Source organism: Cibotium barometz, chromosome 11 (assembly GCF_041138505.1).
Source record: "Cibotium barometz isolate CiBa-2024 chromosome 11, ASM4113850v1, whole genome shotgun sequence".
NCBI classification, from domain to species: domain Eukaryota; kingdom Viridiplantae; phylum Streptophyta; class Polypodiopsida; order Cyatheales; family Cibotiaceae; genus Cibotium; species Cibotium barometz.
In genome coordinates, this window is record NC_141056.1 from 21,457,550 (window position 1) to 21,529,638 (window position 72,089).

Genomic DNA, 72,089 nt, shown 5'->3' on the forward strand with positions numbered 1-72,089 from the left:
TAACTATGCCAGTCTCTAGAATGGCTGTCACACAGCCTGTCATCCCACTGGCCGCATATCACCCATGATCTCACCAACCATGCCAGTGGTGTAAGTGTAGGGCCTATCCCCCACGCGGGTCATTAGTGTCCACCACCTCACTAGATGAGCTTGATATCTCAACAAATCATGGTCACACACCCAAACCAATAAAAAAAAGAAAATTTGCTCATTCAATTGTGCTCACTTTTTGGCCATCCCCCTCTCTATGCATAGATATAGCTCTCTTTGAGCTCTGTGTATAAGGTAGAGCCTGCATGCAAATGCATAGAGCTCTATGAATTTGCATAGGGATGTATCTTATGCGTAGACCTATCTCTTTGAAGAGTATATAAGAGTATGTATGGATATATCTATGTATGTATAGAGCTGTCTATGGAAGAGTATAGACCTATCTCTTTGAAGAGTATATAAATAAGAGTATGTATGGATATATCTATGTATGTATAGAGCTGTCTATGGAAGCATAGAGTGTTGAATGCATGGATATAGCTCTATGCATGCATAGAGCTCTCTATGCATGGATATATTTCTCAATGCATTCTTAGAGTACTCAATGCATGAATAGAGCTATATATGAGCTCTATACTACTACTACTACTACTACTACTACTACTACTACTACTACTACTTATGACATTGTTGCTGCTACTACTACCTACTATTGCTATTGCTACCACTGCTAGTGATACTACTGCTACTGTTGCTACTATCTTCAAGCAAGTAGGCTAAAGATAGATGTGAGCATTTATTTATTATGCAACACATGTTAAATCTAGTGATTACAGATGTATCCACAAACGGTGATGATGTATGGCATGTGGTTTTGAGAGCCTCTAACCACATGACCTGTCATGGTGGTGAGTGGTTTAGAGATGTCAAAAATATGGAAAAACTAGGCTATATAGAGACTCGGGGGGTGCACTACCAAAAAATCCTATATATCATGTGCGTTCAAGGAATATTTAAAAAACCCCTTACATACTTTTATGAATAAAATGACCCCTTTTTCTTTTTAAATTTATGGTTTTTTTCAAAATTGGTTAAAAAACCCCCTCTTGTAAATGTAATTATGTAACTTTTTTGGATTAATATACCTCTCCTAATGAACTCACGTGATAGACTTACATATTTTTAGGTGAACCCCTCGAGTATAGAGATAGCGGATGACACGGATCATCCTATTTACATTGGGAATGTGCCATTGGCTATGCCGAATGGCAAGATGAGGTACTTGGCTGATGTACTTCATGTGCCTAACATAACAAAGAATTTGGTTTTTGTTGGATGGGTAGATGATTGAGTAGGGTTTGTACGTACGCTTTAATCTTGAAGCTTGCTATGTTGAGGACTTCAATAACAAATATCGTTTGGTTGCAAAGCACAAAAGAGTGGGCAGAATGCTTACTTTGGATATATGCATGCTTTGAAAGCTACTATGTTTACACAAGGTGCAGGTGTTGTGGTTGATATATGCATGCTTTGAAAGCTACTATGTTTACAAAAGGTGCAGGTGTTGTGGTTGATATAGATATCTAGCATTAACATATTGGTCATGTGAATGAGCAGCGATTGAAGTCTATGTAGAACTCAATAATTGTTATAGGTTTGTCAAAGTTTAAGGTGGCTGGAATGCGTAAAGTATGAAAAGCATGTCAGTTTAGAAAGTAAACAAAGAATGTATTTCCACATGACAGGAATATAGGGGGGCCGACAAAGAAGGTATCGATGGGAGGATGTCATTAACTATGTATCTTTCATTGATGAGATCACACAAATAAAGGGTCTATTTGATAAAAGAGAAAAGTGAAGTTGTAGGTTTAGAATTTCACAATGTTGGCTGAAAAGAAATCATATTTATAGGTTAAGTATTTAAGGTCAGATGGAGAGGGAGGGTACTTCTCCAATGAGTTTAGTGACTTGAGAAAGCATGGAATTCAAAGGCAGCTCGCATGCAAGTACACTCCGTAGAAAAATGGTATTGCTTGCTGAGAGGAATAATTGTAGAGGTTTCTTGTGCATTGATGGTTGAGAAGAGCATGCCTCACCATTATTGGGTTGAAGCAGAGTTACACGACTGTAGTTTACATTATAAACAGGACCCCCATAATGTCAGTGTGCATGGTGAAACTCCAGAGGAGAAGTATACTAGTAGAAAACTAAATTTATCACACCTCAAAGTGTTTGGATGCATACTAAATTTATCACACCTCAAAGTGTTTGGATACATTACATATATACACATTCTTGATGAGCTACACAATAAGCTGGATCCAAAGATTGAAAAATGTGTGTTCATTGATGAGCAAAAGGGATACAGATGCTATAACCCTATCACATGTGAGATGAGGGTGAGCAGGGATGTTGTCTTTGATGAGATGTGTAGTTGGTATGCTACTATAAAAGACTCGATTATGGGGATGATGCATAGGAGCAAGTGGTTGCACAAAATGCAGGTTAGTAATCATAGTCATTGAGTGGACCAAGAGAGTTATATAGTAGTGGGTTTGTTGATAGACCATGGAGTGGCAAGCTATGTCATAAAATTAGTCCTGCAGGTTTAGCAAGTGCATCACATAAAGGTGAAGAGATCCTCTTGGTATGCCTACTGACATTTTAGCAGAGGGCATTCATATGTTGATGGGGAGAGCCTAGTGAATTAGAGCAAAGCCTTGATGAGGAGTTTGAGATTCCAACTATTAGGACACCTGGTGTATGGAAGGCTAAGGCAGTTAGAAGGAGTAGGTTGGTAGGGTCAAAAATCTTGTGAGGGAGGAAACACATACCTTATGATTGAGAGCACTATGCTTGTGGAAGAGAAGGGAAAAAAGGGAATGAAGGATGAGCAAGGAAGGTAGTTAGGTCATGCAACCAGAGAGGTACTATAATGCAGCGTGGCCTAGGTGGGTGAATCCAAATTTTCCCTCTAGTCACGGTTATACACGTAGATCAACCATGCTCATAGTCGCATGTGTAGATGCACAAATCGCGACTATTGCACATCTTTCGGTGGGGCTACCTTCGTGTGTGGCTGTGCATTCATTCACTTATAGTGTTTTTTACCATTTGCCTTAAGCCCTTGTAGCATAATCACCTTATATGCTACATTGATAAAGAGGAATAATATGAACGTTTTTAACTAAAAATTACTACATAAAAAATCTTTAAAGAATTAGGGAAGACCAACATAAAAAACAATACACAAAATTTAAGTAATTACATAAAAATTTGGTACTTGATTAACCAAATTAAGAACCCACATACATGGATCTTAACATTATGCACAAGAGTTTATAAAATAAGAGGCTAATAAAATAATATAATGTTGGAGAATAAATTTCTTATAACTCTCTCCGTAAACACAATAAAGCAAAAAATGATTGAGTTCTTGATAGTAGGGAAGTATAGTGCTATAGAAAATTCAACATAGAGAACTTCAAGAGCTAGGAGCTTAAGATAAGGGATACAATACCAAAAAATGCTCTAGTTCTTGATAGTAGAGAAGTCAAGAGATATGCACTTAAGATAAGGATATAATGCCAAAGAGCACAACATAAAATTTAAGTAATAAGGACACTGGGGACACTTTCTTGTACAGGTGCATAAAAGCTCTTTGTTGTTTGTAAGATATATGTTTTCTTCTTAAAATGAGATTGTGTCAAGACCTAAGAATCATGTGTGTGTGTGCAGGGTGGGGATCCCACAATCAATGCATTGGTGCCCAAGACTAATCTATTAGAATTAAAACATGGGAGTTTGCTAGCAGGAGAGGGTTATAAGCACAAAATTAGCCTCTATGATTCTTGTGTCACAAATTTGATAAATCCAATCTTGCAATGCACTTGACAACTAGCTTTCATGGAGGGAAAATACATTGGTAGTGGACTTGATCTTTAAATGCTAATAGATAGAACTTTGTCAAGGCAAAAGACTAGCCCATCTCCTGGAGCCACTTCACGAATAGTTGGTGATGCACTAATGGGAACTCCAATTTTTATAGATATGATAAAATTCAAGGGGGAGAAGAAGACTCTTTGAGAAAAGAGGCCTCTTCACCAAGGAGAAGAGGAAAATGCTGCTAATTGTAGTCATAGACCATAATTTATCTCTGTGACAGTAGATGGGGTGGACTCTGTAAAGAAAAAGGATGCAACGATAGACATGGAGTGATGTGCAGTTTGCCAGGTGGGGATGTCGTTCCTTGCTTTTTAAGTGATTGTCAGCAATGGACAAAAAATAAGATGTGCTACATTGAAAAATGTGTGTTCATTGAGAAAAAGGGATACAGATGCTATAACCCTATCACATGTGAGATGAGGGTGAGCAGGGATGTTGTCTTTGATGAGATGTGTAGTTGGTATGCTACTATAAAAGACTCGATTGTGGGGATGATGCATAGGAGCAAGTGGTTGCACAAAATGCAGGTTAGTAATCATAGTCATTGAGTGGACCAAGAGAGTTATCTAGTAGTGGGTCTGTTGATAGACCATGGAGTGGCAAGCTATGTCATAAAATTAGTCCTGTAGGTTTAGCAAGTGCATCACATAAAGGTGAAGAGAGCCTCTTGGTATGCCTACTGACATTTCAGCAGAGGGCATTCATATGTTGATGGAGAGCCTAGTGAATTAGAGCAAAGCCTTGATGAGGAGTTTGAGATTCCAAGTATTAGGACACCTAGTGTAAGGAAGGCTAAGGTAGTTAGAAGGAGTAGGTTGGTAGGGTCAAAAATCTTGTGAGGGAGAAAACACATACCTTATGATTGAGAGCACTATGCTTGTGGAAGAGAAGGGAAAAAAGGAGATGAAGGATGAGCAAGGAAGGTAGTTAGGTCATGCAACCAGAGAGGTACTATAATGCAGCGTGGCTTCACGGTTATACACGTAGATCAACCATGCTCATAGTCGCATGTATAGATGCACAAATCGTGACTATTGCACATCTACCGGTGGGGCTACCTTCGTGTGTGGCTGTGCATTCATTCACTTATAGTGTTTTTTACCATTTGCCTTAAAGCCCTAATCACCTTATATGCTACATTGATAAAGAGGAATAATATGAACGTCTTTAAATAAAAATTACTACATAAAAAATCCTTAAAGAATTAGGGAAGACCAACATAAAAAAAAAATATACACAAAATTTAAGTAATTACATAAAAATTTGGTTCTTGATTAACCAAATTAAGAACCCACATACATGGATCTTAACATTATGCACAAGAGTTTATAAAATAAGAGGCTAATAAAATGATATAATGTTGGAGAATAAATTTCTTATAACTCTCTCCTTAAACACATTAAAGCAAAAAATGATTGAGTTCTTGATAGTAGGGAAGTATAGTGCTATAGAAAATTCAACATAGAGAACTTCAAGAGCTAGGAGCTTAAGATAAGGGATACAATACCAAAAAATGCTCTAGTTCTTGATAGTAGAGAAGTCAAGAGATATGCACTTAAGATAAGGATATAATGCCAAAGAGCATAACATAAAATTTAAGTAATTATATAAAATTTTGGTACTGGATTAACAAAATTATTCACCCACATACATGGCTCTTACCTTAGGCTTGCAATATGTCATAAATCAAAACTAAATTTTTTAAAAGCCAAAATCATAGTGTGTCATTCCTTATTTGCAGATTTAGCCTTCATTAATCTCATGTCTTTGCATCCAAAGTTGCCACGGTTTGATTGCCTTCCACTCATAAACACTTGAATCTATAAAGACTAATAACATTAAGTCTTGCTTTTAAAACTAACAGAATTATTATGATGGTTTACAATCAAATTAGCCTAGGTTATGCTTTTTTGTCATGCATATAAAATTTATCATCTTGAGATTAACAATTTCTCTTATTTTATATACCAAAACATTGACTAGTAGTGGAGGTTTATGAATGGTTATCACAAAATAAAGTGTGATTTATGTTGTAGACTTATGTGATCTATGCTAAAAGGAAATAAGCAAGACATACATGGAAGTTGTGACGTGAGGTATACTCTATGATTTCAAAACATGGACTAAGCGATACATGGAAGTGATGACTCGATGCCCCTCATGATTTCAAAAAATGGACTAAGAGATGGTGGGACTAGATGGGTACCCTTCAAGATTTCAAAAAATGGATGACAAGCTCCCAAGGGCCCTTAAAAATCTTTTACACATCATGACATTGGAGAATCCCTAGATCTTTAACATTGAACCTTGAGGTAGTTTTTTCACCTAGAAAATTGAGGAAGTTTTATGCACCTATTAACCTTATTTTAGGGTAGTTAGATGCTCTTTTTAATACATGAGAGTGAATAATAAGTGTCATGAAAATGCACTATAAAAGTTATAACATTTATGAGAAATGTCGCCACATCTAAACTCAATTAGTTAAGAGTTTTGGGCACCTAAGTGTGAACAAGCGCCAATTACTACCACCCATTATCTCACAATGAATGGACATAATTCACCTTTATGCTAAATAAGTTCTCTAGGTTTCTACTTGCTTTTTTCTCTTTGTTATGTGTGCGAGATAGAGAGAGTTGAAAGTAGAGAAGATTATATTACTTCTTAACATATTATCTCACAATGAATGGACATAATCCCCCTTTGATATGCTAAACTAGTTCTCTAGGTTTCTAATTGTATTTTTTGTTTGTTGTGTGTGTGATAGAGAGAGTTGAGAGTAGAGAAGATTATATTACTTATTATCTCATGTTCCTATCTATTCTTTGTGTGAGAGAGTAGATAGTGAGAAGTGTTTGAGTAAATGTTTGAGTAAATAGTGAAAGTTGAGAGTAGAGAAGATTATAGTACTTCTTAGCACATATTCCTATATATTCTTTGTGTGTGAGAGAGTAAAGAGTGACAAGTGTTTGAGTCCTTATTGTAGGAAGGTGAAGCATCTTCCTTTATGAAAGAGATGAAGAGAGAGTAGATATAGTGAGGGGTGTTTTGAGTCCTTAATGTAGGAAGGTGAAGCATCTTTATTTGTGACAAAGAGGAAGATAGATCTTGAAGGAGAGGAGCTCACAAACATCAGTCAAGCAGCTTGTATGTGGCTTCAAGAAACCCAAGCTTGGAAGCAAAGTAAGTTTCCCACCATGATTGTTTGTTTCTTGTTTGTGCTCTTGTCTATGAATCTGGGAGCTCTAGAGAGAGATAAAATTGGCCTAGCACCGTTGCTTTTTGGGGAGGCAATCTTTTTTCCTCTACTCTTTCTAGAGACTCTTCTCCCTTATGCAAGTATCTTTTCCCTTAGCCACTGTTTTATGAGTAGTGTTAAGCTGGTTGAGAAGAAGATAAGGTTGTGTGTTTTTGCAAAAACGAAGAAGAAAATATTAGTTGTTTTTATGCTTTTTATTGTTAGGTTTATTAGTACTTGGAAAACCTTGAAGAAAGAAAGCCTCGTGATTTGCACTATTACATGATTTGGCCCTTTCATCTTCATGCCACAAAAATATAAGTTTTTTATGTCTTTTTTTAAAAATTTATTAAAATAAAAGAAATATTATTAAATTAAATTCTAAGAAAAATTATAAAAATCATGCTTAAAAGGCTCAAATTGGAAAGTTTGGAAATGAAAAAACACTAATACAGACCTCAAATATGAAAATAATCATTTATTGGTTTTTCAGGACCACCACCAATTTTTCATTCAAAATTACGTTGTGATTGTAGGAGAATTCCCTCGCCATATAAAAGTCCGCACATGCATTTATGTGTAGAGAGAGAGAGAGAGAGGGAGGGGGGGGGCTAAAGGGTGAAAATTTTCAATCCAAAAAAAAAGTCTCAACTTTCATGAGCCAACCATTGATGACCAAAGCACAAAGAAGCTATTGCTATGTCTATCTTTGCAAGGTAGGCCAAAGACATACTAGAATATGTACGTTGTACAAAGCCCCTCATGTTGCTTAATCTTGAGAGATTTGGTTCAAAGGAGATGATCTTGTCAATCCAAGATTTTATGAGCCAAATATTATCAACACATTTAATTAAGGCATAAAGTGCCTTGCATGTTTTGTGGGCTTGAAAAATGTGGTCCAAATCAAAGATATAATGATCAATATCAAAACACTCCATACAATAACAATAGTAGGTAAGCGATCTCTCCTGCCAAGGATCCCCTTTGCAAATGGATACATATGGAGAATGACCCAAAATATGAAAAGCATTCTTGCAATGAGAGTTCCTGAACACAATCATCAATAAAAATTAATGAAAATTGACATACCGTTTTTGAATAATCAATTTGACTATTTGAGTCCCATCTCACAATCCTTTTGTGCTTTTTAATTTCATTGACTTTTTGAATATGCTTTAATGTTGATTGTAGCTCAATAATATTGATGGAGATAACAAAACATATAGTGTACTTGAAGAGATGGTATAATCCAATTTGCACTATGCATATACGACCATATTGAAATATTATTAACATGAAACTTGAGGATAGAGGCACTAGCACACAAGATTAATTAATAGATGCAATGGTGCCTTCAAGATGCTTAAGCAAATATTTTGGAGCTTTTATGCTTTTTTATGGAGTTTCAAGCCATAGTTAAACCTAAACAAGGTCACAAGGGTGGGGTTTCTTTCTTCTTTTTTTGGTGAGACTCAAAAGCAAGAGTATGAAAGAGGGAGAGGAGGAGAAATCATCAAATAATAAGAAATTTTGACAAGGAACTCTCATAAGAAGATAGACCCTTAAGTTTTTTGCATTAAGATTTCATTCTTAATAAAAACACTCCACAAAAATTGGCTTTAGTTAATATTCTTTTTCAATCTTACCATTAAGAAGGTTTTTGATATTTGTGTGTGTGTGTGTTATGCCACACACACACACACACGCATGTGCATGTGTGTGTTTATATTTTGTTGGAAAAACAAAGACTTGAAAAATCACATTGTAAATGAAATAGATTTGAAGAATCAAGTTCAAGGATTAGTGCCCTTCCACTATCCTAAGTTTTTTGCATTAAGATTCGTTCTTAATTAAAACACTCCACAAATATTGGCTTCAGATCTTTTTTTTTTCAATCTTAAGATCAAGAAGGTTTTTGATATTTTGTGTGTGTGTGTGTGTGTGTGTGTGTGAAAGTTATCACACACACACACACACACGTGCATGTGTGCTTGTTTATATTTTGTTGGAAAAACAAAGACTTGAAAAATCACATTTAAAAAATAAATAGATTCAAAGAATCAAGTTCTAGGATTAGTGCCCTTCCACTATCCTAAGTTTTTTGCATTAAGATTTCATTCTTAATAAAAACACTCCACAAAAACTGGCTTTAGTTAATATTCTTTTTCAATCTTACCATCAAGAAGGTTTTTTATATTTGTGTGTGTGTGTACGTTATGCCACACACACACACACACACATGCATGTGTGTTTGTTTATATTCTGTTGGAAAAACAAATAGACTTGAAAAATCACATTTAAAAGAGAAATAGATTTGAAGAATCAAGTTCAAGGATTAGTGCTCTTCCACTATATTATCTATGGATACATAGCTTGAGCTTTTACATAGATCTTGGTATTGGGTTTGTTTTTGTATTGTTAGTATTAGCAAAGTTCATTAACCATTGATAATCAAAAGTTGATTAAAAACACGTGCAGCAAAACTATATATGCAAGTCAAATTTATAATTGCAGTTCCTTAGTTTTATAAAGAGGTAAAGATTCCATTTTTATAAATCAAGTCTCCCTCCAACTTTAAAAAAAAAGAGAAAAAAACACTTGCAATTGTTAGGGCAATCATTTACTAGCTCTTAACAACTTTACATTTATGATTGCTAGCATAACAAACACATTTCAAAAAAAAAAAGTGTTGCATGGAAAAGATATATCTGTGATGAGTGGTGTGTAAGTTGATACAATCTAGCTCAAGAATGGGGATTTCCATAAACTGGCCAATTCAATGCCCACAAGCATGAAGGTGGATGCATAGGCCAAGTTCTGTTACTTAACAAGAGTAACCCACAACACGAGATCGAGCTCTACAGGGATAATTGCATATATTGATTATTGTTACAATAGAGTAAAAGTCACTTGTTTTAATTGCATGCAATGATTATGGATATGGAATCAAAACTCTCAATAATGATTATGGATATGGAATCAAAACTCTAAGTAATGAAAAGACTTAAAACAATTGCTTCTTTATTCCCTTTATCAATATAAGGTCCAACATTGTTTAGACTTAAAACTTGTTTTATGCAAACATTGAGTCTACATGACATGTTTTACTTTGATTTCTTTTCTAATATATGAAAGTTTTAGGACCCAATGAAGAAATAGAAAAACTTTATTATATCTTCTTAAGGGGGTTAATAAGTACAACTAAAAGAGGAGATTTTAGCTCTATTTTAGAAGAGACACCGATACATTTCTCAATATCTTTCAACGGTCTTAAACAAGAAAGATGGGCGGTGGAGCTCCTTAATGGACTTGAAATATTTCCCACCTTTCCGGCCCATTGTCGAACAGTGGTTGTTACGAAATTGGTTTGTGGAAGAACATTTTAGATCCTTGGTATGGATAAACTATGGGGTAGAGTTCCTACTCTATGGGTCATGCAAGGTGTAACAGGGGTTAGCAGTTAGATATGGGGAGTTGATTAATGATCCCAATGGTGCCTAAGCCTATATGAGTGAGCCATGTGCAAATGTTTTGAGTGTTCCAAACAGTATGTGATCTGGATCTAGTCTAAACCTAATGGTACAAGTGGACTACGAACCTGATGGGCGTTCAGTGTGGTATGTGACACACCTAGCACGTATTCGTGAAAAGGATGGTCCATGGCCTCAATGCCTCATATTTGGGTGTATCACCTAACTTAACTCAGAGTGGTCCCAAGTAGTCACGTGTTACATAGTCATGTGGGCTTCAGCACCTAATTCATGGTAATTATTGTTGATTAAGATGCACAAACTAAATACACAAAGAAGAGAGGATTCAGCTAATCTGCTGAATGTACTATCTGTATGAACAATCATGGAAAATGATGTTTCAGATCTAGGCTCCTATCTGATGTGCATTAAGCTACAAATGCCTGACTAACTGTACTTGCTGCTCCAGTGCTGCAATTTCTTGTTCTAGAGCTGAAAGCTATGTGAAAGCCAATGGGCAGGCAAGAGCCGCAATCCAATGTATGCTTTCAGCCCTCGGCGAATTCTCTTGCACCATGTCACGGCCATTGCTATAAGACTTTCTTCCAATCTTGAATAAGGTGTGTGCTGTACGGGCAGCCACACACACAATATATGCTCCCACACATGCACACACACACACACATAAGAGCACACATTCATACAAAGGTCTGAGTACTGAGTTTCTGTCAGAGCTTTGGAGATACAGGGCAGACTCAGCCAGATTGGTTGTGTGCACCTTGCATTTGAGATGATGTCCATTCCGGTTGATGGCTGTGACTTTGTATAGCTTTATTCTTACTTATAAAAGTTTCATTTTCTGCAAAGAAAAAAAAGGCTCCAAAACTTCCCCAAACCTGTCCCTAACTCTCAGATTTTGTCCACATGCCACCAAATTAATTTGTGCATGTGACATCAAACCTATGGTTGGGTTGGTGAGTCTGCAACATGTCCTTCACAATTCTTCATGTCCATGTGTGTGTGTGTGTGCATGGGTTTGTTGGTTAGCTATAGAGAGTTGTAAGAGAACTGTTCATGCATGTACTTAACGGTATAGCATCTAGATATATTGTTATGACAAACAAAGACAAGAAACATAAAGACGTATTGAGAGTCAAGGAATCACCCCATGATTCATCCATAATCACCACTCGAGCAATTCCGATAACCACACCAAAAATGTTGAAGGAGAGTACAAAGGCCGGCAGCAGCAACAACCAGGTGAACTTAAAGGTATGGAGTTCATCCACCTCCTCCATCTCCCCCCCTTTGGAAGTCAATGTGAAGCTGATATCATATCCTGCTAGCCCTTTCATTATCCCCTGCCAAGCAAATTTTGATTACTTCTATTCCTATATACACTAAAATGTCATAGCAGTCAGAAACTTATAAGATGGATTTCCACCTGCCAATAATAAAGTTGCAATTAAAAATGGACCATTTAATAGGTATTTCGCACCTGGAATATTGCTGCCAAATGAGAACTAACACCAGCAATGACCCAAAACTGCTCATTGCGCCACCAAGCATCAAAGGTCACATTGCTCCACTGTAGCTCTGATAAAGAGCATGCAATGACCGAAAAAATCAACGCCACAAACAGTATCGTTGCGTGAAAATCCAACTGCAAAGAGTGGCCATCCAAATTTCAGAACCATCAGTTTGTTTGCATATGCACATGCACACGCATGTGCACATCAGTTTGTTTGCATATGCACATGCACATGCGTGTGCATTTGAATGGATGGAAGCATGCACGTACAACTTCTATCATACATGAAAGTGCAAATTTATGACTCTAAAGAAATTAAGGGGTGCCATGAACTTATGCTTACAATTGGTACAAAGAAAGTATTAGCCATCATGGCAAGAGGGCCAAGCAAGCAGTAGAAGAAGATTACGATGCTTGTGAATGGATAAAAGGCATTGTTAACATATCTGCACAAAAAAAATAAAAATAAAAAATCATCGGCCGCAGACTAAGCTAGGCAGTTCTCTCTCGTAAAGACCATTCTTTAAAATCAAGGGAATATATGTACTAACAGCAAGTCACATCCAAATGAAAAATCAAATAATTATTTTTGACATTCCATGTTGATAAACACCAAGTCATCATGGCACATCATCTACATTCATGAAGGTAATTGTGAGGTTCTACGCCGTCGGCTGTCAGTAGTTTTGTCGGCTGAGTCAAGTTTAAACACATATTAGGTATGTGCAAAGCAGCAGTTGAACAGGCCTTTGATGTGCAGTTTCCATGTGATGTGGATTGATCACATTACAGGGATTTTAAAGCTTTGAGCGTATGACTGAGTGCACGTGTGTGCAGCACAGACACACCCATACATATCAGCATTGGCATGAAAATGACATATTACTACATGCACATGTGTATGGGTGTATGCATGTGTGCACACCCCCATACATATCAACATTGGCATACAAATGACATATTACAAGATGCACACCTGTATCCATGTTAGCTGCGCATGAGTAAGACACATCTGCCATGCCCTGATGCATACATGTACACGCATGCACAGATGCGCGGACACACACACATCTCAACATTGGCATGATTACTAAATGCACATATGTGTGTCTCTATTATGATTAAGATGCAAGCATCTGCAATGCCTTCGCGCACACACACAAACGTCAACCTTCACATGCGAATGCCATCTCGCTACATGCATATATGTCTATCCACGATAATTGCATATGAGTAAGATGACAATATCTGCCATGCCTTCATACAGACATACATTTGGAGGTTACAGGATAGCATATGCAGCAATGGTTAAGACAAAACTGAAGCTTACGCAATCCGCTGTCGGAGTTTTAATTTTGAACGCCATTCAGCCCACAACGGATTCCAACGACTAATGAAAATCTCCACAGCACCCGTGGCCCATCGTTGCACTTGAAGCAACCGGTCAGTCAGATTGAGAGGAGCAGAACCCTGCAACATCACACTGTGTATCTACATCATGCATTAAAAAAATGCACGTTTGAAACTGCACATCTTAAGGGATAGATTACCTTGAAAGCTGCCAGTTGAGGATCACAATAAACGGAGCGCCAACCACGTGCATGAACCTTCATGCCCGTCAGAATGTCCTCGGTAACGGATCCATACATCCAACCTATCTCCTTCCCCCAGTCAGTATTGAACTCATAGTCACTGCTGATGGCTAGAATGATGTCACATAGCATTTCGTGGGGGCTCGTCTGGGTTGCGTTCTGTTTCCCGCTCCGAGCAGAGTTTACAAAATTCTCACAGGTTCCCATTCTATATATGTCACTGGATGTCGACAATCCTTCACAAACTGGGAGCACAGCTCAACTCAAAACCTTACCAAGTAACTTGTGCCCAAACCAACCAGGGCCGGCCATGGGCCTGAGTGCATGCATGTTTTGAAATAAAAGCACACTAAGGATGCGTATAAAATCATCTCCCCACCAGTGGGATGGGCAGGAGTTGGATGGCGGGCAAGATTGCCCATCCATCCCCGACAGACAGCCGTGATGGCTCTCTGTCCAGACTAAGCAAAAGAATCTCTAAATGAATCTCACCGATTAAAGCCTCATGCTCAATTTTCAAATCGCTCTCATTGTCTCCCATGTTTGAAAGATCCTTAACCTGTCTTAGGCCCATCTTATTTTCAGTATAATGACGGCAGAATTCGAGCTTCTGGCTAAGTGTCCGAAACAATCTTTTACCCTTGCTTAGCTTCATTTGCTTGTCATTCAAACTGTTATGTGGCAATGGGATGTAGCCATACAATGCCTACAACAACCACCATAGGCCTATTGGACATCCATGATCATGGCTTTATAAAGGATGAAAAGGTGGTGGAATGCTTGAACAAGGAACCATCACCTTTCTACGGAACATGCACCCTGTGCCAACGTAGACAGGTCCTTGCTGCCCATCAAGCCCTTTCATGTTGATGTCAAAGAAGATAGTATTGCGATTGGCATACCGATCATTCTTGTCAATACCGTCAAATCTCTGTGGGAATTGGACAAAGCCGACTTTATGGCCTTTGATGGGATCCAGAAAAAAGCACAATGCCTGCACAATGCAGTCAATTATCCTTAACATCACAAGGGGAAGGATTGGGTTGATCTAAATGGTTGCTAGAAAGGAAGGTAAGACATGTATCACGGCTATTCGTCCGCCTAGCTGTCTTACTTCTCGGATGGCCTGCGAGTTATTCACAAAATGATCACAATCCAAGTTTAGCAAAAATGGGCCATTTGTCATAAGCCCACTCGCTCTTAGAAGTGCGTTCATGGCACCAGCTTTCTTGTTGTGCTCACACCCATATCTTTTCTCTCTTGACACGTACACCAACGGCGGCATTTTATTGCCATCTTCATCATGCAGATCACCATCAGGGTGAAGAAACACCTGATGATCACAACCTCATTGTGTTACGAAAAAACTGAACTGAATGCGAGAGAAAATAATGCAGCACATTAGCAAACAATCATCTAAACAACCTGCAAGATACCATCGTGATCTCTCCTGTTATTTCCAGGCCAGTATGTGCCGTCTTCTTTCATTTTCCAACCATCATCAGGTGTGTGCCTGCTCTCGGCAACAAGAGCGTTAACTCTTACTTTGAACTCTTCAAATTCCCTCTGCCAGATCAAAAATCCACCATGCACCATCATCAGGCCAAAAGATCAAAAGAAATCTTGCCTCCTCTACTGAAAAGTCCAATTGATAGAAGTCTCTTTCTTGAAAAGAAAATAAAAGTCCAATTGATTTTTTTTTTATCAAGCTTGCAAATCAAGCCAAAAGTCAAAACAACTAAAACTGCAGAGAGAGAGAGAGAGAGAGAGAGAGAGAGAGAGAGAGAGAGAGAGAGGGGTATTAATGTCTGCAAAGCGCCAACAATGGACCATGAGATCATTGAACGGATCACAAAGTGTTTAAGGAGAGCCCACGTGATGTTCATAACACTTGCATACCACCACTCTTTCACTCCTTGAGAAGCAATCTCCACAAGGCCAGTCATGGTAGCCTGTGTCCGTCTTGTATTGTATCTCTCGTGTTGTGTACTCTCTGTAAATATGTGATCACCTAGCATGTGTATGGAGATGGTGTTAAAGATAGAATAATGTGATGATGGCACAGCAACATAATATGGACTCTCTCTAGGAGTCGGAGAGAATGGTGCTTATACTATCTCATGGCTAAAGCCGTTGGGGATGGAACCCCTCAGTTGGATGTGAATCCTACATTGCGGGTGGGCTCTAGAATCTCCACTACAACTCTCCCAAGTCCCATTGTTATATGGGCGAGGGGGTGGTGACGTGGTTCTCCAACAGGCTAACAGCCAAAGTTGCCAAGAAGGATCTTTGACAATCTTAATAGGGGAGGAGTTGATCTGTCAAGTAGGTCCTTAAATCAAATGACCCACACCCACCGAAGACATTCGTGAAATTCTTCCTCCAGAAAGATATCCTGCCGGCCAGAGGTGGCTGGAAGGGCCAAGAACCAAGACTGGTGGAGGTCATCTCAAAGTCTGAAGATCCACGGTTGAAAGTCATGCCTGGAGAAGATCGCCACCCAATTGGAGGGGTGAGGTGAGGCTAGGGGCGTCCGGCATCCTTGTGAGTCACAATTCCCGGCAGTGCATATAAGCATTGTTGTTGGATGGTGGTGGGGAGCTGGGAGAAGTGGAGCTAGGAGCTGAAGAACTCAGCTGGGCCAGAGTCCAAGCCCCCCAGGATGTGGGTGCAGGACCCAGTACAGAACTGAAGGCGAGGCAGACCAAATTGTTTCATACCAAGGACTGCCACAATTGCTCCTCATCCAAAGTGGTGGGAGACTAGAAGAGAGCTAGTTTCAATTTATCCTATGTGCGAAGCAAGTTGGCTGAAAATTCTATTCTGGTGCCTCTGAAGATTCACATCTGTGACAAAGCCTGAGGCCACCATGGGGGGAGTGGAAGCGGAAAGGCAAGAGCGGACAAAATCCACTCTCACCAGGTTCTGGAGGCCACGGACAGTTAACTTGAAAAGGAGTGCTCAGCTTTTAACGGCAGGGTCAATGATGCCCAGACCTTCCTTGTGGGGACGTAAGATGATGGTGTCCCCACACCACTTTGGTGCAAGTTTTGTGGCTATCTTTCCTTGACCAAAGGAAGTTCCTGCTAAGCCAGTGACCCTGGCCATTACAGGACCTCGAGGACCAGCTTGAGGTGATATACTACATAGTAGCTAGAAAGGCCTGGTTAGCCACCACAGCTGGGCCTGCTAGAGAGAGTCTCACAGAGCTCGACCACTGCAAAATCTTCCTGACGATGCTCATTATAAGGGAGGTGATCTGCTGCTCGGGCGAGAGGCCTAGGCTCACCTGGCATCCAAGGAAGCGGACCAGGGTGCCTCATGGGATCCATTAGAAACCCACCTCCATTTCCCAGGTTGAGGTGGAGGTGATCTCCTCCTTGGGGGACAAGAATGGATTACCCGGCATCCAAGGAAGTGGACCAGGGTGCCTCCTAGGATCCATTGGAAACCCACCTCCATTTCCCAGGTTGATGTTGCATGCGTGGAAACCTTATTGTAAGGATCCACAGCCCTAGGCCTAATTAAGAACAAGATGCTGATTTAAATTTTAAACATGATTAAGATAGAGGAGAGAGAAGAAGAGAGAAAGAGAGTTGGTGTCAGGGTTTTCTTTGTATTATATGATACAAAAGGTGGCTGAATGACTTTACATATTCAAGGCCCTTGATTTACCCAATATCTAGCCTTCTACATGCCTCTATTGACTTCTAGATTTCTACAATGATGAAATGACTTATGAATGACTCATGGCCTTAGGCCTATATATATGTGCTGAGGTGCTGGTTGGCCTACTGCCCTGCTGTCAGCAGCTGGTTTGCTAGACACAATATTCATGAAATATCCTCCTTTAATGCTGCGCTTCTTTGCATGCCCCACTGCTGGCCGATTGGCTGCCTGGATGCTCCTGTTGGCTGCGGACTCTTGTATGGAGGCTGCCGTCTGGATCTCCATGCCCTCCACGATGCTGGTGGTGATGATGATGCTGATGCAGATGGTACTGATGCTTATGCTGATGCTACTAATGATATTGATGAACATGATGTTGATAACCTAAATGTTGTCCTAATGGATGGATTCATCAAGGATTAATGTTGTCATGCTGATGATTAGCCATGGCACGGGCGTGCACGTGAAATCCCCTCCTAAACTTGAGGAAAGGGTGGACACTCTATCATCCTTCCTCCCTGGACTTCTAGCTTTAAACTGCTACTTCTGACTTTGACCCTGACTTTGATTTTTTGTTTGAACACCTTCCACTTCTTATCTCCACTTTCAAGTCTTGCTGCATCTGTTCCACTGATATCCCCATGTCTGCTATCCCTTACCCTTAACACAACGGTGGGTCACTTGCCGGAATTGATCATCCTGTTGCTAGGCCTTTGGAACTAATATGAGAACTTAATGATGTATTGGTTTCGCATACATACCTCCTCTGGCTTCGCTTGTTGCTGACCACTCCATCTGCTACTCTATTGCATTCTTCTGCCGTGCACCTTCCTTGGGACTTATGCTTAAAGTGGCTGAGCGTGAATGCTCTAATACCAATGTTGCATGCGTGTAAGCCTTATTGTATTGATCCACAACCCTAATCTTGATTAAGAACAAGATGCTGATTTAAACATGATTAAGACAGATGAGAGAGAAGAAGAGAGAGAGAGTTGGTGTCAAGGTTTTCTTTGTATTATATGGTACAAAAGGTGGTTGAATGACTTAACATATTCGATGTCACCATTTGGTCCCTTCACCAGCTTTGGATCAGTGTTTTGGGGAAAGCCCCCACACACAGAACGGAACCAAGGTGAGAACGGGGATTTTCCACAAAAGGAGTAAGCTGAAGCATTCATTGACATGGATGGGCCCGAAAGATGGTCACAAAGCATGAATGTCACAGGATTCAAATCATTTATGTGACTTGTAAGGTTTACGAGTCAATTTTGGCCGAACATGTTATTATTCGGGCATGGATTTATGGACAGAGAAGTAGGCGCCTAGGGTTGAGGGCATACAAAACTTGGATAGGAAGTTTGAAGATGTTAAAAGTGACTTCCCCAAGCACTTATAGCTGGCCAACTTGCTTTTTGGGGGTTGGAGCTATATTTGTAGTTGGTCGACTCGATCTTAAGGGGCATGGCTGACTCGTGAAAAGCAGGAAGAAGGGGACACTCTCGAGGATGCACACAGGTGGAGCAGATAGCAGACCGTATGCTATGAGAAAAGGCTGATTTGTATGTGGAAACTCCGGTGCATGACTGCACCCTCACCTTGGATGCCTTAGGCTTATATATATGTGATGACGTGCTGGTCGGCCTACTGCCCTGCTGCTGGCTAGTTTGTTGGACACAATATGCATGAAATATCCTCCTTTATGATGCTGCGCTTACTTCTTTGCATGCCCCACTGCTGGCCGACTGGCTGCCGACTCCTGTATGGAGGCTGCCGATTGGATCTCCATGCCTTCCATGATGCTGGTGGTGATGATGATGCTGATGGTGATGACGATGGTACTGATGCTTATGCTGATGCTACTACTGATATTGATGAAGATGATGTTGATGACCTAAATGTTGTCCTAACTAATGGATTAATCAAGGATTAATGTTGTTCATGCTCAGGATTAGCCATGGCATGGGCGTGCACGTGACAGTTGAGGTGGGGGTGTCGCTTACTCTAAAGCTGCACGTGACAGTTGAGGTGGGGGTGTCGCTTACTCTAAAGCTGCATGATTTGTTCCAGTTATCTGAGCACTTGAGTAGAGGCAGACTCCTCTACTGCGCTGACACAAACGTGAAGAGGCTCATGCCAAGGAATATGTTGCCATGTTGTTCGTGAACTCTTAGACGAAAAGCTCCTCCACGGTCCTTTTGGGCACATGCAAGCATGGAGAAGCTCACTCTAAGCTCCTTGGAGGAGGACTAGGCTATGAGCTGAGGAGTATGAGGAGGAAATGTTTGATGTCCTAACGCTAATCCTTGGGATTAATGGCCTAATCCGAGAGGGTTAGGGGAGCCTTGGGATTAGGGAATACAGGCCAATATGGGTGGCTAAGGTGGATTATTAGTAAAACCATAGTTACTCGCTATTTATGATTGATTGGTTATTTATGGCCGAGACTCCTACCATGGACTTGGGAGATGGGAGTGAGTCTTAGCATCCGGCACGGGGATGTTTTGTAGTCGCAAACCTACGGTTGGGTACACCCTCTCTTTTTGGTACTAATCTTGTTTGTGTTTAGGGAGATCTTGGAGGGATCTTATAGTTGATATTGAGATCAATAGGTTTCTCGGATAGATTTATTCTCCTGATTCATGTTGTATGCCGAAAGAGATTGTTAGCAACCTTTCGTAATCTTTCAAAAGATTACATGCTGAGGAGTGATGGATTTATAAGACATATATGGGATATATTCTCGTGGTATGGAACACTAGGATTTGCTACATACCGGCTTCTCGATACATCTATACTCCTATTTGAATTTTGGTGGATGTATGGACTAAAGGGAAGAGGCTTGAGAAATCAAATACAAGCAAGAAGAAAGAATGAGATTGTGGATTGCAGATGATCGGAGAGAGTATTATGTAGTTGGGTCTACATTTTGAGTGAATCGTAATTGCTAGATGCTAGATGAAGCTTCTTTGCTTCACACAGATAGTTTCGAGGATCTTCACGTGCATACATATATTTTAAGATCTAGATTCAGAGAAAAATTTTGACTGATATTGAGATTAGTAGGTTTCCCAGATAGATTTATTCTCCCGAGAAGAAACAGGTTGTATGCCCGAAAAGATTGCTAGCAACCTTTGGTAATCTTTTGGAAGACTGCAAGCTGAGGAGAAAACCTCGAAACGTTTCTTGTGACTATGATTTGGTGGATGTCTGGACTAAAGGGAAGAGGCTTGAGAAATCAAATACAAGTAGGAAGAAAGAATGAGATTGTGGATTGCAGATGATTGGAGAGAGCATTATGTAGTTGGGTCTACATTTTGAGTAAATCGTAATTGTCAGATGCTAGATGAAGCTTCTTTGCTTCACAGAGATAGTTCCGAGGATCTTCATGTGCACACACATATTTTAGGATCTAGATTCAGAGAAAAATTTGGAATGATATTGAGATTAGTAGGTTTCCCGGATAGATTTATTCTCCCAAGAAGAAACAGGTTGTATGCCCGAAAAGATTGCTAGCAACCTTTGGTAATCTTTTGGAACAAGCTAAGGAGTGATGGATTTGTAAGATGTATATGGGGTGTATTTTCTTGGTATGGGATGCTAGGCTCTATCACATATGTGATATAGATGATTTTAGCCATAGTTATCCAAAACCCAAGATTGCCGATTGTTGGATGTCTACTTCATGGGGTGAATATACTTCCTCTACCGTGGTAGATGTCCAGTCTTACACCCTATTACTATGGCTATTAGCTAGGACTGTGTTGAAGGAGATAGCACAGGCGGAAGCATAAACAGTAATCATATGAGAGAGTGCAAAGGAGATAGAGAGAGTTGGACAAGATCACCTTTTATAATAGCAGCTTTACAATGGCAATGGTCACACAGGACAAATAAATAGGAGCAATACAATAAAATACCCAGATAAATGGTAAAGCCCCAGAACACTGAGATGCACAATTCTAATACCTCCTCTGCAGCTCATAGTGTGCAAGAGTCAGAAGTAGATAAGTCGATGAAGATGCAACCATGGACCCTCGAGTATCACGAATATTGGAATCACCTCAGAGAGAGCACCGATTGTGGGTCCTGTGGGTTGGCCATGAGCGGAGCACATAAAGCATCCAAGGGGACATGACTATTCACGAGGTGGATGCTTTTGATTTATGTTATTCAGATGTTTTGTTTCAGTAGGCAGAATATAGCTTTCTCATTGGTCTCTTAGGTTCTGTTCCAGTTTGGAAGATCTTTTGACTGAATAATCGAGGACGATTGCTTTGTTTTAAGAGGCGGATAAGTTACAGGACTGAGTATTTTACCTCTTTTTTTAAGCACTATGACTATGCTTAAGCATGTTTAACATTCACTGATCATGTTTTACACTGTATGTGCATGTGTAAGTTTGTACACGTGTGTGGGTGCAAATACATGCTTGGTGTGTGTGTGTACATGTGTGTGCATGCTCGTATGTTTGTACATGTGCATGTATGTGTTTTTGGGTATTTCTCTTACCATGTTGTGAAACCGGCCTTCAGAAACTTGACGGACAGTGAGCACACTTAATCACACTTAAATCTCTTTACGAACTGGAATAATAAACTTGGAAGAAGAAGAAGAATAAGTGGAGCTAGAGTGCTCCCGCACAAAAGACCAATTAGCCCCAAAGCGTGGCGTCCCCCAGGTATTTATTTATCACTCGAGGTCAAAGTAGCCCTTGTACAATTCCCGAGAAGATGCCTCCTTGATTTACGTGGAGGAGATCTCCTTCAACTTTCACCCAATTTGTGTTGTGTGGAAACAAGAGCCTTAGCCCCCTTTTTATATAAGTTTAGGGGTGAAAAGCTATGCTTTTCTCCCTTAGGAAAAAAAAAACTACTACAAGAGCTTTTATCTCATTAAAATCTCTTTGAATAGCTTTTCCCTCTCTTTTTTTAATTAAAAAAATAACATGGCGCTTAGCATTTTCTTTTTTTCAACGCTTGCGCGTTTTTGGGCTGCCCGACGCCTTTGCTTCGCTTCTCTCTCCTTCGCTTGTGCGCCTACCTGCCTACGTGGCAGGGCCTGCACACGTGCGCCTGTGCCTGGCATGTCAGACGCCTACATGGCAGCGCCTGCAACCAACTGCCACGTCATCACCTGCAGTCCTGCCTGCGCAGCCAGCCGTACCATGTTCAGCTGCCAGTACCACGTGGCAGTGCCACGTGTCAGGTTCCTATGCCATAGTGCCACGTGTCAGGTTCCTACTGACTGGTTGTACCTGCAGGGCTGATCCACAAGTAGTCTTGAGAGAGAAACTACTACACCTGCAGCAAGGTAAGAGAAAAACACATAAACATGCACATGAGGATGCACACACATGCACACACGCACACCAAACATGTATCTGCATCCACACACCTATACAAACTTACACATGCATATACATGATTAAACATGATCAGTGAATGTTAAACATGCTTAAAAATAATCACAGTGCTTAAGAAAAAGAGGTAAAATACTCAGTCTTGTAACATGTTGCAAGTGCAGTAGCTGAGACCTCTTCTCTTTTGTTGGGCACTCAAGGCAGCGTAGAGGTGGCCAAGGGGGGCAGCCGTGTAGCAAGCCTTGCAGCGCAGCAAACGGGCAGCAGTCTAGGAGACGTGGCGCTGCCACGTGGCATAGCCAGGAGCAGCCGGGTAGAAGCCCTGCGCAGCAATAGTCGGCCAGCAACCAACGCAACCCAGGTGACGTGGCACAGGCGGCTGCCAGGTGACGTGGCAACTGACATGGCACAAGCGCTGACTGCTGAAGCAACTGGACTGCAACTCAAGCAAGCGAGCTAGCGCACACGTGAACCTCCAAAAACGAAGAGAGAGAAACGCCGGGAGAAGAGAAAAAAAAAAGCAATGTGGAATACAAAAAAAATTAACGCATCAAATCATTGTATGCATTTGGATATCAAGAGATCCTTTGATTGGTTGGAATTGCCTATGATTGTGCTAAGCATATGACTCCTAGCAATAGCTAAGTCATGTTTAGTAGAGGCTCTGGAAGCCTAGATTTTCGTTGAGACTTAAGATGACTCTACGAGCAGTCAACCCTAGCAAGGGCTTATGATTTATTGTATAGTTGTTGAATGGATGTGCATTAATAGATATTGGCTCATACTAGAGGGTTTTATCAGTGGCGTTCTTGTTTGAACACAGACTTGATATAATTATTAGAGGAGTTATGTTTTAAACATGGTCCTCTAATCCTTTAGGATTAGGCCAATAATCCCAAGGATTGGTGTTAGGTACATAACATACTTCCCCTCCTAAGACATTTCCACTCTTGGGAATAAAGAGGGGAACCTCAAACTACATCGGACAACTGACTCCATAATCTAGTTCACACGTCTAATCTTTCCACTCATCATAAGCCTTGAGATTAGGGAAAGCAAGCTGATAGGGTGGCTAAGGTAGATTTTTAGTAAAACCTTAGTTACTGGCTATTTATGACTAGTTGGTTATTTATAGCAACAGTAATCACAATATAAGTGGCTAGTGGGTTTACTATTGATTATTGTTTGACAGTTGTTGATAGTGGGTGTGAACCTACACTAGAGGCTCCCACCATAGACTTGGCCGATGGGAGTGAGACTTACCCTCCCGCTCGAGGGTGGTTTGCAGCCACAAACCTAGAACGGTTGGGAGCTGAGCTAGCCTACACCACCAATGATAGTGGGTGTGAACCTACACTAGAGGCTCCCACCATAGACTTGGCCGATGGGAGTGAGACTTACCCTCCCGCTCGAGGGTGGTTTGCAGCCACAAACCTAGAACGGTTGGGAGCTGAGCTAGCCTACACCACCAATCTTGTTGCTTGCGTTTAGGGAGATCTTGGAGGGATCTCCACACTCACATGGCTGAATAACCCATCTCCACCATAATGCACTCAAAGAAGGCCCAACCCACCATGTTGTTCATGAGCTAAGAGTCAAAAAGCTCCTCCATAGTCCTTTTAAGCATGTGTTGGCATGGAGAAGCTCTCGATCTGACAGCTACGTGGAAGAGGACAAGGCTATGTGTATGAGGAGGAAAAGCTCCTCCACAGTCCTTTTAGGCACGTACAGGCATGGAGTTGTTCTCGTTCTGAGCTACCTGGAAGAGCACTAGGCTATGAGCAGAGAAGTATGAGGAGGAATCTCTCCACACTCACATGGCAGAATCCCATCTGCCTCAGAGAAGGCCCAATCCACCCTCTCCAAGACCACCTCAAATCTAGAAGTACTGCAAGGTCCTGCCACTGCAGCTGGGCTACTACTGTCGCCTCTTAGAGAGTGAAGATGTTATCCACGGGGCTTTTATCCCGGATAAAACCTGCCTGAGCGCCATGGATGATGTCTAGGAGGAAAGGATGGAGCTAGTGCGTGATGACTTTGGCAAGGATGTTATAGGCTGTGGCCTGGAGGGTGTTGGGGAATCAAGTAAATGAGGCCCTCCGATAGGTGCTCTGGCATCCTGCCCATGGTCATGATCTGGTTGTTGTCCTTCAAAAGATCACAATGAGTCTGGAAGAAAGAGACTAAAAGTCCATCCTCGTTTGAACACTTCCTGCAGGGAACACCTGGAGAGCTTTGGCAAGCTCTCTTATCTCTAAAGAGGGACTCTAGGGATGCTTGCCAAGAAGGGGGAACCATGTTGCCAAGCTCATTAAGGAGCTCTCTTGCACTTGGGTCCGAGCAATCGCCACTGACTTCCATTACCCTCATGAGGTGGTTCTTAATGAGCTTGGCAACATAGAGGAAGGCCTGATAGTGATTGCTGAGATGCGTACCAATCCAGGCTCCTAAGGTGGCAAACCCCATCTCTCTTACGGTGAGAACCAGTGGCAGCAAAGAAGTCACAAGTGAACTGATCCCCTGCCTTAGTCCACAAGGAGGTCCTTGCACAAGCGTATGATTCTTGGCAGCCATTCAAAAGAAGCAGTTAGTCTCAGCCATTTAAAAGAAGCAGTTAGTCTCAGCCAGGCTCCATCAAGATCCAGGGTTTCCTGATCTCCTCAATCCTCTACCAAGTGTCAGGGTCTTGAAGAAGGCAGCCTGGCAAATACGTGCCTGATCTCCTCAATCCTCTACTAAGTGTCAGGGTCTCGAAGAAGGCAATGGGCATGAGAAGCAAATACGTGCCTGAGCTCCTCACCCGTGCCTTAGTCCACAAGGAGGTCCTTGCACAAGCGTATGATTCTTGGCAGCCCTTTAAAAGCAGCAGTTAGTCTCAGCCAGGCTCCATCAAGATCCAGGGTTTCTTGATCTCCTCAATCCTCTACTAAGTGTCAGGGTCTTGAAGAAGGCAGCCTGGCAAATACGTGCCTGATCTCCTCTACTACGTGCCGGGGTCTTAAAGAAGGCCTGGCCGTGTGCTTGCTGTCCTGCTTCCAAGGATCCTTGGACCTCCAAGTGTAGTTCCACCTGGGTGCATTCAGAGAAGCAAATACGTGCTTGATCTCCTCAATCCTCTACTAAGTGTCAGGGTCTTGAAGAAGGCAGTCTGGCAAAACAAAACAACCTGGCTGTGTACTTGCTGTCCTGCGTCAAGGATCCTCGGACCTCCAAGTGTAGCTCCACCTGGGTGCATTCAGAGAAGAAAATACGTGCCTGATCTCCTCAATCCTCTACTTAGTGTCAGGGTCTTGAAGAAGGCAGTCTGGCAAAACAAAACAACCTGGTTGTGGGCTTACTGTTCTGCTTCCCAGGATTCTTGGACCTCCAAGTGTAGCCCCACCTGGGCACATTCAGAGAAGGTGGTGCCGGCGAGAATGCCGACTAATCCCCCACCGTGACAAGCCCACTCATCCATGTCGAAACGGTCCAGGTGGTCCAGGTTTAGAGTGGAGTCTAACTTAGAAACTGCAAGGCTCTGAGGGGTCCAGCTGAACTTTGAGAGCTACCAAGCGTCCTGCCCCCTGATGGTAAAAATGAAATCCTCTCGAGAAGCATTCTCAATGCCTAAGATGGTGTTTTCTTCTTAGCGATGTCAGCAGACTCTATGCACCATGCATCAGCCTGTTCTAACATGTTGAAGTCACTCCCCATTTCCGATAAACCCTATTTTGTCCTGATCCAGATGGCCATAAAAAAGGAGTTGAAATTCACTAAAATGGAGACACCCCCCAGGGGCCCGTGGCAGGAACATCACCTCTCCCCAGGCTGCAACCTATGGTGCCGCAAGGTTCTTTTAGGGGTTCCGGGGGCCGGTGTCTACATTTTAGTGGCAGGAGAGCCCAAAAGTACCTCACCGCAGCATAGGTTGCAGCCTGGGGAGAGGTGATGTTCCTGTAGCATCAAGGCACCTCCGATAAACCCTATTCTGCCCTGATCCAGATGGCCATAAAAAAGGAGTTGAAACTCAAAATGGAGAAACCCCTGTGGGTACCTTTTCATGATACCCTAAACCCTAGAACAACCTTACCGCAACGTAGGTTGCAGCCTGGAGAGCATCAAGGCATTGATCTCGCCACCCACCAAGAGGTTGTAGGTTCTACTTAAGATACATTCCGAACGAAGGGCCTTGGCGAGGTGTCATGTCCGCAGCTCTGTCTTTTCCTTTACGAGAAGCTCCTCTTGATGAGGAACCTTCTCAGCAGCATAGAAACTTCATAAACTGTCGCCTGCCTCCCTTCCTCTACCTTCTCCTTTACAAGTAGGAGCACCTCATCACCAACACCTTAAAGCCCCTACAAGAAGCATAATATAATGCAAATACAGGCATTCGCTTACTCTTAGAAATTTGGACGTGGTATGGCCTTCTTGACGGAAAAAAGAGGGAGTGGACTAGAGCTCAAAGCGGGACTTCGAGTTTAGGTTAGGGTCTCTCACTGCTGTGGAGCGGCGCTATCGTCCGCTAGGGTTACTCCCAATTGTGCTAGAGTGTTGCTGCCTTGTGGTGATTATAGTGTTGTCCTGGAATATCAGAGGGCTATGTGCAGTGAGAAAGAGAAGAGAGGCCGTAAGAGTTGAAAACTCGAGGAGACCTTCCTCTCAATCTCGAGAAGGGTGGAACTTCTTTCTTCATTAATGCTCTATGGAACCAATCTAGAGGAAAAACCATCTTGCTCATCAGGGCCGGGTGGAGATGCATGCAATAATACAATGAAGAAAACAATCATGCTCTTATCCTGAAGGTAAGCAACTCATCTGTCCAATTTGACTATTTGCTTCGTTTATGCCCCTATCCTCAAGGTAAGCAACTCATCTATCAATCTAACTATTTGCTCAATTTATGGCCTTATACTTAAGGTAAGCAACTCATTTGTCAATTTGACTATTCCCTCAGTTTATGCCTTTAACGACTCTGTTGAGAGGGCGGCTCATTGGGACCACCTGAGTTTGATCCTAGAGGGGGAGGATGTTATCCTTGTGGGGGATCTCAACATGACTAAGACGTCAGAAGATCGCTCCCACCCCCGATCAGACATGAACTAGGAAGAAAAGGATGCACGGTAGAAGTTTGCCTAGCTATGCTTGTTGGTAGATACTAAATAGATGTGTGAGTTTAACACTGCATGTACCTATACATGGTCTAATAAGCAAACTGGAAGAGAATGGAGGATGGCTAGGCTTGATAGAGGGTATGTTTCTAAAGGTTGCTGGTGGGGGCAGTGACTGCCTTGGGCCACCCGGACCCTCCTGCACCAAGGCTACTTGGACCATGTGCCCATCCTCCTTTCCTTTGCCCTGCCCGACCCTGCACCTCTGCCCCCCCTCCCTTTCAAGCTTAATATATCCTACTCGGGAAAGGAGAACTTTAATGCAGGGAGATTATTGTTGCATGGGGTGCTACAAAGGCCCTTGCCATTGAGTGCTCGATAGATGCAGGAGTCTGCACATGCAAGATCTTTAGGTGCTCAGTGGCATGTCTGGGATGACATCACTCTATAATTTTATTTAATCCTTGAGGCATTGGCTATTCTTCAAGTGGCTACCAAGGTACTTCCACCAGCATGGCCTAGAACAATGTCTCTAAATTTGGCTAACTCGTTGGCAAACTGGGCTTGTGACACAGGGAAACCATTGACTAGGATAAAGGGAACAAACATGCAAGCGTAGTACACCAACTAGGTCGGGCGGCTCCCACAATGTTGGGGCACTCATGACTCAGTGGCAATGTGAACATGTCGCACAACTGAGGTGTGGTAAGCTATCCCATGTTTCAAAATTATTGTATTTCTATGGAGGGCTCTACATCAGAAGCTGGGTACCCCCCACTGAGAGACTGGCTAAATGGACCCCTTATTTCTCACCTATGCCCACTTTGTAAGATGCACAAGGAATTTTATTTCCACCTCCTCTGGGCCTGTCCTTATGCCCAGACTCTATGGAACAGGGTCAGACGATGGCCTAGGGTGGCAGGCATACAATATCAATTCACATGGATGTAAGCTCTTCTTAGGAGTAAGAGTAGGAACCTAGCCCTTGTGAGCATATGGCCTTGGATTCACTTCCACATCATGAAGTAGATGTGGCTTATTCGTAAAATCAGTTAGTATTTCATTGGTGCCCCGAGCACTTATCATTCTGAGTGGGAGCTAGATTACTTTCTTAATGAGCTCAGAATTCTCATGAACCCCTATAGCTCTGAGATGCTGGATGGTGCCAAGAAAAGGCTTCTCTAATGGTTGGCATGTGGTTGATAGGCGATATCTCCCTTTTTTTTGTAACTCAAATCCTCCATATAATTTCAAGTTATCTTTCCCTCACAATTTTTTTAAAAAAAATCCATGGTCTTCTTGGACATTCAACGGTAGCTAGTTTATGGGGACAAAGCAAATCTATCAATTTTTTTTTAAAGTCCCCTTTCAAGGGGATGTAGTGGAGCTAGAAGCTACACCACTCACACACATAACCTTACGATGTTAGGGCTCGAACAACCCAAGACCTCCTAGTAGGGTGGGTCATGACCTAAGCCACTCAGGGAAGTGCCTATTGACCAAACCTATCGATTTCAGTTATGGGTGTCTTCAAAAAGGCCATAACAAGGCACAAATGTGTCGAATAATATTCTTGCAAACCTATCGATTTCAAAATTTACTATGTAATCATGTTGCATGCAAACCTCTGTCACACATAGTTCGTGCTAAAACATGGGGACTTTGAATGAATGCACTCATGAGAGGAAGAGCACACAAGGATGTCAATGGTAGAAATTACGATGAGGCATACTCACATATATAGTAAGAATCACCAATAGGAATGCTCGAGAACAATTTTGAAGCAAAGGCTCTCCATGTAAGTACATTTATCACATGATGATTTAGCTCCTTAGAATTATATGCCCATATCCCCAATGTCACATGATATTTTGGTGTATTATTTCAACAAAAAGGACAAGCATGATTTGCTTGTTATTATTCTCTATGTAGATGATGGCATGCTTGTGATGGCAGGAACCAATGAGTATTTCCTTATAACCTTTAAGGTTGACCTTGCCTTAAATTTTGAGATGATCTTGGTCTTGTGCACTACTATTTGGGTATGCATTTTATATAATAAGATGATGGTAAAGTCATTAAGCAGTCCAAGTACATCAACACACTGCTAAAGAGCTACAATATGGAAATATGTAAACCAACTTCTACACTGATGGAACCTAGTGTAAAGCTTCATCTATAGGACGCTGGTGAACCACTCAACATAACCACTCATGATCAAACTGTTAGATGCCTAATCTCTTTGTGTAACTCATGGCTAGAGCCAATCATCTAGTATGCGGCGTTTACTATATTCAACCATCAGAGGAAAAAAATCCAGATGACTAAAGGATGAAGATCCTTTTTCCCATGGTTGACTCTACCCACTCTCTTTAGTTTCTTTTTTAATTGTGCACCATTGCTATATATAGTGTTGCCATGCATACGATGTAAACCAACTTCTACATTGATGGAACCTAGTGTAAAGCTTAGTCTATAGGACACTGGTGAACCACTCAACGTAACCACTCATGATCAAACTGTTAGATGCCTAATTTCTTTGTGTAACTCATGGCTAGAACCAATCATCTAGTATGAGGCGTTTACTATATTTAGCCATTAGAGGAAAAAAATCCAGATGACTAAAGGATGAAGATCTTTTTCCCCATGGTTGACTCTACCCACTCTCTTTAGTTTCTTTTTGAATTGTGCACCATTGCTATATATAGTGTTGCCATGCATACTATGTATATCAACATGTATACTACCATATCCACATGTATATTACACCATGTATACTACCATATCCACATGTATATTACACCATGTATGTTTACTTGCATTGCTTCTATGTACACTTAGTTTCTATTTGATCTCGAGTTGATCTCTATGTATGTACCATGATTTTGTACGTGTATATTACACCATGTATGTTTACTTGCATTGATTCTATGTACACTTAGTTTGATCTCTCTATATGTACATGATGTTGTAAATGTATATTACACCATGTATGTTTACTTGCATTGCTTCTATGTATACTTAGTTTGATCTCTCTGTATGCACCATGATGTTGTACATGTATATTACACCATGTATGTTTACTTTCATTGTTTCTATGTACACTTAGTTTGATCTCTATGTATGTACCATGATGTACACTTAGTTTGATCTCTATGTATGTACCATGATGCACCTTACATGTGTTCCATCAGATCTCTTTAGTTTCTTAATGCTTTTTTTCTACATGTACACTATCATCTACATGTATAGTATGTATGTAAAACATGGATGTTTACTTCTATTGCTTGGTATGATCTTTATATGTATGTTGCATGTACCTAAGTTGTTATTTCTTGGTATGATCCCTATATATATGATGCATGTACCTAAGTTGTTATTGCTTGTTATGATCTCTACATGTATGATGCATGTACCTAAGTTGTTATATTGTTATGATCTCTACATGTACGATGCATGTAACTCAGTTGTTCTGATCTCAATTTGTATATCATGTGTGAATCTTGTTTAGTTTGATACATCTTTCTATACTACTCGTGTGTATCTTTCATGGCCTTTGTATGTATGCTATGAAGAAACATTGTTGTCTTATAGAATTTTTCATATTTCATGTTCTTTTGTTTATTTATTCTATGCATCATGTCATCAGAGTTTGTATATTGATTCTTATTTATGTTCTTCAATTAAGGTTTTTGTGATGCAAGGAGTGTGAAGCTATACACTATCAATGTTTTTGGTTAAAGTTTACAATTGTTTGGCTATTTGGTTTTCATGATGCAAGGAGTGTCAAGCTATACACACCATGTGAAGCTATACACTATCAATGAAAGACATATGATGTATTGTTTTAGTCAACCATAAGAGTAATAATCCTATTACAACAGAGAAAACAAAAACACAAAAGCCGAAAGATAATAAACACTTTATACATGGGCTTTTGGCATGTTTAAGAGTCAATCATTAAAGGTATGCTTTGGATTTTTATAATAAGTTTCTTTTTGTGGTTTCTTCAAATGGATACTTCTCATATCCTTCTCTATGGGTGATCCCATGTTAGCTAATATAAGAAACATTTTATCTTACATGAGGGGGACTTTACCCCTTCCTAAGACGTGTTGAAACTCTCTCTCTCTCTCTCTCTCTCTCTCTCTCTCTCTCTCTCTCTCTTTGTGTGTGTGTATGTGTGTGTGTTTGTGTGTGTGTCTCCCTCTCTCTCTCTTTGTGTGTGTGTGTGTGTGGGGTAATTTTTCCTTGGGGTTTTTTACTTTGAGACTTGTTACCTCTACTTTAGTTTTTTATTTCCTAGATTGGTGAACAAGGGCATAAGCAATAATTTCCTCAAGAACAAGGGTAAGCTATGGGGTTGACATGATCAGGAATACCTATCGAACATAGTTTCGGGCGACCTAAGTTACATAGTCTAGACCAGAGATTGCATCTAATCTCTAAAAATTAGAACTACGAAAATATTTGATAATATTCATATATTCTCAACTATGTTGTTCACACACACACACACACACACACACATTGATGTAGCACCCCTCACCTTCACTCTCCTTCGACACACACACACACACACACACACACACACACATTGATATAGCACCTCTCACCTTCACTCTCCTTCGAGACTTCACAAAATCAGGTTGAACTTTGTCCTTTGTGAAATCAAGCTTTTCATAAAAGTATGCCTCCGGGTTCCTTGGCTCTATATTGAAATCTTTACAGAAAGGTATCCATAATTTTGCAAAAAAGGAAACTTCCGCTAGTGTGTCAAACATCAATTTGGAGGAACCATCATCAGAGAGATAGCATGCAAACCTAAGAAAAATACTAGTTAGAAGCCATACCATAACCCATACGTAGAACTTACACTAGCTAAACATAAAGCGGCACACTCATTTAGAACTTGCTTCTAATCCATGTCTCATATCATCATGCAATCATAAGATCTTGGTATCAAACATAAATTTCTTCTATTATAAAAGCCTTCTTGGAGAAAAGATGTGCATGTAGATTTTATAAGATTTTGATAGGCATGATACCAATTCTACACACACCTGTTGGTAGGATAGTCTATAGCTAGGACTGACAGTACGGTGCAAGCAGTGACGAGTGGAGGTTCCTTTTGGGCATCAGCAGTTGTAATAAATATATCAACTTGAGGTAAAGTTTCTCCTCCTATATCATACCTGCCAAAAAAGGATAAATGTTTGTACATCTCTCTCTCTCTCTCTCTCTCTCTCTCTCTAAAACACATCCTTCTAGCTCCTGATAATTGTAGCTTGCAAAGCAGCGATACCTCTTTAGAAACACATCCTTCTGTGATTGTGTCTCCTAAGTCTCCTAAGGTTTCTGGAGCAATCCAAGACTAAAAGTGTTGGTCTAACTAGTAAGGGCTAGCTTCCAAGTGTGAAGAAGGTAATGCACCCATGGGTAAGGATTGTTAAGGAATGAGTTAGGTTTGTGGAGTAACCCAAGACCGAGAGTGTTGGTCTAAGTAAGGGAGAGGTTCCAAAGAAAGAGGAGCTCTAAGTGATTCCTCAACAATCCTTACCCGTGGGTGCATTACCTTTATCGTGCTTTCTCTATCACCATTTTGATTAACTCTATTGTCATTTGATTTTCCCAAAGCCTTGCTTCATGTTATCATGCTTCTTCCTCTTGAGAATGTGTTCCTCCTCTTAATGGTGCCATACTTGTATTTCTTCTTTGTCCCATTATTGTAGTTCCTCCACCTACTTCCATTTGGCCTCAAGTACTTTTAGTTTTTGTAAAGTATTCAATTAATTTCAATGTCTTCAACTCTCTATCGATGGTGGGGATGGTGTTTATCTCTTTGCATCTTTCTTGTTGCTCTTTTTTGTCCATGCATCTTCCCCTCTATCGAGCTAAGATTCTTGTCAAGGTAGTATCTAAAAAAGCTAATTTCTACCTAGATTAGATGTCTTATTACCTAGATTAGACCTAGATTAAGGCGTTTGTTAATCCTAGTCTACATGCAGTTTACACTACCAATTTACACTACATGCAAAAAAGGGTTGAGAATGCAAACCCCTGATTTGGCTTTCAATTTTGCACGCTGAAGCTATGGTAAAAAGAATCGATGCAAGGGATGATCTAATGCAAATAGGGAAACCCTTATTTTGGTTATAAACTCTAAAATGTAAACTCTAATTTACTATGCAAAAATTCTACATGCCTTGATACTAATGTCACATGAGTGGCATAGAAAAATGACTCAAATATATGTTAACACTAGCATATGCAAAAACTCTACATGCTTTGATACTAATGTCACATGAGTGACGTAGCAAAAAAACTCAAATATATGTTAACACTAACATATTCAAAAACTCTACATGCTTTGATACTAATGTCACACAAGTGACGTAGCAAAAAGACTAAAATATATGTTAACACTAGCATATGGGAGTTTAATACCTGTCAAAATTAAGCAAGACTCAGTAGAGAAGGATAAATAGACCTTATCGACTATATATTACAAACATGAATATTTACAATAATAAACTTTGATCTTGAGTTCTATCTTATTATACATACCTATGTATTGATGCATATAAAGATTTACAACTTTTGTGATAATATACTAGTTGTTCTAGCTAGTGGTATCGGCGGCACAAGAATGAGATGTGAGCGGATATTTAAAATGAACTTTAAACTACCCTCATATGAGATGTGAGGGGATACCTAAAGTCTCGGGGGATGCATTACTAAGAAACCCTATGTATCACGTGCGTTCAAGGGCTATTTAAAAAACCCCTTACCTTTGAATTTTTTTATGAATAAAATGACCTCTTTTTCTTTATGGACTTACGGGTTTTTTTTAAAATTGATTAAAAAAACCCCTTTAGTAAATATAAATCTGTAAATTTACCTTAAAACTTGGAATTAAAAAACCCCTTCATTTGAACTCACGTGGTATACTTACATATTTTTAGGTGAACCCCCCAAGCCTAAAGTAAACTATGAATTACCATTTTATAGGGTTTCATGATGTTGATTTAGGTTGATGAGCCCTTTTATGACCCCAAAAGTCATCCAAAAGGTCTTGTTCTATTGTGCTCATATTATATGCCTAACTTTTGATCCATGGCTTGGGTACTTCTCGAAACCTATTGGGGAAAGCCAATAGCCCCAAACTAGCCATAATCTATCATGTACTTTGATCCATGGCTTGGGTACTTCTCGAAACCTATTGGGGGAAGCCAAAATAGCCCCAAACTAGCCATAATCTATCATGTACTTTGCCTAAAATGCATGTGCAAGTAGAGAGCATATCTACATGCACATGATAGTGACATAGGTATGCAGACAAAATATCACAAGATTTGGAGCACACCACAGCTTTTAGCACACACTTCCTTGACATGGGAGCTACCCAAAGACATCGTTGTATGAGAGATTTGGTCAATAAATAATCCTTTTGGTAATAGGGGTTGGCCCATTGTTCACCCCCTAGTGTGGTGGTGTTTGTTTTGATTTTATCGTATTTCATTAATTGTGCTTAATTAAGGTAATGGTTAAATGCTCAAAGATATACACTTCCTTGTTACAAAGCCTAGGCTTCCTTGCCTAGTGGAAGACTATCCTATTTTGTGAACCTTGAGTATAAGTTGGGCTCGTACATACTCCTACAAAACAAGAAGATCAAGGAGTAGCAACTCTCATAGGTGGAAACATTAATATTCCAAGTGCAATGCTATAGAGAGGAGACAACTAAATTAAAATCCATGTAACAAGATCCGAATATGAGAGAAGTAGAGGGAGAAGTATAGGCTGCCAAGAGAAGAACTTCCATGAATACCTAGGTAAATCCAAGAGAGAGTGGCTCGAGATTGTGAGAATAGAATCCATCACCATTCACCTCACCCATGAAGACCCTTGCCCCAGAAGAAGCGGTTTAAGAAACTCAAATCATGAGATAAACTTCAAGAAAAACCTCTATGGTTAGTTTTAGCCAAAATAAAGCTTTAGTGTTCACAAGACAATTTGAAGTTATACATTGTGATGAAGACTTCCCAAAGAAGTCAAAACTTTTCCATGGTTAACAAGGATGCACAATCAAAAGGAGAAAATCAACACTGAATGCATGGGTTGATTGAAGAGGAAAAGTCAGGCAAAGTTAAAAGGCTTTAATGGAAGATACATCTCACCAGTGGTGGCCAAGAATTGAAGAGAGGAGAGGGAGTTCCCTTGTAGGTTGTATTGTTAATCATCTATTAAGATGGAGGATATGGATAAATGTTGCAATAGAGGTTTCAAGAGACACATGTTTGTAATATATTTGATAGAGTTATAAGAGACTTGCATGTGCCATGTTTTGTAGCCATGATCATTTGGTGGGTAATATTTTACATGTACCAAATACCTAGTGGCATATGGGATGTTATGTAAAGTTGATATGCAAGAATATAAAGATCACATATGTGTATGTAGCCATGTGTATGGTTTATTAATGCGCCAGATGCCATAAATAAAAAAGATGCAAATTTTTTTTCTAAGAAGGAATAGTGATAGTTTTTGGCAAGTTATGCATGCAATGTGAGTTATGCACTTATGCAAAATGATCATGGAAAAGTTTTGGCATAGAATTATCTTATAGGAAGGTCCTTTTGGACCCTAAGTTGGGTTATCATCATCCTAGAATGGCAAGGAGCAATGTTGAGATCTAAATATGAGCAATTTATTATGTATCACATCTCAAAGATGATATCATATATGCAAGGTTTGATGTGTTTACAAGCTATTGATATTGCATCTATTGTGAGGAAATCTCAAGGCTAAGTGTTGTCAGGTCTTGATGATATGGATCTACTAGAGGTGGATAAGAGAAAGCAAAGTTATGAAGACACTTTCCCCATAATTGGACATATTTTGGTGATATGGATCTTCTAGAGGTGAAAGTTAAAGCAAAGTTATGAAGACACTTTGCTTGACATAGTCAAACATATTTTGCCATGTTAGAGTTTCCTATAGTGTCTCTTTAGATCCATGATGGAGTTTGCTCGGCATAGATTAGATTGGCATCCATGCTAGAGTTTCCTATGGATGAGGTAGTTCCCATGCTAGAGTTTCCCAAGGATGAATTAAGATTTGATGGCAATTGCACTAGCAAGGCAACAATATAATTAATGGTTGTTGGTCTAATCTATAGCAAGGTAGTATAGGATGTTGATCATGCGATGCTTACTACAGCAAGGCACATGCTATAAAAGTGATGATTGTCAGGCCTCCTTATAAGTTATGCATACTATGGCAAGGAAACCACAAAGGACATAGATTCTTCTAAATTGAGGACAACTATTTATAAGCAGAAAGGAATGTCACCAGTTTGACCTCTTGCTTCTCTTACTATACTCTAAATTTTACAAGCTTGGAAGATGGGAGATTGTCAAATCAACATTTCTTTTAATAGAATTAAATCATGTTTTCTTAGGAATAACTTGCATGCATAAACTTGTTTTCTAATATGGCATTTCTTGTATTTTGATACTTACAGGTGAATGTCCACAAGGCCAAGGATGCTTGTAAACCCCCCCTTGGGTGCATGTTCTTAAGCCCATTTGAGGCATGACATGAAAATCTAACGCTCCCCCATAAGCGATGACACATGTGATTCACTTGGTATATACTCCTAATCATGTGCTGAGTAGTCTACCTCATCCTCATTTATCTCCTAAGCTCACTGTGTTAGTTTTGGTTTCAGAGTTTATACATAGGTAAGAGAGAGGGTCACATGTGGGGGTGAGAGTTGTGCCCTTACAACTTCACTCACTCATTCGGTGAGTCAAAGAGCCCAATTTTGCTCTTCACACAGTCCATTCTTATTTGGCCGCATTACATCAAAGGTTACATCCTTTTTGACTCATGGTCAAGGTGGGGTTCCCAAACCTAATTGTAATTTATCTTGACTTTTAAAATTGGATGAAGTTCCATAAAAGATCATACATTTTTTTTTGTTGATGACAGATTGCTAATGTCAGTGATAATCCCTTGATGACAAATGTGTCCATGTGAACACCCCTTAGCTTGGACCTCTTCACACCAAGATCTAAATAAATATTAGAACCCTTATCTTTTAGGTTGATCACGACCTTCTTCTTAGCTAGAAATCGGTTTCTTAATAGTCTTTTTCTCTACAAGAAGTAGATTTGGCAAAGGATTTAACCTTAACAGAGTCGAGCTTCAAGATTTTAGGGACGCTAGATTTAGTAGTAGTTTTCTTCACAGGTTTAGGCAATTTAGGCACCTTACCCCACTGATTTCTTCTTAGTGCTTTTCATTTGGCTTTACTGGTTTTTTTCCAACTCTTTGGAGAGCTTGTATGAGTGCTTCACCTACACACCACTAGCTCTACTGATTTCTTCTCTATGAGCTTTTTGGCCAGCTTTGTTGGTTTTTTTTAGCTCTTTGGATAGCTTGTATGAGTGCTTCAACTACACCACCAATTTCCCCCTCTAGCTTAGCTTCTTAAGCTAGATGGAAAGTTACTTCTTGAAGTTTTCTAGTAGTGCTCCCATTTATTTCTCCACTGCCCACTTCAGTATGGCCTTTTGGCTTGACCCTTTCCAACTTGTTTATGTAGGACCTCCTTCAAACCTTATTTTTGCTTTTCTAACTACACCAGTGTGCACTGTGGAGAGAAATGAAAGGTTAGATGGTCAAAGATTAAAGAGAATTAATGGTTGTAAGTGGCGAATGTAAAAGGTGAAAAAGCATAAATCCTATATGACATGCAAATGTCATAGGATTTATGACATTTAAATCTAGTCCAAGATGATTCTAGTGTCATTGGATGTACTTCTCATAGCTGTTTAAGAGCCCCAAAACAATGTGTGTGAAAATGCTAGCTCATAAGTAAGTTTGTGCTTAGTTTAGAATTAAGTGTATTATTAGCTTCTCTAGATGATCAAGGGGTTGATTAGGGTTTTTGTGTTCTTTCATCCCATTAGGAATTAAGGTTTTGTGGGCTTCTCTGTTCCTTCACAATGTGTGAGAAAGCACATGTCATCCTTCCTTTTCTAGGCGTACACCATAATATATATCTTTTAAATTTACCACCTTTCTTCCATGTTTATACGAATTTATGTTCTTCTAGTGCTATCACTCACGTAGACTCTCCTCATCGAGGAGAGAGAGAGAGAGAGAGAGAGAGAGAGAGAGAGAGAGAGAGAGAGAGAGAGAGAGAGAGAGAGAGAGAGAGAGGAGCACCTTCGTGTTGCACCTAATGTTATTTGTTGAGCTTGTCAGGCCACTTGTGCAGTAGGAGTGTACAAGTGGCTTGACAATGCTCCTAGTGCACTAGGAGCGTACTAGAGATTGTTCTCTGCTCATAGAGAGTTGTTGAACTGCTAATGTTGCTTCTCTCACACTCTTTCTCAAGGAATCAATTCGCAAATTCTCAAGGAAGAATACCCCCATAGATAACCAATTTAAGGTTGTTCTTGAAAGACATCTCTTCTATTGGAGGCTCTTTATGTCCATTGGAAAAGCTCTTTAAAGCTATTGAAGCACTTTGAAGCCCATTAAAACTCCTCGAAGGATTTGGAAGGTTTTCTTGAAGATTTTGAAGACCTTTCAAACACTAGAAGATGTAGAAGACCGCAATGTGTGGCACAAATTGTAAATCATATGAAGGATTTCTTGAAGACTTTGAAGACCTTTGAAGCACTAGAAGATATAGAAGCTACAATGTGTGGCACATATGAATTATGCTAGTTGTAAATCAAAGCATGGGTTGCATAAGGGCTGTGTAAGAAGTTATCTTTCAGTCACATAATCTGATTTTGGATTCACATTGCAATACCGCTCATCATTAAAACTTGGAGTATTTACATATTGGCTTGTCTAAAAGCCGAGAAAGTTGTCAAAACTCATTCGGGAGCTTATTTAAAGACTCTAAAAGTTTTTTTGTGGAGACTTGGCTATCCATGCTTAAGAGGAGATTGCCCAAGGCATCGATAGGCTTGTTTCCTAGAGCTTTAGAGAACCACGCTTGTGGCCTAGAGCTTTAGAGAACCAGGCTTCCCATTTGACAAGCCTATGTGATGAGCAATTAGGAGCACCAAGGAATCTTATAAAGGATGATTAGGTTGACCATTTAGCAAGCCCGTGAGAGCTTCAAGAACTAGAAAATCTTGTGAAATGTGATTAGGTCCTCTCTCATTGAGGACTAACAATAGAGTATCTCACCTCTTTTTTTGGGGGGGTTCCTGCATCATGCCCAAGGTAACCTTCCTTTCTCTTTCATTTCCATTATTATGTCTCTAGAATCCGGGAGCTTCAAAGAACCTAGGAATCATGTGAAGGGTGAGTAACTCCCCTTTCACCTAGGGTTTACATATGACCAACCCATTTGGCAAGCCCATGAGAGCTAAGGAGAACCAAGAAATCCTATGAAGGTGATTAGGTGCCCTCTCACCAAGGATTTGCATGTAACATAAGGTCTCTTGCTTGGTGACTCATTGGCAAGGGAACCTTTGAGTATTTTAGCAGCGACATCTTTCTTGATCACGTGCATTTGCATGCATGTGACCTAAGTGATAGGTGAGCACGCACGTGTCTACGCATATGTGAGCACAACCACACACACATGAAAGTTCAAATGCACTCACACACATTCATGCACAAGTGCATGCCTCGTGCATGCATGCGCACATGCAGCATGCGAGCTCTAATTATCTTCTCAAGCACAACTATGATGTTCTTTTCATATCATTCAGCTATTTGCTTTGTATGGCACGTTAAATTAAAGTGAATTGTGAAAGCGTATGTACTTACATGGCTCGTAGGCGGTCTTTGTACGTCTCACGGTACACTGGAGTAAGCTTTGGTATAGTGTCCAAGATCCAGGAGAAGAAGAACCTTTTGATAAGGTAGGCAAAGTTTTCAATTAATGATCAAGAAATTAAGGACGAATATGGGGCCATCTACTTAAACTGGGCTCAAAGGCACACACTAGAAAGCATACCAGGACTCACAGATGATGGAGATAACCCATAACCAATAACCTTCTGCTGTGGGGTTTGTCATTCTATATTCCAGAAAACCCATGGAAGCAACAAGGCGAATGAACAAGAGAATCCTGCAGTATCCCAAGGATTTAATTATCTTCAAACTTATGCTGTAGGCATGATTAAGAAATGCTCAAGATGTTTGTGTGCATTAACCTGTAGGGTCCAATTTTGCTTGCTGAATAATTAATCTTCCTTGATAGCCTCCTCTTGGTCACGTCCGGGCTAAACATATGATGATTATATTAGTGTTATGCGACTTAATCTAAGGGATATTTAACTATTTGGATATTGCAAACACATGAAAGGGTAGAGAATACATACACTACTTGGGATTTTTCCTTGCTATTACTCGGCGGTGCATCCCAAGCAGCAGTTCCATATCCGTATTTACGAGGAGGGAGGATGCCATCTTCTGCTTTCACGATCCCCCTAGTCTGTCTACTGATCATGCTCCCACGTGCAGATGGTGATGATGCGTGCAGGCCTTCCTCATCATGTTCGTGCAACGACACTGTGGAATGAGTGTCATCATGCTCGTGCATGAGCAACCCTTTACACAAAAACTGATTCGATCAGCTCCCAAACATGAAGAGAATGCTGTTGAAACAGTTTGTGAGAAGAGGCCGGGCTCACATGTTTCTTTGTCGCAGAGCTGGTTGGTGCATCGCGGGCATCGGTTGTGCTCGTATTTCCTCGCATGCTCTAGGCATCCTGCACAAAGCCGAATCGAGCACTCGCATGGAACAAAGCCGCCCTCATCGTCGTTGTCGGGTAGAGGATCATCACACACATTGCATGTGATTTTTCTCTCCGCATCACTCTGAATTCCAAGATTTTTAGTCATTAGCTACCCAGTGCCATCTGCATGATTGCTCGAAAATGTTACACCATTGTGCAGGGATCACCTTCGTTGCAATATCCAGTGGGCTATGAATAATGCTCTGTCTGTGCGCATTCCCGTGAGCCAGCGCTTGGGTAAGGCTGAAGTTTTTGCCTTCAAATTCATTCTACGACAGGAAACATAAGGAGCAAATAACAATGTCTGATCTCTCTCTCGTTATTGCAAACACACACACACACTCACACAAAAGAAAACAGAGCAGAAAAGTAAGACCAGGGCACTTACACGAGGCAAGAACCGAGAAGGGATGGTAGCAGCACTGGAGTCACTGCCTGCACGAGGTCTGATTTGGAGGCAGTTGAGGCCCTGCAGAAGGCCCAAGGGAGACTGTGAGAGCTCCACACTGCGTGCCCGAGAGGACCGGAGCTTTGATGGCTGCTGCTCTACGTCTGTTTAATGATCGGAGGGGTATAAGGGGCCATGATATATTAGACAACACAAGGAAAATGACCCCATGAAAGTATTCAATTAGGGAGATTAGAGATAAACCTCCTCCTGCTGCTGGTGATGATGATGATGGCGATGTTGTAACAGCTCCAGTCGTCGACATTTCGTGCACACAAAACTAACGCACACTCTCTCTCTCAATCCGTGTGTGTGTGTTTCATGTTTGGATATATTTTACGGTGTGAGCACATTAGCCCTAGTAATCGATAGGAAATAGAAGGTCGACGGTCTTTGGGAACCTACGTGTACTCATTTTTGGCTGGTGTGCTTTCTTTTAGTAAAAAACGCTTTGTTGCTTTGTTAGGGTATCTAAAAGCCATTAAGAAAGAAAAGAACGGAAGTAGGAATATAAAGGGTCAATTGAAGGGATTTTTTAAATTATTTTTTAGAAATTTAGGATTTTTTTTTTCTCTTCTTCTTGTGCCTTGGTTGTTCATGGTTAATATGTAGATATATATAATATTAGGACCTATAGTTATTTTTTGAAAAATAAAAAGTATAAAAACTAAATTACTTGGGTCCGTGTACATTTCAAACACGGCAGTCACTCTAGGGAATGTATTTTTATTGCTATTCTACATGAAAGCAAGCATAAGAAACACAATATTCACTATAGAAATGTCAATATACTAATTTTTTTTTACATAATACAAATTTGTTAGCAAAAAGATAATACCGAAATTTCTTTATAGCATAAACCATTGCTAACCCTTTACACTTAGTAGTATTATAATTCATTTTAGCCTCATCCAATTGACGACTCGTAAAGCTAGTCTAACTTGTGTTCACCTGGCTATGCTAGGACGTATCCAATTGCAAAGTTTGAGGCATCAGTGTGCAGGTAATGGTCATATAGATCTGAAAACTACCCACTATGCGCATATATGTAGTGGGGTTCTCCAAAAGCTCACTTGTATCTACGGAAAGCTTTGTGTTCTGCACGAATGGCACTGAAATAGGCTTACAGCCTGTCATACCATACTTGGACAACATGTCCAAGCCATACTGTCTCTACAATAGCAAAATGCCATATGAGGTGATCTCACCACCCCTATGCCCAAGAAATACTACAGCTCACCTAAATCCTTCATCTCAAACTTTTTCTTCAAAAGCATCCTGACATCATGTATTCAAGCTGTTAATAGACTGGCTCTCTCAACTAATTATTTGCTTGCTGATTATGTCAGGTGGGTGCCACCTCCATACACCAAAATCAAGCATGAAAAAGTGTGCATCACATGCCATGACTTTCATGAATTATACGGGATTAGTTTGATTGGATTGGACTGCCCGCACTTGTTGGATATTCTAGAGAAAGACTGACTATCTGTCTTTATGGTGCTATGAATAAGAGGCTGGAAGGTGAAGCTTCCAACCATTTGGCTGGAGTTTTACAAGTTCTTGATGCTATATCAGATGGTGTACCAAGAGCCACCTGTAAATGGTGAGGTTGCAGCGTGGTTTGTAAAGGCATTTGCTTTTGAAAATTATCAGTCGACATAGTTGGCAATCGACAAGACTGCACACCAAGTTGCTTGCATAGTGGTGGCTGAGAACTCAGTTAATTGTGCGTAAAAACACAAGGGGATTCCATATTGTGCCTTCGTAAGGATTGTTGCTTGGTAACAAAATGTAGCTGACAGATTCCTCATGTTGTAAAGATTATGTTTGGTGGATTACAAACCCATGTCCAAGAACTTGACCCACCAGGTATGTCCCAAATAGTTTTGCTAATAGCTGGTTCTCAAGTCATTGGGCTAATAGTTATATTATTAGATCTTTGTAGTTGCATGGTAGCTGTCAATAGCTCTATTGATAGCAATTAATAGATGCTGATGGTGGCTACCTATAGCTACTAACTACTAGTAGATGTTGATAGCTACCCATAGCTATTGATAGCTATCTACTAATAGTTGTGTAATAGTTGTTAATAGTTTTTAATATGCTTGTTGTGCTAATAGCTACCAACAGATGTGCTTTAATAGCTATTAATGGTTGTGATGATAGATGTTAATGATTGTGGTAATAGTTGTTAGTAGCTGTGGTAATTCCTAATTCTACTAATAACTAAGGTAATATCTGCTAATAGCTGTGCATAGGCTTTTAATATGCATGTTGTGCTAATAGCTACCAACAACTATGCTAATAGCTGCCAACAGATGTGCTAATAGCTATGGGTATGCATGTTGTGCTAATAGGCTTTTAATATGCATGTTGTGCTAATAGCTACCCCTAGCTGTGCAATAGTTGTGTTATAGCTATATAATAGCTATGTAATATATGTTAATGGCTGTGGGGTGATAGATGTTAATAGCTATGGTAATAGTGTTAGTAGATGTTAATAGCTATGGTAATAGTGTTAGTAGATGTGGAAAGTCCTAATTCTACTAATAGCTGCTAATAGCTAAAGTAATAGCTCCTAATAGCTGTGCATAGGCTTTTAATATGCATGTTACACTAATAGCTACCAATAGTTGTGCTAATAGCTATGTAATAGATGGTAATAGCTATCAATAGATGTGGTAACTCAAAAGGTTAGTTGTCTTTAAGTCCTAAACTCTAAACCTGTGCTAATAGCTGTTAATAGCTATGTTAATAGCTTTTAATAACTGTGCTAATAGCTTTTAATAGTTGTGCTTATAGCGTTCAATAGCTGTTGTTAAGTCCTAAATTCTAAACATGTGTTAATAGTTGTTAATAGCTGTGCTAATATTTTCTAATAGTTGTTGTTAATAGTTATGCTAATAGTTGTGTTAATAATTGTAGTAATAAATATGGCACTTGCGTTTAAAGTTGTAAATAATAGTTAACAACGTTCTCTACTATTTTTTTAGCACCTTCACCTAGGAGGGTATCACTTGAAAGTGGCCCAACCAGGTTTGTTTGCAGCCCACTCAAGAGCACACTTGAGCCGGCAACCAATGTCGGTGACCCTTGGGATGTTGCCGTTGAAGGCTTTGCCATGGTTCAAAATGTTGTCAAAATTGTTGGTCTTGATAGCACAGGTAGAAAATGGTGAAATCTAACAGTTTTGTTGCTGGCAGCCAATAGTTGTGTGATGCCTACATGCTGATGGATGTGTTAGCTGTTAATAGTTTTAGATTTTTTGATAGTTAATTGTTTTCTACTATTTTGGCGGCATCTTCCCCTAAGAGGTCACTTGATATTAGTACAGACCGACACATACCAAGTAATATGGATAAAGCATGTAGAGACACCTTGTAGGACTTTCTTGAAGAAGATAAAGTGACAAAAAGGCGGTGAAGGAAAGTAAGTGCCAAGGAGAGTCACGCATGTATCTCATGGTATACGTGATCTTGGGCATGTTGGTCATGCAAACGATGATTCATCGTTTCAAAGCATGCTTATGAAAACATTGAATGATGCATTGGTTTGTTGCCATTTTGACAGGTTCAGTTTGTGTAATGTAAAATATTGTGCTTGGTGTCAAGTTTCTTCCCTAAAATGCCATGGTGTCTATGTGCATGAATTTTTGTCGAAGAAGCATGTGAGGACACCTTGCAGGAAATCTTGACACAGGCAAAATTAAAGAAACCAAGTCGTGAGAAAGCGTCATCCAAAAGGCTCAAGAAAGCTCCTTGGGAAACACCAGTGTGTGTGGAAAGTATGAAGAGTACTATTGCTAAAGCGACGGAGACCATTGCCGGTGCTGACACTGCTCCTAAGCATGATGTTCCTAAAAGCCATATTGATGATGGTGATTTATCGTCCCAAAATATTCCTATATAACTCTGTTTTGGGATCAATGCAACTCATCTCCTTGCATACAACGTCCTTCCTTTTTTTTCCTTCTTTCCACCTTTAGAAGTGCCTATTTCCACATCCTCAAATCCTCTCACTGCGATGGTTTTTGAATCTTCAAACAGCTCGCGTGGGAAACATTTTAGTTGCTCTGCTCCACACTTCGTACATTCACCCATGAGACATTTTACTGCATGGTAAGTAGACCCATCTTGCCTAGAGCACAAGACAGAATCTATAACCTTTGAAATGCTCTTCGCACTGTGTTTATATGTAGAACATTGACATGGTAGTGATGAATCCATGCACACCGTGCATGTACATTTGCACAACCCACCATGTATTCCGAAGGCCTGACTATGCATATGATTGACATCATCCTTCAAAAATGAAATTTGCACACGATAGATACAACAACATGATAACCTGTCTTTGAGTTTTTGGACAAAGTCTGGCTTTGCTGACTCAAAAGCACGAAGCTGGATTGTGACATTAGGAAAAGCATCCTTGAAATGTTGGAAGAGCCTAGTCTGTAATCTAGAACATAGAAAGCATCTAAGACACCTATAAACATTAATAACTATTAAGCCACCTATACACTGCTATTAATAGCTATACGCAGGCTATTACAAAGTTACTAGACAACTATTAAATTGCTACTAGAATCTTGTTTTATAGTTAGCTATCAATAGCAGATAGCTAATGGGTGTGGTAGACAATCATTAGACAACTATCAGTAAGCTTTTAGGTAGCTAATAGCTGTCTACAGTTATTAGCAATGACCATCTACTAGTAAGATATAAGATAGATATCTATTAGATATAATTCTATTAGGTAGCTATTAACATCTTCTATTAGGTAGCTATCAATAGCTATTAGGTAGCTACTATTAGATATAATTCTATTAGGTATCTATCAATAGCTATTAGGTAGCTATCAATTGCTATTAGGTAGTTATCAAATAGCTAATAAACAACTATAAGGTAGCTATTACACAGTAATTAGACAGCTATTAAATTGCTACTATAATGTTGTTTCATAGTTAGCTATCAATGAGCCAGCAGACAGCTATTAGGCGGCTATTAAACAATCATTAGACAACTATAAGGTAGCTATTACACAGTAATTAGACAACTATTAAATTGCTACTATAATGTTGTTTCATAGTTAGCTATCAATGAGCCAGCAGACAGCTATTAGGCAGCTATTAAACAATCATTAGACAACTATGAGTATAAGCTATGAAGAGGCTGTGTCTACTAGCTTTTAGGTACCTAATAGTTGTCTACAGCTATTAGCAAATGACCAACTAGTAGTCAGATATAAGATAGATAGCTATTAGATATAATTCTAGTAGGTAGCTATCAATAGCTAGCTATCAAAAGTGTTAAAACCCTAAGTTCTCTCTAGATAATAAACATGCATAAATCAGGCGTAAACTCTACCACCCCAACCACCCCCGAGCCCAAGGGTTGCACACATGAAATATAATGGAGTACCACATACCTTCACCTTAGTGTCCCATACCACCAAGAGGTATAACTCCAATACAACAGCACTCAGCTCTATAGTGAAATGGCAAGAATGTAGATACAATCCTCTACACAAGCTTGAGTGTGCCCCATGTCCCTATTATATAGGAGGGCCCTCAAGTGACTCTTGACTCTCCATTTTCCATGTGTGACCCTTGGATGCTTGACCCTAACCTTAACCCTTAAGGTTAGTCCTAACCCATGCTCCACTAAAGCTTGTTCCCATGCTCCCATGTTCACAAGCGTAATATGGGTTAGCCTCCTAGTATATGCACATATAATGTGTACATAGCATACTTCCCCTCTCTCAAAACATTGCACTCTTGCAATGAAAAGGAGGAAATCTGTGCTGAACATTCTCAACCGACTCCCAAGTCGAATCCTCTATTTCCCTATCTTTCCACAAAATTTTAACCTCGGGGATTAGTTGACTACGAAGTTTCCTTTCCCTGAATTCAAGTACCCTTTCAGGTTCATGTGGAACATAAGATAGATCTTCGACTTCAACGAGTTCTTGAGGAGTAACTGTGTTATCCTCACCTCCCAGCTTCTCTTTCAATCTACTGACATGAAAGACTGGATGAACTCTAACATGTGGAGGCAATTTTAGCTCATACGCAACCGTGCCAATTCGACAAATAACTCGAAATGGACCACAATATCTAGGACATAATTTCGAGCATTTTCCTGTTGATAAAGTTAGAGAGTCTCTAGGAACTTTTAAATAAACCAACGCTCCTGGTTCAAAAGACCAAGATGAGCGTCCTCTATCAGAATAAAATCGTGCTCTATCCTGAGCACTTCGGATAGACTCCCGAGCTTCGATCAACATTTCCTATATATCACGCAAGAAATCCCTCGATGCATCAAGCTCAATGTCCTTAAGACCAACATCAATAGGTGCTCTGGGTTGATACCCATACATAAGCATAAACGGACTAAAACCTGTAGCCGTATGTTTAGAACTGCTATAGGCAAATTCCATCAGTGGAAGATACTTTTCCCAATTTGATGGTTTTCCAGAGACATATGCACGAAGCATATCCTCTACAACCTGATTCACCCGCTCTGTTTGCCCATCAGACACTGCGGATGATTAGAGGAACTCATACTTAAAGTTGTTTCCAATTTCTTGAAAACTTCCTGCCAAAAATTAGTCGTGAACTTAGAGTCCTGATTGCTCACAATATCAGAAGGTAGACCATATAGTCTAACAGTTGTTCGACAAATTGGTACGCCAATTTCGAAGCTTTAACTATTGTTTTTGTGGGTAAAAACCTAGCCATCTTTGTCAATCTATCCACGACTACCCAAATGGCATTGTGACCCCTGCTGGTATGTGGAAGTCCCATAATGAAATCCATGGAAATACTTTCCCACTTTCTAGATGGAATATCCAAAGGATGTAATAACCCAACAGATTTAAGGGGTTCAGTCTTGTTTATTTGACATTGATGACATCGGACCACATAACTCTGAATAAAATCTTTCATTTTTGGCCAATAAAATGTCCTTCTAACTAAAGCCAAGGTACGTTGTATGCCAGGATGTCCCGCCGCCGCCGATGGTGCGTGTCATGGCACTCAAATAGGATCCTTAACTTAATTTCCGGCACATCCGGCATGACCATTCCGAAGAAAAAATTGGTTGGCTTTTCCTTTCACCAAGTTTTGATCTACTTCAGAGTTGGACCCTGATTTTGCCAAATTCTAATATTTTTCAAAGAAAATATCTGTGCTGCATTTTTCCCTGAGTGAATCATACAAGTTAGAAGTAATCTCAGTGAAGCAAAGCTCATTAACTTCACCGATTTGACTCAATGCATCACCAATGCGATTTAAGCTACCCTTTTTGTATTTAATCATAAAATTAAAATCTTGCATCAACTCAGCCCATCTTGCTTTTCTACCTTTCAAGTCCGATTGATCACACAAATATACTATAAAGATTGATGATCTGTCAAAACCATAAACTGAGACTCGTAAAGATACTGTCTCCATGCCTTTAAAGCATAAATGATTGCATACAACTCTTTCTCCTGAATTGGGTGGGCCTAGTCTGTGCATCATTGAGTTTCTTACTCTCGAAGGCCACAGGCTTCCCATCCTGGAACAAAGCTGCGCCTACCGCAAAATCACTAGCATCAGTCTCAACAATGTAAGGTCTGCTAGGATCTGGTAAAGCTAACACAGGAGCATCTCAAACTTTATTTTTTAAAATTTCGAAAGCCTCTTGTAGCTTATCATTCCAACCAATTGGAGAATTGGACTTTTTATTTTTACCTTTAACACTAGTTCTATAATTGGACACTAAAGTGTCCTGAGAAAAGTTAGCCATTTTCTTGAATTTTTGTGGGCAATCTATTAAGAGTTTTGAAATGCTTAACATCCACAGATGTTCCTCAAGATCCAAAAAATCCTTGAGATTTTTTAAATTGCACTTTTCTTAGCTTTTGCAAGGCAATATTTTAATTTTCTTAGACACATGCTGATAAAACGCATGATTTTTGCTGTTTTCAAAATAGTAGTAATTTGGACATAACTTTTAGAAGGGACATAGTTTGATCATGAAACTTGGCTTGATGGAAAGCCCATGATGTAAACTAAATCCTGGAATCATCAAACGACAATTATTGGATAAATTTTTGACTCGCTAATATTGAAATGACATTTTTTATACAGGTGGAGCATGAATTTTTCTCCTTCCATATGCAAGCTAATAATGTAAAACTTGAGGTGCACCCATGTTATATAGGGTAAATACTACTTTGTTTTGAATTTTCCAAAACTTTATAGCCACTTTTTGGGCCTCTTCTCATACATGGCCTTTTGCGCAACCTATTTTTAATACATAAAATGTCTAATTATGAGCCTAATTTTGATTTTCATCAAAGGGGAAAGTTGTGTAAGTGCATTATTTTTTGTAACTATAGGTGTAGACTACTTGTGCAAGCATAATTATGATTAGTTTTTGATAAAAGATGATCAAATTTTACATTTTTATTTTTTACAGTTTTTTTAGAACTAGGCGCTCGATAAGAACCTACTTAAGTGGAGGTTAAGTTAGTGTCATACACATCAAATTATGGCTTATTTATCTCATCTCAAGCATGAAAACCAATAATCAACATTCTCATTTTAATAGGGCTACATTATTTTTTAGTGGCGTGATTGAGTTTTGATAATACGCGTTACTTTTGCTGATTTTATGCAACTTTTTTGGAAAAAATTCTAGGAAAGGAAAATGATTTTTTTGGTGAACTTCTACCTCCTTGGCCTAATGTATGCTATCAAAATATCTTGGAAAAAATACTATTGATATCATTGGATTTTTTTTTGAGAGAATGATGCTTGCATATTTGGAAAAATCCCAAAAAATGTTCATTTTCAAGACATATGCTACTTTGTTGCTTATGTACTTCCAAATAAAAAGGCATTTTATATGTTTAGCATTTTTTACATAAGCATAGGGTTATGTTCTACATGCCCAATGAAGCGTTTTGGTTTTTAAAGCCTACATTAGGAGTTTGATTTTTTTTTTCGCAACCCCCAAAAAAGGACACTCAAGTGTCCTGTTTTGGTACCAAACTAGTGTTAAGAAGATTGGTAAAAGGTACAGTCAACTTCGAATAATCTTTAACAGATTTTCGAAGAAATATCACACAAAACCTAAGAAAGATCTTAGCTGTTTGACCATACGCGAAACTGGCCATTCCAAAACCTTTTGGATCTGATCCAAATCTATACTTGAGCCATCCCGAGAGATCTTATGACCTAAATATAATAATTCCTTTTTAAAGAAATCACACTTAGATAATTTACAATACAGCTTTTTCTTCCTGAGCCTTCCTAGAACCTCTTTAAGATGACTCTCATGCTCATCCAAAGTTTTGCTGTATATCAAAATATCATCTAAGAAAACCACCACACATTTTCCTAACAGATCTTGGAATATATCATTCATCATCTGTTGGAAAGTTGCTGGTGTATTAGTGAGACCAAAGGGTAACACTAAAAATTCATAATGGCCATATCTTATCCTAAAAGCAGTTTTAGGAACATCTTTCTTTGCTATACGGATATGATGATAACCTGTTCGCAAGTCAAGCTTTGTAAAATACTTAGCTCCATGTAATCTATCAATAAGATCATCTGATCTAGGTAATGGGTATCTATTTTTAATTGTAACCTTGTTAAGACGTTTATAATCAATACACATCCTCCAGGTACCTTGATCCTTTTTCTTAACCAGGAGAACTGGTGCACCCCAAGGAGACTTACTTGGTCTAATTTGACCCATCCTCAAATATTCACCTAGTTGTTTGGCTACCTCATCCTCCTCAAATTGGCTAAGCCGATACGGAGGAATACTAACAGGTTCTGCCCCTGGTACTCTCGTTTAGGAGGTAATCCATGAGGCAATTCATCAGGAAATACATCCTGAAATTTGCTTTTAATGGAACTTAACACTTTACTTTCCCAAACATCTAAAGAAACAGTGTTTGCATCAAAATGAATATACGAAGACACTGGATCCATAACCAACTGGAAAAGTTCATAGTTAAAAATATCTTCCATTAATTCCAGCTCATTGATAAAAATTTCCTTAGGTACAACAATGTTTCCTTTAAGAGTTATAAGGCTTTCATTGTGATAAAAAGACATCAAATGTTTGACCCAATCGATAGAAAAATTCTTTATTTTGCTATGAAACCATTCCATTCCCAAAATTATATCAATATGACCCAAGCTCATGACATGGAAATCAAGCCTATCTGAGTACAATTGGATGTCTAACGGTAATTTTGACACCTTCTTGTCCCAAAATTGGACTTGTCCTCCAGCCATCTTGACCTTGTACATGTGATCATTCTGCATGGTTTTCAGCTTCATCTTCTGTACCACAATAGTGTTAATAAAATTGTGAGTACTACTAGGATCAAACAAAATATGAACTTGATGTCCTTTTACTGATCCATAAACACAAAATAATTCGTTTGGACCATAAACGTCTTTATTGAAAGTACAATCTGAACATTGGGTTCCTTCAAGATGCGAAACATTAACTTCAGAGAATTTACCTTGAAGTTCTGTAATATGAACAGATTTCCTTGGAATAAACTTTTTCGGTGCTGCCTTTTGAACAGGCGCCGAAGTTGTTGTAGCTTCATTCAAAGGACAAAATTTCTTTGTATGCCCTTTCTCTTTGCACTTAAAGCATGTGAGTTTTTTCCTACTCACAAACTTTGGTTTTTTGATGGCATTGTCACCATTTTTTGGTTTTGGTGTGAAAACCAATTTCCTTTTTTGTCCACTATTTGAATAAGTAAAAGTGGGTGACGCTGGTTTTGATGAATTGGCGCCAACCATTGTCTTATGAAAAACTTGAGCAGCCTGAATAGCATCTTCAGCCGTTTTAACTTTGCACTTCTTCACCTCGTATTGAAAATCAGGAGATAATCCATTGATGAAAATACCACACAAAGTATGATCATCACACTTGGCTTTAGCACAGCCAACTGTCTAAATTTTTGCATATAGTTATCAAAAGACTGATTAGTCATGCTATTTTTAACCAACTTGGCAATAACTTTGAATTCATCCTCTGGTTGGACAAATTCTTTCTTGAATGCAACTTCAAAATCTAGCCAAGTAGTGGGAATAGAATCTTCTTTTAGATCCTTTCACCAAGTCAAAGCTTTCCCCTTTAATAAACCCTGTGCCATTTTGTAATTTCTGCACATCAGTGAAAGGGTGAAAAGCAAAGTGTATTCCACCTGTTAAGCCAGGCATCCACACATTCTTGTGTCTTCTCTTTCTTCTCTCCGCCATACACCTTTGGTGCAAAAGACGGAGAGCAACTGCTTTGGTAGCTATAAATGAGGTGGCTAGAAGAGCTTTCTGCAGAGTTAAAATCTGCACCTTAAGTGATTCCATCTCATCATGGCACTTTGTTATAGTAGCCTCGAGACGTTGTGTCACCTCCAAAAATTCGCTCTTTGCTACCACCTCCTCTTCTTATTCATGGAACTTATGATCTTCCCTTCTAAGGTTGGGATGATCACTCATGTCATTGACATTGTCATTGACCGAGAAGTCAATATGAGCCATGGTAAATAATTTCTCTTTAAATCTGGGTTAAACTTTTGTTCACCTTTCTCTTGACCCCACTTGACCAAAAGTTCTAGCAAATTAATTCACTAGAAATAACTGCACATAAGAAAAATGCTTTAATTAGCATTTGGTGGCTAGACATTGGCTAAAAAATCATGATGAAAACATCGTCTAGAATCAATCCAAATGAATAAAATATTAATACAAGGCATGCTCGTATTAATAATATGTACATAACCCGCATTTGTTTAGTGTGAGTACATAAAAAACGTACTATAACACCAAATATTGCTCGAAAATAAAAATTCTTGAGAAAAAAGAATTACCATGATTTTTTTCTAATTTTTTCTAATTTCATAGGGCCTCAAAATATGTTAATTTTGAAAACCACCAAAATCCATCTTATGGCATTCCAAACCTATAATTTTTCAAAAAAAATTTAGCAAATAAATTTGCCAAAATACCATTGATATTTTTTTTTAAAAATACCAATTTCTAGGATTTCTAAAAATAAATTCTAGAAATTTTCTAATTTTTCTTGAAAATCTCATTGTTCTCGAAATTTCCAATTTCGCCTGACAATTCTCAAATCCAATGAAAATTTATAATTTTAATGGATTTTCTAATTTTTTGGGTTAAAAATATATTTTTAAAGGAATTTGAATGGTCACAGGCGCCCGAAAGGACACACCACATGCCAAACACCAATCCCACATTTTCTCAAAATTTAAAATAACTTTTGTCTAATTTTCCACTAGTTTTTAAGAAATTTTTTGACCATTTTTATGGTACAAATGTATTTGTAATGCATTTTTTACCACTATTAAAAACCCTAAGATCTCTCTAGATAATTAACATGCATAAACATGCATAAATCAAGCATAAACTCTACCACCCAAACACCCCCGAGTCCAAGGGTTGCACACATGAAATATAATCGAGTACCACATACCTTCACCTTAGTGTCCCATACCACCAAGAGGTATAACTCCAATACAACAGCACTCAGCTCTATAGTGAAATGGCAAGAATGTAGATACAATCCTCTACACAAGAGAACATCCCTTGAGTGTGCCCCATGCCCCTATTATATAGGAGGGCCCTTAAGTGACTCTTGACTCTCCATTTCCCATGTGTGACCCTTGATGCCTGACCCTAACCTTAACCCTTAAGGTTAGTCCTAACCCATGCTCCACTAGAGCTTGTTCCCATGCTCCCATGTTCACAAGCCTAATATGGGTTAGCCTCCTAGTATATGCACATATAATGTGTACATAACAAAAAGCTATGAAAACTAGAAGATAAATAGATATTCGATATCATTCTATGAGACATAGAGCTATTAGTAAGCTATTACACAACTGTGTAGAGCGATTCTCTCTAACGTGCAATATAGTGCTCATAGAGTACTACCGATCAACAAATGTGTTAAGAAACACAATGTCAATCCGAGGACTCGACCCGATTAGTGCATGAAGGCTTATCCCATGAGGGGGGAGAGCTCGCATACACGAACCACCACTTGACGATTCAACCATTCAACACCTCAATCAATCTCTCAATCCCTTAAATCCACTACACTAATCAAGAGAACCAACAATGCATAGCAATCTCTTAATCCCATTCAAACATTGATTAAATCTTAGCTTCCCCTAATGCCTGCAAACTCATAAGCGTGTATCTACTAACCCACAAGCTCATAGAGAGAGTCTATCCATGAATAACTCATTGCCAATGAAGTGGGCAAGAGCTTGCATCAATGGAGACTATACACACACACACACACACACTACAAGCATGCAGCATACACAAGAGAAAGAAAGAAGCATTCAACTAATCATAGATTAATCTACTTCAATGATGCTAAACAGATTAAGAGAATGAAGTGGAGCTATACTCATTGGAGCTTAATGCTCATTAGAGTACAATAGAGAGAGAGTTAGAGAGTTGCCATAGCTTGAGAGCTCAAGAGCTTCACTCAATAGCTTATGAGAATGGCCAAAAACGTCCACTTTCTTTAGCTAACATCTCTTTTGTAGAGATGTGAGCTCAAGAGCTTCACTCAATAGCTTATGAGAATGGCCAAAAACGTCCACTTTCTTTAGCTAACATCTCTTTTGTAGAGATGCCACTAACCCTAACCCTAGGCCTCTTTCACACATGGGCGGACAACCCCATAAGTGAGCCTTGCTTAATACACTTAGAACTCTCATTTAGAACCCATATTGGCCTAAAATGATTTACATTGCACTTTGGCACAAAAATATTAAAAATTTATGTGTGTCTTCATGTTCCCATGGCTACAATCCCGCTCTCTCGCATTAATTGCTTCTGGCCTCCTTCCATAATCCGTGTTCCCGTGAGTGTTCCCGTGGAACATTCCCCCCTTCCTAAATCGCGCACATCCTCAGGTGCGGTAGAAGCAAAAGCTGTAAAAAACAATGGAAGACAAGTAAAACCTTTTATTGAAAATAGCAATGACAATCTCACACATGAGCATGCAAGTGAAAGGCCGATTAGAGTTTTAAAGAGTGCTAAAAGAAATGAGTAAAGACTAGTCAAAGTGAGACTAAGTGGTAGATAGTGCTATGCAAAGGCAAGTGTGCTTGTACACCGCAGGTTATGACCGCAGTCTCAATGGCCTACAAGTATTGAAGTTATTCCTAAGTGGCAACCTTACTCCTAAATATGAGCAATGGTGATTGGGCCTTGTTTTCTTTCTTTCTTTTTTTCTCTCTCCTTTTTTTTTTTGGGTGTGTGTGTGTGTAAAAGATGATAAAGAGGAAGGTTCCATCCCAATGAGACCCAAGCAATGGCCAAGAGACCTCCGCCAAGAGAATCTAAAGGCCGCTAAGTATCTCAAGGGTGACAGACCCTTTTCTTTCTTTTTGACATAAGGAGTACCCCATGAAGATGAGGGCATCGGTCTCGAGGGCCCATAATGTACCCTAGAGTCCTACCAGCATCTATCAAGGCGATAGAGTACTTGAAGGTTTTTTCTTAATCTTTTAGACGTCAGTGTGTTCACCCCATGGAAACCAAGGCATCGGCCCTAAGGTGCTAAGACAACCCAAGGTCCTACCAAGCATTCCACATGGCTGTAGACACGTCATGTCTCGATTCACTTGTATATATTTTTTAGGGCATGATTTCTGTAAATTATTTATTAATCGTAGCACCTAGCCCATACCTAAGAGGTAGCTACCACTAGGGATAACTAATATACTTCGAGAGCATAAGAACTTGGCATACTCCGTTGGCATACATCTTACACCGTCTTCAAATAGAAATACCTTCTACTAAGTCCTCTAAGAATCTAGAAATCACTCACCACACATGGTAACAACTCATTTAAAACTTAAACCAGCCAACTGTGTGTGAACATGCAAACAATATATGCAAAAGTGAAAAGCACATAAATAACAAAAGATTAAGATTTGAATATACCTGTTGTAGTGCTCGTTGATGTGGCACGTTTGTCTTGATGCATTGCTGATGTGGAGATTGCTTCTCTTTGCTCTTTGTAGGCATTGCATGTCTCCCCCCTTCCTAATTTGTGTGCATGGTAGGTGGACTATTGGGGCGTGTTTGTATGCTCTTGTGTAGCTGAGATCTCTGCAAAATGTCTTATTAACACACAAGAAAAGAAAAGAAAAGAATAAAATTTGTTATTGGTGCCAATCACCGAATATAGCCGAGGGGAAAAACCCAGTGGGAGAAAAGTGCCCTAGCTTGTTGATCTTATTGTGGAGGTGATGAGCTTACCCTTGCACTGGTGGTGGATCCGTGTCCACTTCTGCTGCGAAGATGGTATCAATCACTTCAGGATGCAAGGACAACCCTGTACAAAAGCCGGCCTCTGGAGAAGGTGGTAGAGGAAGGAGTGCTTCCTCGCTAAAATATGGCATTGGTTCTATGGGAAGGTTAAGCAGACAGTTCCAATTTTGGAATTGCTCAATATAGGTACTCATAGTGATCCAAAATTGACATGTTGAGGCTGGGGGAAGGAGGGCTTGCAAGATAGGTGGTTGCAAGTTATTTATGCATGTATCCCTCCATTGTTGTGCTTGAACCTCCTCAGGTAATCTACGTTGATTGTGTCCTCGGTCTGGTACCCTCACATCAAGAAGGTTATGGCATTGGGGTGTAATTCCCACAATTTGTTTCATTAAGCCCGTGCCATATCGTCGAAAGTAAGAGAGGCATAGCCAACAAATGTGTGAAGCTTCTCCTAATACGAGTCGTGCACACTCTTGACAATGTGGCAATGGATGATGCTGTTGATAGAACAAAGTGACAAAGTGATGCCCACAGCAATTTTCACCTAAGGGAGCATAAAAGTACCTAGAATGAGTTTGAAAAGGAGGAGCACTATAATCCCCGCGATGTTCAGGTTGAGTACTATCAGGGTCAATGCATGGTGGACATGTATCTCGCCAAGTATCCATCAAGAGGTATCTAGGCGTAGAACAATGAAATTTAGAAACTTCAAACTTTATACACTCATACCATCATTACAATCCCTATCAAAAACAATGTAGAGAAGATCATCTCAAAAAGAACACAATCCTCTAAAGGCATAAGGAACCACATTAGTAAAAGTGAGGCTATTCAAACACTGATCTACCAAAGAGCTTCAATTGTAGTATTAATGCCTTACCTTTGGTTTTGTGTATGTCCTTTTTAAGAGGTGGGAAGGACAGCAATTGTCGAGAAAGTTGAGCAAGATAAGAGAATTTAGGCAGTGAAGTGCTAGAATCTATGCTCAAAGGAGACTTATGTAAAGTTGGATTTGTCTTAGGTACACAAGTTGATGGTGGAAGTGTGTAACAAGGAGAAGTTGGGACAAGTGGTGATTCAATACATGTTTGGGGAAGGTCAACACAAGGAGATTTGTAGTTGTTATCACAACCACCTATCCTATCTTGAAGAGGTTGTGTTGATTTCCTTTGCACCCACTGATATGAAAAACCAAGAGTGGCTTTTGGAATCTTATTGATACACTCTTCTGGCTCTAGCAAACAATGGCATTTGGGAAGCCAAAGTGCTGTTGCACCCTCATAATAGCCTTGTGCTTTAAGAACATGCTTTGGGACCCAACGAGTAACAATCTGAGGCTTAGGCTTGGAAAAGATATTCTTTTTAGGAGGTTTAGCAACTCTTCTAGATGGTGCAAGTTTGTACGCATCTTTGGGTAGCCAAATTGATGATTCCTTCTTGCCTAGCCTTCTTTGAGCTTCTTTGAGCAGTGACTAGAGTAGTTGGAACATGCCAGCCATGGCCTCACTTGAGGACTCATCGATTATCCACATCATTTGTCTTGGAGCTTGAAGAGCAGATGTTGAAAGTGGGTTGTGTAAGGTAGAACTACCACCCTTTTGACATGATAAAACTCGTGGAGCAGCAGATCCCAAGATGCAATGAGAATCAATTTGTAATTTGTATTTTCTATTCTTCCAATCTAATGAACAATTGGTAGCACTTAACCATGATCGACCAAGAACAACCTCTACCACTGCCTTGGACTTACTAGCCACATAAAAGGGAACTGACATCTGGTGATCCTGAATGGACATCATAATGACACATTTTCCCTCTATAGGGTTATCTTCACCTGAGAAGCTTCGTAAGTCAACAGGAATGTGCACAAGTGTTGGTTGTCCCAAAGCTACCCATGTGTCAAATGAGAGAACATTATAATCTGCACCAGAGTCAATTAAGGCAGAGACAAAGTAGGTAGTCTCATGAAGATGAAGACACACGTGAATATTGAAAGGATCGACATATTGTTCATCAGTAGCCAACTGTAAGTTCAACACAGAAGCCTTACGACACTCCTTGGATTTTGCAACTCTAGCTTTAGCTTCTTCTTGAGCCTGACGTTTAAGTAGGTCATGTGCTTCTTTCCGTGTGTGGGCAGCATGCATTTGTTGAAGCATGGCTTCAGTTAATGGTTCATTGTATTTCTTGAGACGACTTCCATTAATGAAGTTAGGCATTTGCTCACCTTCTAGTGTCTCTAGACGCACTGCACCACTTGAAGTAAGCTCATTAATCACAAACGGTCCTAGGCCACGTTTCTTGAGCTTTTGCTTATGCTTCTTAAGTGTGTACACAAGAGTACAAGGTCCCCTTTTTTGAATCGGCCAGTTGTTACATTTCGATCATACCATTGCTTTTGTCTCCTCTTCTCGGCATACATCCCCATTACCGCCAATAAGCGGGTCTCAGCAAGCTTTTCCAATTCATCAACGCATTGAGAAAGCTCATGACCAGTCCAGTCCAATTGTTTAGCAATGCGTAGAGTAGGTACAAGAAATTCAATGGGAAGAATTGCATCTAGCCCAAAAGCAAGCTCAAATGGGGTTGTGCCCACAGATGTTTTATAGGCTATAGGCTGTTCTATATGCCCAAAGAACTGAGTGCAACTTTTGCTCCCAATCAGTCCTATGTCCCTCAACAATCTTTGTGAGTGCTGTGCAGAGAATCTTGTTAGTACTCTCAGCTTGACCCCATTGGTCTGGGGATGATAGGGTGCAGAACGCTAGTTTTGTGAATTACCATAAATTCTTGAAGTAAAAACTCTATAACCTCATTCACAAAGTACACACCTTGATCACTAACGATTTCAATAGGTAAGCCATAGCGTGTAAACACGTACTCATACAAGAACTTGGCTGTGGTTCTGGCATCATTTTTGACTGTAGCTTTTGCCTCTACCCATTTAGTCAAATAGTCAGTTGTGACTATAATATATTCGGCATGCGTGTGACGAGCTGGAGGTTTAATGGGACCGACAAAATCAATACCCCATTTGGCAAACGCACGTGTGCTTAACATAGGCCGCAATGGCATATTGTCCTTTGTGATGGGAGGTTTGGTCCTTTGACAATCCTCACAACGTTTCACATATTCTTCGGCATCCATTTGTAAGGTTGGCCACCAAACCCCAGACCACCTAATCAACTTAGCTGTGGTATTGCCCGAAAAGTGTCCACCCCCAACACCTGCATGTGCATGAGTCAAGATTTTCAAGTAGTCAGCTTCACATACACACATGCGCAAGTTGCCATCCTTGCCCCTCTTGTAGAGTTGGCTCTCTATCAGCATATAGTTGGCCGCTTCAACTTCAATAGCACGCTTTCGATGTTTAGGAATTGTTTGTTCAATATGACCATGCTTAAGATAGTCCACAATATACTTGCTCCAACTTGGTGTAGTTGAAATTTGGAATAATGTGACATTATGAATTGGTTGTTGAATTTGACATGAAGCACAGTTACGAATAAATTTTTCAGCATCCGCATGCATGGTAGGCCACCATTGCCCATCCTGAGTTATACGTTGCACACAAGTAGTAGCTGATGCATGGATTCCACCAATACCCTCATGTGCCCATTCCAAGATCTCCTCATATTGGTCAGGGTTAGGTATAAAAGCCGCAACACTCCATCATTACCCTGACGATATAATCTCCCTGAGATTAACTTGAATGGTCGCCATAGATCCACATTAGGACCCACTAGTTGTATCTGCCCACTTGTCAAAATTTTTAAGATGGGTTCAGACCATTTAGGAGCTGTCTCTACAAGGAAAAGTGTTGAGTCTAACATATCATCATCCACACCTACAGGAGCTTCTCCAGTGTTGAGTCTAACAACATATCATCATCCACACCTACAGGAGCTTCTCCAGTGTTGAGTCTAACATATCATCATCCACACCTACAGAAGCTTCTCCAGAGGTGATTCGAGACAAATGATCTGCCCTAAGATGAGTTGTTCCTTTTCACACTGCCACTTCAAAATCAAACTCAAGAAGGATGACAAACCACCTCACAATCCTTCCAGTTGCACAAGGCTTATTCACCAAATATAGCAGTGCTTGATGGTCCACAAAAAATATAAATTTGTTTGCCAAAAGGTAATGGCGAAACTTTTTCACTGCATATATCATGGACAAACCTTCTCTTTCTGTCGTGGTATAATTCTTCTCAGCATTGTTCAACTATCGACTAGCATATGAGATTGGGAAATCCTTATTATGTTCTCCCGATTGAGCCAAAATACATCCAATTGTAAAGTTTGAAGCATCAATATGGACATGAAAGATTTGGTTCCAATATGGTGCCCGTAAGATGGGTGTAGACACTAATGCTTGCTTCAACTTTTCAAAGGATTCCTCACACTCGTCAGTCCAATTAAACTTTATAAGAAGAGCATATAATGGTCTGGCTAGGACATCGTACATGTAGATGAATCGACGATAATAGCCACAATGTCCCATGAATATTTGTACCCCTTTAGGGTTGATAGGCCGAGGTAATGAGACAATGACATCAATTTTATCCATATCTGTTGAAATACCATTGCGAGAAATAATATGGCCCAAAATCTTGCCTTGTCTTACCATGAATTTGCACTTGTCAGGATTCAAGCATATACGATAAACTTGACACTTTTGAAACACAAGTCTGAGGTGTTCTATATGATCATCATGTTCTTGTGAGTGAAGACATAAATCATCCATGAAGATCTCAAGAAATAGCCTAAGGTACTCTTTGAATACATGACTCATTAACCGCTGAAAGGTTGCAGGTGCATTTGTTAGACCAAATGGCATAACATGATAGGCAAAGATGCCATCTTCAGTAGCAAAGGCTGTCTTGTGTTGATCCTTTGGATCAATTGACACTTGATTGTAACCGGAGAATCCATCCAAGAAACTATATGCCTTTTTCCCTGCAACACGTTCCAAAACATGATCCGTGATTGGAAGTGGGTAATGATCACGTACAATAGCTGCATTTACCTTCTTGAGGTTTACACATACTCGAAGTTTTCCATTTTTCTTGGGCACCACTACAATAGGGGAGACCCATTCAGTGTGTTCAATCTCATATATAAATTCTACCTCTAAGAGCTTGTCTATTTCTTCTTTTATCTTTTGTACAAAATTCTCATTGTAAGTATAAGGACGTTGCTTGGAAGGCTTTGCATCCTCTTGCAATGGAATTGTATGTTGACATATGCATGGATCAACTCCTTTGAGGTCTTTATAACTCCAAGCAAAAACATCGCGATACTCCTTTATTGTTTGAATTAATAACTCCTTTGAGGTCTTTATAACTCCAAGCAAAAACATAGCAATACTCCTTTATTGTTTGAATTAATAACTTCTCCTCATCTAAGGACAAGTCTGTGGCAATCCACACATAGCGAGGCTCTTTTCCCGGCTCCGCGATATCAATTTTTTTTGCATCTTCTAGACCATCATATGAAACCCCTGGCATGCTTGGCTTTTGTCACATGGGCTATTGAAGAACAATCTTCCGATCTTGAAGAGTGTACTGTGTGAAGTTGGGGGGAACATTGAGACCTTGTTCTTGTCCACTTGAGTCATCACACTAACTGAAGACCATGCGTTTTTGCGCTCTCTTTTGCAATCTTGCATCAGAGTTTTTTGTTCAACCATTATCTTTGCACTTCCGACACTCTCTTTTGATTCGGTTTGAGACTTGAGTTTTTGTTTTGGTTTCTTCATTTTTTTACGATTTTTGTTAAAAGTTTTTAGCTTTTCTCCTGGTTGGTATCCATCTGATCGTTTTACTTGGTCTTTGATACTATCTTGTGCTTGGACATAGTATAGATATCCATTCTTTCTTGAGAAGTGAGGTGGTGGTCGAGAGTGTTCATTCTTAAACTCCTCGTCTTCTTTTTGTATTCTCACACATCGTTCCCTCTCATCTTATTTACGGATTCTCTTATGGCTCTTACAGCATTTACGTTTAGGTCGGCTTCGAGGGATCTCTACTTGAACCTCCCTTCCTCTCAAGAGTAGGCGTGCCTTTCCTAACTCTTCCTCGGGGATTATCACATCATCATCAAAATCAGAGTCCCATCCGTCTTCCTTATCAGCATTATTAGCAGATTCGAGTGTTAAATCCTCCACTGAGACTTCCTCTACATGCAGTGCTGTTGGGGATGCATCCCCATAGTACAAATCATCTAGAAGGTCATGTGGTTGTACCATTCATATAGGAATGATGTCATATCCATCTGAGACTTCCTCTACATGCAGTGCTGTTGGGGATGCATCCCCATAGTACAAATCATCTAGAAGGTCACATGGTTGTACCATTCGTATAGGAATAATGTCATATCCATCTGAGTCACAAAATTGAATTGGCTTAGGTAAAGCACATGTCGATAATGTTGCAAGGACATGACTCCATTCTAGTGGATCAATTAAGTGCTCAGGGAAGGGTTGTGGAATGTATGCCTCATCTGATACACTTCGATTACCCTTAAGTCTCTCAGTGTTGAAATCCTTACATGAGGCTCCACACATCCACAGATCTTCTTGCCCATCTGACAATGTAACTCTTGAGCCCTCAGATGAAGCAGAATCAAACTCATCTATTGGAGACCGCGTTACATCACGATATGAGTGATTCTTTAGGTTGACCCTTGTGATGGCAGAATCATGTCGGAGGTACAAATAATTGTATCCCCAATCTTGAATCATTTGAGATTGTCGCATGAATGGTCTACCCAATATCACTTCATAGTTTGGATGCTTTCCAAAATCTACTACTGCAAATGTGTGCTCATATTCAATCCCACATGTGGTGACCAATATGTTCTCTAGCAGCCCAATGGGATGTTCTAAGCTTCCATCTGCTAGCTACAAGCGCATCTTTATACTCCTAATAGCTGGTTTGCCCCACTTTTCCCAAATGGACCTTGTCACAATGCCCACTCCTGCACCACTATCAAGTATTGCAGTTGAAGCTACTTTTCGCACTTCTAATGGGAGGGTAGCATTTCCCTGATCGTCCTCACAAAATTTTCCTACTTTGTTGATAGGAACTAGCATAACATGCTTTGTCTCAGGGTGTATAGTACATTCCCTTTTGTAGCAATACCTGCTCTGACAAACATGTGGCAATATCATTCCACAACTCTGGTCGAAGCTTTATCAAATCAAGCAAAGGTAAGGTACAAGCCACTGGTGTTGACAAAATAGCTTGCACGATACCCATATCCATCTCCTTTGTCAACCTTCTATGCATGGAGGGTATCCTCAAGGTTTGAGAACAGTTCTCATATTCTCCCAAATAAGATGGTAAGGTTTTAATGTTATCCTTACTTCTAGGAGAAATAATTGTTTGAACTTCCTCCTGGATGCTTGGGCGTCTAAAGTTGTTTTCTGTGCCCCTGGTAAAATCCACCTCAGAGAATGGAGGTGAAATAATAGAGGACATATTCTCATTAACTTTCTCATGAACTGCTACCCACATCTCATTTGCCATGTCCTCGTTAGCATCAATAACTTCATCATTGCATGGGAAGGCAAGACTAGGTGGTGGCAGAATGCCTTCTTTCAATGGGGTGTCAACTGGTGCAGACTTCTCGCTATGAGCTTGTGAGATCTGCTCACTTTTCATTTCCCAACTTGATGACACTTCTGGTATGGTTTCTAATGTTGGCTTAAGAGAGGTTGGGCCCCGAGGGATAGGTGGAGGTGGGCCCTCAAGTATTGATTGAGCTTCCCTAATGAGTTGCTGATTTACAGCTAGATTGATCTTCACCTCACACGAGGGTTTGGGTATTCTTGAAGCTTTTTGGGTATCTCAGATAAAGCTGCAATGCGACTTCTATGAGCATCAATGATGGCATCTAGAGTCTCGTTCACCTTATCCATAAAAACAGAACCCCGAGAACTATCCTTGGTTGTACTAGCCTCATCTTGTTTAGCACTAGGCCCAGGTTGAGGTTGATGCTCCTCATGCACTTCTTGGGATGTAAAAGCTTGATCCTTCATGTTTTGTTTAGAGACTTCTTGAGAACTAGTGGATGCACTCTTAGTTTGCTTGTTGTGGTTCTTTTTCCTCCTAGTGGTCCTTTTTCTATTGGAATGTAGGGTCTTGTCCACTAGATTTGCCTTTGCATCCCTAGTTCGAGGTGTCTCATCAGTCTGCATTGCGGCATTTCGTGTCTGTGATCTAGTCATGACTCTAAGTGGCACAACATCCTCATTCTCTGATGAAGGTGGTGATGGAATTGCCTCTACAAAGTTGAGTGAGACCTTTGGTTGAGAGGTGCCTTCCTCATGTGGTTTCAGCAAACAATCCTTTGGAAAGTATTCTACACAACACCCTAGACAATATCTTTCAATTGGTGGAAACTGTGGTACTGTTGTATTGGATCGAGCTGCTTGCCTTGGGCGATGTGGACAATCACGAGTCCAATGGAGTTCTCCGCACTCATAATAGGGGCCCATTAGTTTGGCTTCTACTTTCCTTTGCTGCCATTGACCTGAGGGGCCTACCTAGCAACATCAAAGAATTTTGTTTCCTCGGTTGACCAGTGCTTGGCTTGGATATGCGAGACTTTCAAAGAGATTTTCCTTGGATGAATATGATGCATATTCCTCCTCCACATAGCTCGGGTTTACCAAGTCTCTACACATATTTGAATTGTCGTAGTCAACAAACCTCACAGGAGCAGTCCCAGGAGCAGGAGGTTGAGCTCCAAGTACAGGTCGTGCTTGCTCTTGTGCCATCGGTGGCTTACGTTCAAAATTAGTATACTGTTGATGCATTTGTGGAGCCATTGCACCCCTTTGCTACTCACGCTCCTGTCTCATTCTTGCAATGCGAGTACATTCCTGTGTAGTGTGGGTATAATTCCAAGCACAGGCCTGGCACCACTTCTTTGTGGATTGGTTTGTGACTAGAGGAGAAAAGGTATTACATTCTTCGATTTTATGGTTACCGCCACATGCTCCACAAAGATGAGGACCTGTAGGTAGTACACTCCTCATTTGCTGCTGCTGTTGTTGTGGCTGCATGGGTGGGCAATAGGTTTGTCCCAATCTCCTTAGTACTAGGTTAGCTATGTGGTCTGGATTTACTAGTGCGCTAGACCCTGAACTTTGGTCATCACCCCATTGATCTCTAGGTTGCAACTCAGGGCCAGTACCATCTTGGAATTTGAAGTTATCTGTGAAATCCATAGCATCATGGCAACACTCATTGAATTTTGTATGCTTCTTTGCATAGAGATGTGTGTGCAGTGTTGAATTTTTGAGTCCTTTTAAGAAGAGAGAAATTAATCGACTCTGGGTGAGCTTCTCATCTTCTGGGCAACGATTAATGTACTGCTTCATCCTATTTACACAGTCTCTAACACTCTCAGTCTCGCCTTGCTTGAAAGAGTAGATGTTTGCTAGCTACTATGTCATGCTGAATCCCCACACATCAAGGAAAAAGCAGCAATGAATCTCTCTTCCAAAACTTGTAAAGAAGATTTGTCTGAAGCCTCTAGTGCCTGAAACCAAGCAAGGGTCTTTCCCTCAAGAGTGAGCCCAAATCCTTCAATTTGCGTATGCTTGTCAGTCACTTGCTCAGCTCGAACTGCTTGCCTAAATGCTGCTACATGGTCATATGGATCTCCCGACCCTTCGTACTTCTTTACCAGTTTCTGAAGAGTTGATGGCCTTACTTGTCTTGAATACTCATCATAGGGCCTACGGCCTCTCACTCTCAGTGGGAACTGTTCCTCTCTTTGGTAAGATGGTCCACATGCATCCCAAATTGGTGTGGGTCCCCTATTACCTGCCTCACTAACCCCCTCCAAAGATCTTGATACCCGCATTTCAGGAGGTGCATTTATGGGAGGCCAAGTTGGTTCCCCTACCCTCCGATTGTCATAGTGAGAGAAACGTTGTTGTGGTGTGATCTGTGGTCGCACTTTTGGTGTAGGATAATATCTTGGTGCTAGAGTTGGGCTACTTGCAGTGGTCCACTTTGATGTCGAGGATCCCTCTCAAGTGAACTCTCGTAGGGGGGAGCAACAGTTTCTCCAAGAAAGGCTGTCTCTCTTGGTTTAGCTGTATTTGTTGAGAACACTTCCATGAATAATGGTTGTCCTTTCCACGTGAGCTCACGAATTTCCTTCCAATCTAAGGTTCGGTATTCATTTGCCCATTTATCAACGATTCGGTTCATGTGTCCTGCAAGCTTCTCTACTACCACCACAAGTGCTAGAGGAAGATCTAGCTCTGGCAATCTAGTTGTGGTATAATATCCTTCTAAAGAGTCCTTATAGACCTCTTGAAGTGGGTCATCCTGAAAGACCTTTGTCACTAGAATTTGTCGTACAAACTCCCATTGGTTCTCAGCCCTCTGATCCTTTTTGCTCTTGTCGTTCCTGTCCCTTTCCAAATTTAGATTTAAAAAAAGTAAATCATCTATGGATGGCTTTGAGGACTGGGCATTGGATGGTCCAGGCATGTCCGGCTCAATGAGCCAATCATCTCTAGACTCCCTTGCACTGGAAGGCTTTGATAAGTCTAGGAACTCACTCTTAGAGAGCCCCCCTAATCTGTCTACATTCTTTGGATGATAGGTGACTTCGTAGAGCGAACACCATCTCCACCCATGTACATGTTACCCTGGTCATTGACCAGAGGTGTTTTATCAAGCTCTGAGAAAAAGTCCGCAATCTTAACGAGATACCGTTGTTGTGGATCCCTAAAGATCTCAGCTCCTTGAGCATTCATGTAGACATATTGAAGTCTCACATTGAGTGCTAACCCCATGATGTTGGCTTCAAATGGATTAATAGATCTTGTGGGTGTCCTATTTGGGGCTAAGGGATGACTATTTGACGGCCCTAGATTGTCCATAGACAATGAGCTAGTTGTCGTGGAAAGGGTATCAGATTGGGTTTCGAAAAAGGTTTCAGCAATATCTGCCAAATTTCCTATCGATTGGGTCCCACTTTCCTGCGTAGGTACTCTAGAAGGTGCCCTAGGCCCTATGGGGCAGTGTCTATATGACGTCCCGACCGCAAGTGCATAAGGTCAAATTTTAAGGTTTTTTTTTAATTTTAAATTTTAAAATTTTTATTTTTTTTTCAAAAAAATCCAAACATTTTCAACTTGGCTCAAACTTTGCCAGAACCCATTTTGAACCCCCTCGAACACATTAGGCCAAAAAATAGCATATTTTTTCGGATCGAAAATCGCCTAAAATTCACCAGTTTCCCATAACTCAGTATGGGAAAATGGTTCCGGGACCGAAATTTCGACGATGGGTGTTTTCTAACTCCTCTCGAAAAGTTAGATAACCTCCCAAATTTTTGCGACAAAAAATGAAAAATTTTCCAGACTTTTTTTTTGCACCCCCTTATCCGGTGCGGTGCCGGTCTTTATGGTGCGGTGTGTGGGTATCTCTGTGCGGTGCGCTGTTCACGCACAATCGCCTTCTTTTATTATTATTATTTTTCTCTTTTTTCTCTTTTTTTAAGTGTGTGCAGCGAATTCAATGCGTGTGCAGCTGTGAGATTTGCAGCAGCAAATTCGAAATGTTCAGTCTTCATGTGTGTGTACAGATTTCAGTTTCTCTACAGGTGCAAGTTTAACAGAGAACTAAAATGCAGGTTTAACAGAGAACTAAAATGCACAAAATTAAAGATGCAAAAAACTAAACTAAGCTAAGAACAGAAAATAAAACGAACATGCAGAAAATTGAAACTGTAAAAATTATCCTCAAACAGAATGACAGAAATGCAAAAACAGGCCTCACTCTTTCGTATACAAATTGAAATTTGCAGGTTTAGCGCCTACCTCCAATCCTTCCCGTGTGTTGAATCCTTGTCCTGACCTCAAGGGAGAAGCGTAGCTAGCCAATCGCACTCGAATTGCAAGACAATTAAAGAGAATTTAACAACAAATTAGTCTTAAATAAGTACCAAAATTAGTCCCAAATCCTGCTCTCCTATCCAATAGTTTTGCAACTGATTGGAGCTTAACAAGGAGTGGTAGTGTGTGTATGGGGCTCAACTAATGTAGGCACTCGTTCCCCGGCAGCGGCGCCATTGTAGAGCGGTTCTCTCTACCGTGCAATATAGTGCTCATAGAGTACTACCGATCAACAAATGTGTTAAGAAACACAATGTCAATCCGAGGACTCGACCCGATTAGTGCATGAAGGCTTATCCCATGAGGGAGAGCTCACATACATGAACCACCACTTGACGATTCAACCATTCAACACCTCAATCAATCTCTCAATCCCTTAAATCCACTACACTAATCAAGAGAACTAGCAATGCATAGCAATCTCTTAATCCCATTCAAACATTGATTAAATCTTAGCTTTCCCTAATGCCTGCAAACTCATAAGCGTGCATCTACTAACCCACAAGCTCATAGAGAGAGTCTATCCATGAATAACTCATTGCCAATGAAGTGGGCAAGAGCTTACATCAATGGAGACTATACACACACACACTACAAGCATGCAGCATACACAAGAGAAAGAAAGAAGCATTCAACTAATCATAGATTAATCTACTTCAATGATGCTAAATAGATTAAGAGAATGAAGTGGAGCTATACTCATTGGAGCTTAATGCTCATTAGAGTACAATAGAGAGAGAGTTAGAGAGTTGCCATAGCTTGAGAGCTCAAGAGCTTCACTCAATAGCTTATGAGAATGGCCAAAAACATCCACTTTCTTTAGCTAGCATCTCTTTTGTAGAGATGCCACTAACCCTAACCCTAGGCCTCTTTCACACATGGGCGGACAACCCCATAAGTGAGCCTTGCTTAATACACTTAGAACTCTCATTTAGAACCCATATTGGCCTAAAACGATTTACATTGCACTTCGGCACAAAAATATGGAAAAATTATGTGCGTCTTCATGTTCCCATGGCTACAATCCCGCTCTCTCGCATTAATTGCTTCTGGCCTCCTTCCATAATCCGTGTTCCCGTGAGTGTTCCCATGGAACAAACTGTTAGATATATATAGTTGTTAGCTATTAGAGGCACATCTATTAATTAGTTACACAACATCTAATAAATAGATACCAACTATATATAGGTATTGGATAGCTATCAAGTATAAATTAAGTGCACAACTATAATTGAACTAAGGTTGCTATTAGATTCATATCTACTAAATAGCCACTAGTTAAAATAGCTAGTTATTTATTAGATATCTAAAAGATATACAGCTATTAGACAACTATTATGTATATGTTAGGTGAGAATGTATTAATCAAGTCTTAGTTAGCTATACACTTTAACTGTTAAGTATCTACCGTCTATCTATTAATTGGCATAGCTAGTTACCTTAGATAGGCTTCATATATGTACAACTATGAGAAAGATATTAGGTAAATATTAGATGCATAGTTATTAAACAACTATTGGGCATACTTGTGATACATCTAGTAGATGAATTGGGTGCTCGATGTAGTTCTTTCAACCAATTCTTTTTCGACATATGTCCTTTTTATTAGGGGGCATATGAGTCTTAGTTGTCCAAAAAGTGACAACCAATTCCTTTACCTCATCAGGTATGTGGCTTCTTGGTTGTTTGCTATGACATGTGGAGAAAGAAAACATGGAGTTGTCATTTTCAAGTTTCAGTCGAGACTCTTGCCACATAAAAGTTTCTTTTATCAACGGATAGTAGCTTAGAGACATCAGTGAGTTTGAGGCCAGCTGGCTCCTCTGATTCTTTTGAGTTTAAGAGCATCATCATGGCAGACCTTTTGAGTTTAAGAGCATCATCATGGCAGACCTTTTGAGGAATAATTCATCCCCAGAACGTGGCTTCTTCAAACTTTGGAGCGTGTTAGGGTTTGGTAAAATCTGGCAACTTAAGGACAGGGTTGGTTACTAAGGCTGTCTTTAGTTTATCAAAGGCACTCTGACACATTGTAGTTCACTGAAAAAGTGTACTCTTCTTGAGAAGGTTAGTTAAAGGGGATGCTATCTAAGCATACCTAGGTATAAAGATCCTATACCATCCGGTTAATCCTAGGAATCCTCTCACTTCCTTTACTGTCTTGGGTTCCGGCTATTCTACAACTGCTTGGATCTTTGCGGGGTCAAGAGAAATCCCATCTTTTGATACTATGAATCCCAAGTATTCCAGTTGGTCAACAGAGAAAGAACACTTGCTCTTTTTTGCAAAGAGTTGGTGTTTCCTAATATTTGCTACTATGAGCGCTATTTGAACATTGTTCTGGTGCCTTGGAGTTGTGTCTTGCAGATCTTTTATTGACAGATGAGTCATTAGTTGATTGAAGATGTCTTTCTTAGTGGTCATGTCCATTCCATTTGTTTGCTAATGAAAATATTGCAAAATCTCTTTGGAAATTTCTGCTCTTCTTTTGCCCCATCAATGGTCTCTACATGGTCCTAGTATCTTGCTTCCTCTGCTTTTCTTTTGTTTTTGGCTCTTTGTTTTGTTTTGTTTTGCGTTGTGCTTCATATTCCCTAATGAACTTACGTTCCTAGGATGGGAGTGCATTAACCTGTAACATATAAACTTATGTAAAATCCCCACTTTTGCATTGTGTAGAAAGAGAGAGATAGAGAGATCA

General features: G+C 40.1%; 1 protein-coding gene across 4 annotated transcripts; it reads right to left on the reverse strand.

Annotated features, from left to right (window-relative positions):
* Positions 1 to 7,910: 7,910 nt before the first annotated feature.
* LOC147633897 (cellulose synthase A catalytic subunit 8 [UDP-forming]-like) lies at positions 7,911 to 42,419 on the reverse strand. Of its 4 annotated transcripts, none has more exons than XM_086804964.1 (20): positions 42,313 to 42,419; positions 42,049 to 42,212; positions 41,828 to 41,929; positions 41,556 to 41,742; positions 41,244 to 41,472; positions 41,076 to 41,144; positions 40,877 to 40,990; positions 40,687 to 40,770; positions 32,943 to 33,074; positions 32,496 to 32,703; positions 15,190 to 15,330; positions 14,879 to 15,097; positions 14,564 to 14,758; positions 14,257 to 14,470; positions 13,723 to 14,009; positions 13,503 to 13,642; positions 12,516 to 12,618; positions 12,140 to 12,304; positions 11,807 to 12,002; positions 7,911 to 8,218 (listed from the first exon to the last, which is right to left on the reverse strand). In XM_086804964.1, the coding sequence occupies exons 1-20, from the start codon at positions 42,371 to 42,373 to the stop codon at positions 8,022 to 8,024; spliced, it is 3,207 nt and encodes a 1,068-aa protein (XP_086661090.1). In that variant the 5' UTR covers positions 42,374 to 42,419; the 3' UTR covers positions 7,911 to 8,021. The 4 variants fall into 4 exon arrangements, with proteins under 4 accessions (XP_086661090.1, XP_086661088.1, XP_086661091.1 ...); XM_086804962.1 differs by having other exon boundaries at positions 7,923 to 8,218; positions 14,843 to 15,097; XM_086804965.1 differs by lacking the exon at positions 7,911 to 8,218 and adding an exon at positions 10,951 to 11,500 and having other exon boundaries at positions 14,843 to 15,097.
* Positions 42,420 to 72,089: the final 29,670 nt, after the last annotated feature.

Bases quoted from the DNA above. Each gene is read 5' to 3' on its own strand.
- LOC147633897 (XM_086804962.1), bottom strand. From the start codon at position 42,373: ATGTCGACGACTGGAGCTGTTACAACATCGCCATCATCATCATCACCA. The intron at 40,991-41,075 runs GTTAATGCACAC...GGGATACTGCAG, and splicing joins AGCAAAATTGGACCCTACAG to GATTCTCTTGTTCATTCGCC. The intron at 12,003-12,139 runs GTGCGAAATACC...TTTGCTTGGCAG, and splicing joins ATTTGGCAGCAATATTCCAG to GGGATAATGAAAGGGCTAGC.